Raw genomic sequence first — 72,089 nt, 5'->3', positions numbered from 1 at the left:
ATATAAATTTGCTAGTTCTGGACTATATCATCTTTCCTCTGGACTATATCATCTTTCCTCTAACCTTGGCACCTTTGCACCAACTATTCTTTGTGTGTGGATGCTCCTGTGACCTTCGCTGGCTGATTGACTCCATATTTCAACACCCAGGTCAAGCGTCAGTCTCATCAGGAGGCTTTCACTTACTGTCCACCAACTGGACCTTATACATTCCTCACCCCACAGCACCCACATTCTATTGGACTCTGCCACCAGAGCATCACACTGCTAACTTCTGCCCTAGCCACTTTCACTCTTTTCTGTTTGTTTACCTGTGTTTTCTTTTTTTATCTCCTGAGCTTTAATCTTCTAGAGAGTGGACTAGTGCCTTTTAGACCTGCATGTTTAGAGGCGAATCCTGTGCCTGGCATTTAGACAATGACCAACCCACATCTATAATGATACTTCTTGAATAAATAACTCCTTGACAGCTGGGACAATGTGTTTGACATCTTTAACATCTACCACTAGGTTTTGGGCAATTTTAAATAAGAGATGTTCAGTTAATATTAAATAGCTAAGTACCCAGTATTTCATTTAATGCCTGTGACAGCTTCTCATTATATTTTTTACTCTCTGTACCTTTCTCTTTTGTGTTGTCCCCACCCTCAACTTGTAAAGCTCGTTATGCAGTGAAAATATTTTGCAGGGAGAGAAGTTCCAAAAGTAAAAAATGGAGCTACTAAAAATATACAGATTTATGTCCTCAAAAACGTATCTATTAAAACAACTAAGTGAACCTAGGAGGAAGACAGCGGCATAGGAGGACACTGGACTCACTGCGTCCTGCTGATCGCATACATTCCACCCACATCTGCCTAACTTACCCAGAAAATTGCCAGGAGACTAGTAGAACGGACTCTCCAGAGCCAAATGGAGACAAGAGACCCACGGAAGAGGGTAGGAAGGGAGGAGAGGTGGTGCACGCTACACAGACTGGCAGGAGGGAGCCGGGGTGGTGGAGGGGCAGCCCACCCGGCAAGGCAGAGCTCCCAAGTCTGGCTTGCAAAAGCAGAGGGCCCGATGGAGTGTGTTCTGACAGCCAGCGGGACCTAACATCTGGAATGTTATAAGTCAAAAGCTCTGCTCAGAGATCGGGAGGGTGAGAAGACACCAGGAGGGAGAGGTGTTGAGCCCTGGAGGACAGAGCTCAGCTTGGTGGGAAACAAAGGTGCTGGGAAGCACCATCTCCCTTGCCCATCCCCCAGCCAAAATCCCAAAGGGAACCAGTTCCCGTCACAGAACTTGCTTGCACTGCGCAAACACCCAATGCTGTGCTTCTGCGGATCCATCCTTCCGACGGGTCTGCCTCCCTCCCAGTGCCACAGGGCCCCTCCTGAAGCGGACCACTGAAGGCAAAGTGAGCTGAGCCTGCCCCTTCTGTCCCTGTGCACCTTGCGGATCCACCCCCTGCAAGACGCCAGATCCCATCAAAATAGTACCACAAGAGTGGCAGTGTGCATGTAGCCCAGACAGAGGCCACACCACTCTACAGTGAGTCCTGCCCCTGGGAGAGGGGAAGATAAGGTACACACCAGTCTGACTATGGCCCCAGTGGTGGACTGCGGGCAGACATCAGCTCTGACTGCGGTTCCGCCCACCAATGCAAATTACTCCAGACAGCACAGAGGAAGAGCCCTGCAGTTCCCCGACACTCCAGGGACTATCCAAAATGATGAAATGGAAGAATTCTCCTCAAAATAAACTCCAGGGAGTAGCGAGAGCTAACAAACTGATCAAAAACGATTTAAGCAATATAGGAGAAAACGAATTTAAAATAATAGTCATAAAATTAATCGCTAAGCTTGAAAACAGTATACAGGGCAGCAGAGAATCTATTACTACAGAGATCAAGGGACTAAGAAACAGTCTGGAGGAGCTAAAAAATGCTATAAATGAACTGCAAAATAAAATGGAGGCGACCACAGCTCAGATTGAAGAGGCAGAGGAGAGAATAGGTGAATTAGAAGATAAAATTATGGAAAAAGAGGAAGCTGAGAAAAAAAAAGAGATAAAAAAATCCAGGAGTATGAGGGGAGACTTAGAGAACTAAGTGACATAATTAAACTAAATAATATATGCATAATTGGGATTCCAGAGGAGGAAGAGACAGGGAAAGGTGCTGAAGGTGTACTTAAAGAAATCATAGCTGAGAACTTCCCTGAACTGGGGAAGGAAAAAGACATTGAAATCCAAGAGGCAGAGAGAACTCCCTTCAGATGTAACTTGAATCGATCTTCTACATGACATATCATAGTGAAACTGGCAAAATACAAGGATAAAGAGAGAATTCTGAAAGCAGCTAGGGATAAACATGCTCTAACATATAAAGGGAGACCGATAAGACTCGTGATGGATCTATTGAAACTTGACAGGCCAGAAAGGAATGGCACGAGATCTTCAATGTGATAAACAGAAAAAATATGCAGCCGAGAATCCTTTATCCAGCAAGTCTGTCATTTAGAATAGAAGGAGAGATAAAGGTCTTCCCAAACAAACAAAAACTGAAGGAATTCATCACCACTAAACCAGCCCTACAAGAGATCCTAAGGGGGATCCTGTGAGACAAAGTACCAGAGACATCACTACAAGCATGAAACCTACAGACATCAAAATGACTCTAAACCCATATCTTTCTATAATAACATTGAATGTAAATGGACTATATGCGCCAACCAAAAGACATAGGGTATCAGAATGGATAAAAAAACAAGACCCATCTATTTGCTGTCTACAAGAGACTCATTTTAGACCTGAGGACACCTTCAGATTGAAAGGGAGGGGATGGAGAACTATCTATCATGCTACTGGAAGTCAAAAGAAAGCTGGAGTAGCCATACTTATATCAGACAAACTAGACTTTAAATTAAAGGCTATAACAAGAGAGGAAGAAAGGCATTATATAATAATTACAGAGTCTATCCATCAGGAAGAGCTAACAATTATAAATGTCTATGTGCCAAATACGGGAGCCGCCAAATATATAAAACAATTACTCACAAACATAAGCAACCTTATTTATAAGAATGTGGCAATTGCAGGGGAATTTAATACTCCACTTACAACATTGGATAGATCATCTAGACACACGGTCAATAAAGAAACAAGGGCCCTGAATGATACACTGGATCAGATGGACTTGACAGACATATTTAGAACTCTCCATCCCAAAGCAACAGAATATACTTTGTTCTCAAGTGCACATGGAACCGTCTCCAAGATAAATCACATACTGGGTCACAAAACAGCCCTTCATAAGTGTAAAAGAATTGAGATCATACCATGCATACTTTCAGACCACAATGCGACAAGCTTGAAATCAACCACAAAAAAAAGTGTGGAAAACCTCCAAAAGCATGGGGGTTAAAAGAACACCCTACTAAAGAATGAATGGGTCAACCAGGCAATTAGAGAAGAAATTAAAAAATATATGGAAACAAATGAAAATGAAAATACAATCCATACGCTCTGGAATGCAGTGAAGGCAGTCCTGAGAGGAAAACACATTGCAATCCAGGCCTATCTCAAGAAACAAGAAAAATCTCCAATACAAAATCTAACAGCACACCTAAAGGAAATAGAAGCAGAACAGCAAAGATACCCCAAACCCAGCAGGAGAAGAGAAATAATAAAGATCACAGCAGAAAGAAACAATATAGAATCTAAAAAACTGTTGAGCAGATCAATGAAACCAAGAGTTGGTTTTTTTGAAAAAATAAACAAAATTGATAAACCTCTAGCCAGGCTTCTCAAAAAGAAAAGGGAGATGACCCAAACAGATAAAATCATGAATGAAAATGGAATTGTTACAACCAATCCTTCAGAAATACAATCAATTTTCAGGGAATACTATGAAAAATTCTATGCCGACAAACTGGAAAACTTGGAAGAAATGGACAAATTCCTAAACACCCACACTCTTCCAAAAATCAAACAGGAAGAAATAGAAAGCTTGAACAGACCCATAACCAGTGAAGAAATGGAATCAGTTATCAAAAATCTCCCAACAAATAGGAGTCCAGGACCAGATGGCTTCCCAGGGGAATTCTACCAGACATTTAAAGCAGAGATAATACCTATCCTTCTCAAGCTATTCCAAAAATAGAAAGGGAAGGAAAACTTCCAGACTCATTCTATGAAGCCAGCATTACTTTGATTCCTAAACCAGACAGAGACCCAGTAAAAAAAGAGAACTACAGGCCAATATCCCTGATGAATATGGATGCAAAAATTCTCAATAAGGTACTAGCAAATCGAATTCAACAGCATATAAAAAGAATTATTCACCATGATCAAGTGGGATTCATTTCTGGGATGCAGGGTTGGTTCAACATTCGCAAATCAATCAACATGATACATCACATTAATAAAAGAAAAGATAAGAACCATAGGATCCTGTCAATCGATGCAGAAAAAGCTTTTGACAAAATTCAGCAACGTTCTTAATAAAAACCCTCGAGAAAGTCGGGATAGAAGGAACATACTTAAAGATCATAAAAGCCATTTATGAAAAGCCCACAGCTAACATCATCCTTAATGGGGAAAAACTGAGAGCTTTTTCCCTGAGATTGGGAACACGACAGGGATGTCCACCCTCACTGCTGTTGTTTAACATAGTGTTGGAAGTTGTAGCATCAGCAATCAGACAACAAAAGGAATTCAAACGCATCAAAATTGGCAAAGATGAAGTCAAGCTTTCGCTTTTTGCAGATGACATGATATTATACATGGAAAATCCGATAGACTTCACCAAAAGTCTGCTAGAACTGATACATGAATTCAGCAAAGTTGCAGGATACAAAATCAATGTACAGAAATCAGTTGCATTCTTATACACTAATAATAAAGCAACAGAAAGACAAATAAAGAAACTGATCCCATTCACAATTGCGCCAAGAAGCATAAAATACCTAGGAATAAACCTAACCAAAGATGTAAAAGATCTGTATGCTGAAAACTATAGAAAGCTTATGAAAGAAATTGAAGAAGATATAAAGAAATGGAAAAACATTCCGTGCTCATGGATTGGAAGAATAAATATTGTTAAAATGTCAATACTACCCAAAGCTATCTACACATTCAATGCAATCCCAATCAAAATTGTACCAGCACTCTTCTCGAAGCCTGAAAAAGCAATCCTAACATTCATATGGAACCACAAAAGGCCCCAAATAGCCAAAGGAACTTTGAAGAAGAAGACCAAAGCAGGAGGCATCACAATCCCAGACTTTAGCCTCTACTACAAAGCTGTCATCATCAAGACAGCATGGTATTGGCACAAAAACAGACACATAGACCAATGGAATAGCATAGAAACCCCAGAACTAGACCCACAAACGTATGGCCAACTAATCTTTGACAAAGCAGGAAAGAATATCCAATGGAAAAAAGACAGTCTCTTTAACAAATGGTGCTGGGAGAACTGGACAGCAACATGCAGAAGAATGAAACTAGACCACTTTCTTACATCATTCACAAAAATAAACTCAAAATGGATAAAGGACCTGAATGTGAGACAGGAAACCCTAGAGGAGAAAGCAGGGAAAAAGCTCTCTGACTTCAGCTGTAGCAATTTCTTACTTGACACATCTCCAAAGGCAAGGGAATTAAAAGCAAAATGAACTCCTGGGACCTTATGAAGATAAAAAACTTCTGCACGGCAAAGGAAATAATCAACAAAACTAAAAGGCAACCAATGAAATGGGAAAAGATAGTTGCAAATGACATATTGGACAAAGGGCTAGTACCCAAAATCTATAAAGAGCTCAGCAAACTCCACACCCGATAAACAAATAATCCAGTGAAGAAATGGGCAGAAAACATGAATAGACACTTCTCTAAAGAAGACATCCAGATGGCCAACAGGCACATGAAAAGATGCCCAACGTCGCTCCTCATCAGGGAAATACAAATCAAAACCACACTCAGATATCACCTCACGCCAGTCAGAGTGGCTAAAATGAACAAAACAGGAGACTATAGATGCTGGAGAGGATGTGGAGAAACGGGAACCCTCTTGCACTGTTGGTGGGAATGCAAATTGGTGCAGCCACTCTGGAAAACAGGGTGGAGTTTCCTCAAAAAGTAAAAATAGACCTACCCTATGACCCAGCAGTAGCACTACTAGGAATTTACCCAAGGGATATAGGAATACTGATGCACAGGGGCACTTGTACCCCAATGTTTATAGCAGCACTCTCAACAATAGCTAAATTATGGAAAGAGCCTAAATGTCCATCAACTGATGAATGGATAAACAAATTGTGGTTTATATACACAATGGAATACTACGTGGCAATGAGGTGGAATGAAATATGGCCTTTTGTAGCAACATGGATGGAACTGGAGAGCATTATGCTAAGTGAAATAAGTCATACAGAAAAGGACAGATTCCATATGTTTTCACTCTTATGTGGATCCTGAGAAACTTAACAGAAGACCATGGGGAGGGGAAGGAAAAAAAATGGTTAGAGAGGGAGGGAGCCAAACCATAAGAGACTCCTAAAAACTGAGAATAAACTGAGGGTTATGGGGGGTGGGAGGGAGGGGTGGTTGGGTGATGGGTTGAGGAGGACACCTGTTGGGATGAGCACTGGGTGTTGTATGGAAACCAATTTGACAATAAATTTCACATTAAAAACTAAAATAAATAAATAAATAAATAAATAAATAAATAAATAAAACAACTAAGTGAAATATCAAATCTAGGAAGACATTTGAGGTATACATATAAACCTCATTTTATCTGAAAATGTACATTTTTATCTGATAAAATTTTTTTCCTGATAAACAGTAATTTAAGTACAGACACTAGAAATGTCTATTCTTTTCCTGTCCACATATATTTTCATGGTAAATCTTAGTTCCCTCTATTGGTCTCCATCTTATCTCCCTTTCCATTTGAAAAAAAACAGAAAAACATCAATACATCTGAGTTATGTGCCTTTAGGTATAAATTTTCTGCTTTCATTTTAGTTATAGCAATGATATATATGTGAATTATACAGTTATAATGTTTTAAAAATCATTTGAAACTCCAGGCACTATGTATTATAGACCCCTTTGCAGGAATACTTAAAATCAATAGAAAATAGATTTTGAAAAAACACATTTGTAAAACAGTGTTTCTGTTTTGTATCTTCTCTTAAGATATATTACTACTATACATTGTTTAGGTTGGTTTTTGAAAACATTCTCAGGCATAGGTTATCTTCTTTAATATTAGTAACACGGTTTTAAAGAGTTCCAAAAAACTTCTTAAAGAAGGTTCAAAACTAGCTTATGTTCTCACTTCTCATAATTTGTGTAACTTTAGTGACTATTTATGATGGTTAATGAGATCTAGCATTCATTGTTTGAAAATAAAAGTCATTGATAATATAATTTCATGTCCTTAGTTGTTTGATCAGACATGTAATTGTATATCAGACCATGAATATTAATTGCTTTTAAAATGGTAGAACCAAACTGAGAGCTTTTCTTCTAAGATCAGGAAAAAGATGAGGATGTCCACTGTTACCACTTTTATTCAACACTATAATGGAAATCCTCACTGCTGCAATAAGACAAGAAAAAGAAATAAAAGGCATCAAAATTAGACAGCAAGATGTAAAATTGTGTGTTTGCAGATGACTTGATACTATATGTAGAAAACACAAGACTCTACATAAAAGCTACTAGAACTGAGAATGAATTGAGTAAAGTTGCAGGATACAAAATTAATAGAAATTGGTTGCATTTCTATACACTAATAATGAAGTAGCAAGAAAAAAATTAAGAAAACAATCCCATTTACGATTACACCAAAAGAATAAATATCTAGGAATAAATTTAACCAAGGAGGTAAAAGACCTGTATTCTGAAAAATGTAAAACATTGATGAAAGACATTGAAGATTGCACAATGGCAAGATATCCCATACTCGTGGATTGGAAGAACAGATATTGTTAAAATGTCCATACTACCCAAAGCAATCTACAGATTTAATACAATCCCTATCAAAATACCAACAGCATTTTTTAGAACTAGAACAAATAACACTAAAATTTTATGGAACCACAAAAACCCCAGATAGCCAAAGCAAACTTGAGAAAGAACAAGAAAGTTGGAGGTATCATAATCCCAAATTTAAAAATACCTTATGAAGCTGTCATAATCAAAACAGCATGACCCTGGGACAAAAGTAGATACATAGACCAATAAAACAGAATGGAGACCCCAGAAATAAATCCGTGCTTATATGGTAAATTAATCAATGACAAAGGAAGCAAGAATATGTATTGGGAAAAATTTCTTCAACAAATGGTGTTGGTAAAACTGGACAGCTACATTCAAAAGAATGAAACTGGACTACTTTTTTACACCATACACAAAAATAAACTCAAAATGGATCAAGGACCTGAATTTGAGATCTGAAAACATAAAACTCCTAGAAGAAAATATATGCAGTAATTTTCTTTTTTTTACATTAGCCATAAAAACATTTTTCTATATATGTCTCCTTAGACAAGGGAAACAAAACCAAAAATAAACTAATGGGACTACACATACACACAAAAATAAATAAAATAAAAAGCTTTTGCACAGCTAAAAAAATTATCAACAAAATGACAAAGCAACCTACTGAATAGGAGGAGATATTTGCAAAAGATGCATCTGATAAGGCATTAATACTCAAAATATGTAAAGAACTTATACAACTCAACATCAAAAAACCAAATAATCCAATTAAAATGGGCATAGGACCTGAATAGATATTTTTTCCAAAGAAAACATAAAAATCACTAGCAGATACATGAAAAGATGCTCAACATCACTAATCAGGGAAATGCAAATCAAAACCACAATAAGATATCACCTTACACCTGTGAGAATGGCTAAAATAAAAAAGATAAGAAATAAAAGGGATGGTGAGGATGTGGATAAAAACCCTCATGAACTGTTGGTAAGAATGCAAACTGGTGCAGCTGCTGTGGAAAAAAGTATGGAGGCTCCTCAAAAAATTAAAAACATTATTGCCATATGATTCAGTCATTGAACTACTATTTACTCAAAGAAAACAAAAACGTGAATTCAAAAATATCTAGGCACCCCTATATCTTTTGCAGTGTTATTTCCAAAGCTAAATTATGGAAGCAGCCCACGTGTACATCAAAAGATGAATGGATAAAGAAGATGTGGTATATACATACAATGGAATATTACTCAGCCATAAACAAGAATGAGATTTTGTTATTTAAAACAACATGAATGAACCTAGGGGTTATAATGCCAAGTGAAATAAACCAGACAAAGACCAATACCATATGATTTCACTCATATGTGGAATTTAAGAAACAAAACAAAGGCACAAACAAAAAAGAGACAAACAAAAGACAGTGTCTTCAATACAGAGAACAAACTGGTGGTTTCCAGAGGGGAGGTAGGTGGGGATTTGGGGAAAATAGATAAAGGGTTTAAGGGTGCACTTATCATGATGAGCACTGAGCAACGTATAGAATTCTTGAATCATTATATTGTACACCTGAAGTTTACATAACACTGTATGTTAATTATACTTCAATAAAAAATAAAAATAAAAATTATAGAATCAATGAAATTGATAGGTATCAATAGGGCTATTATTTTTAAATGCTATTTTATAATTTGATCATCATTCATTCAGCTATGATCACTGTAATTACTGATATCTTTAGTAATCTTTAAAGAAGGACAAATTACTTAAAATATAAAATATAGACTTCTTATTTTTTAAATAAGTTTTAAATCTATTGAGACTGTTAGTATAATTTAAACATTACAAAACTCAAACATTAAAATCACTAAAACACTAAATGTTAAAAAAACTCTGTCAACTCTGTCCACAGCTGACAAATGAATTTGACCCCATTTGGTACCAATACAAATTTGTTGGAAACTTTCTATGCATTCCCAGGGATTTTCCACTGAGAGCCCTAACCTTTATCCAAATGAAAAACACAATTCCCCAAATGCAGAGGGTTTTTCCTGTCTTGTTTCCTACTTCATACAAAAATCCAAACTGAATGCTTCCCCCGTATGGTCCATGCCGTTATTTCACATAAGGCTAGATTTTCTGACCCTGTAGATTTGTAATAGCTACAAAATGAACATAATTGTCTTGATTTGTGTGAAATATATTAGTTTATTGCAATATATCCCCCTTTGAGGCATTTTCTTTGCTAGGGGAACTAATATTCAGAGGGTCTATTTGCTATTAGTAATGGCATTTAATGTAGAGTCAACCTCACTGCTAGGTGTCAGATGATATTTAAGAAAAACTCTCACAAGACTGGAAATGTAAATTGATTGGTGGGATGAGAGAAGCATGCTTCTTCTTTCCCATTAGTGGACCTCTCTTTCAACTTTTATTTTTCTTACCTGGTAGGCCCAGAGACAAAGTACCTTATAGAAATCCACCTGCAATATACTGACCATAATGGCTTTGATCAGAACAGCAAGAGATATCTATGTAGACTAGAGCTATTAATTTGGACTGAAAAGATGCATATCAGCATCAGATGTTTTATCTTTTCTTGGTACCAATTTTAAAATCACCTGAAATATTTTTGGAATGATCGCTTTTAAAGAGTTCATCGGGTGAGATACCCTTTATCTTTAAGCACTGAGATTTTACTGAGGGGGTAACAAATATACCAATCTAGCACATACAATTGTATGACTAAATAAGATTAAAATAATGTATTGAGTAAGTTATACACTAAATATGAAAGTATAAATATAATTTGGAATGGGTATACACTGAGTTGCCCAGTGAGACCAAAGTGAAGGCTTCTATACCAGAGGTTGTGCATTTGTAAAACTGAAGAGACATACTAGGGTCCAAGCCTTTAGCGTAGAGTATGACCTTTTGCCTTTATTTCTTAGGGCAATGGAGAGAACCTTGGGCAAGAGTGGTAACATGACAAAGTCAAGTCATTCTACAGCCCTCAGCAATCTTCAAGTTCAACAATGACTTTCTGTTGCACTGCGAAGCAAGATGCTGTTAATTCAAAGCGCTTGGGAAACCTCATGAAACACTTGATAAAGCTGATCATTTCAAACTGATTTCAAAATTCAGAAGTGCCACCCTGGGATTAATAGCTCTCCTTCAGTTTTAATCTCTAGTAAGATCCCAGTCTCTGCTTGCTGAAATAGATGGACTTTCGAGGTGAAAATGAATGACGGGGGAAGAGTTCACATATTACACAGCAGAAAAGGTGGGGAAGTGAGAGCAAGAAGTCAAGGTTAAGGAATGTGAGCCCTGTCAACCTGCTCACAATGAGAGAGAGAAGATAAAACACAGTATATAATGACATAAAGGGATATTAAATAGAGGCCAGGGAGACATTATTTCTTCCAGACAAGGGGAGAGAAATAGGATATAATGGTCATGTGCTGCATTAGGGAATATTTAGGTCAAGCACAGAGAAAATTTCAACTTAAAGAGCATTTAAACAAGTATCCACTAGAGGATTGAGAAGCCATCCTTATACTACATTTGCAAGACAGAAACTTCGCTTTTTTTTTCCTTAAGAAAGATTAAACAATAATCCACTACCTGCTGAACTGACTCTGAGTGCCTTTAAAGAAAAAAAATAGGTAATTTAACTATATTTTATCAGTGAGATGGCTGAGGAAAGGGAGACAAATACCATATAGAGTACAGTCTTATGAACTTTCTCACAATATGATTTAGATTATGTAATCACTAATTAAAACAGAATTCAGAGACAGAGACTGTGACATTGTGGAGCTTCAGTCAGCAAGAACAAAAAAATAGCATTAAAATGTTAAAAACTGTATGAACGTAATTTTCATTAACTGCTGATCTAATCTGATAGGTTCCTTTCATTCACTAGTGGTTGGCATGAATCTCAGCATGTAACTTGGGTGTAGAAGACAGATCCCTTTATTTTCTATAACCACTTAATTTCTGACTTTGAGTTTCAATGGGCTACTGGAAAATGTTAACTTCAATTACTCTTGGAGCTCTTTCTCTTCCCCAGGGTTGGGCCACAACCCAGTTTTTGAGGCTTTATGCTTTGTCTCTAGTTCTAGGTCACCAGATCATCCTGGGGGTTACTCGGTGTCCATTCTTCTGGTTTGCATGTGTTTGTTCCCGTTTGCCTGACAGGATGAAAGACTCTTGGCTACTTCTACTTCCAGAGGAGAGAGGAAGTAAGGAGAGAGACTGAGGAACCCAGTCTAACTGAATGACCTGTGTGAAGTCCTTGAGAAAGGAGGCTTCCATCCCTGTTGAGAAACTGAAAGATCAAGATGCCTAGAGCACAGAGAATAAGGGGGAGATGGACAGAATCACAGCTAGATCTGCCGCTGGGCCTGGCTTCTTACTCATCTTGCTGATTCTGCCTGCTATTTCTATTGCGAGGACACCAAAGTTGATCCTGAGTTTCAGAGAACCACAGCCCAGAAAAATTTGTTTCTAGGAATGATGGGAAGGGTTAAACTCCCATCCACCCCTTGCTTCTCCAAGACACACTTCCTACTGTCAAGAATCTCCCATTTCTTATTTTTTTCATTATCATTAAAATATTTTTCTAAGGGTTTAGATGTACCATGTACCTTCTCAGAGTCAATCTAATGGAGATCCATTCTAGCTGAATGGCAGGAAGGGAAAGGGATAAACACATTAAGAAAAAACTATATGTCACTATCTCCACATATTGTCCATACTCATTTAACAGCAATAATTTAGTACTAACAATGTGTCCGGTACTACACTGTGAATTCAGAGATAAACAAGGCATTTACCATGACTTGGGCTTTCTCATGGTCTTGTAGGAGAATATAAAGAAACAAAGGACCATAACAGGGAATGAATTTATATTCAGAGTGTATTTTTTGTAGCCTCATTTTAGATTTGTGAATTTTAGGGACTAAATAGAGTCAAACTATTAGAAACCCCTCAGATCCTAATTTCACAAAATCTGAAATTCCAAATGGGATTGGATTTCAGAGGTCCCTTGGTCTACTCTAAATGCCCTCAATATCACCCCTAAGTGATCATATAATCATTGCTTGAAGATTTTCAGATTTGGATAAGTCCATTCAATTTTTAACAGTTCTATTCCTTAGAAATGTCTTTCTAATGAAATAAAAATTGTACTTCTTATAATTCTACTCACTGGCCCTTACTCTGCCCTCTGGAACCAAACAAAATAAGTTTAATCACTCTGACACTGTAAAAGTCTTATAATTAATTATGGAGCTATGTTTGACACTGACATATTTCTCAAGAATTGGGTGCTTAACAAGATGGCCCCCAAATGCAGAAATTCATCATGATGATTTGCCTAGTAATGCCTCATAATTAATGTTTAGGAAATTGGATGTAATTTATTATTCTTTTTTGCATTTTACTACATCAATATAAAATGCATTATGATGGATGTTCTGAATTAATATCATTAACATAGTCACATGCAATGGAACAGCTTTATTTGTAGCCAGAGATTCACCATCATATTTGTAATATTTATGCTTTTCAAAACCCAACTATATTTTGTTTACCAAATTGGGACGTATGAAGACTCTAATATGTTTTCAAAAATTTTTAAGAGAAAATGCACTGAACTGTTTCATTTTTTAAAGAGCTAAAGAAAGGCGTCAACTAAACTGCTAAGTCAGGGACTCTTAAGGTGGTGATAAACCTGGTATGGTCATCAGGGCATAGGACATAGGGTGTGGCCTTAAACTTTGCTGTGCTAGAAATACAAATTTGTTATTTAATGTAAAATTGGATAGCACTTGGAAATGGACTTTCATTAACCAAACTCTCAATATGTGCAATGAGGTATGTATGGTTCAGAGACCATAGTTCAGGAAAATTTGTTTCAAGAAATGATGGGATTGCTTAAGCTCCCCCTTAGCCCTTTGCTTCTCTAAGACATATTTTCTATTCCCAAGAAACCCCCTTTTCCTCTTTACTTCCTCCACAACCTTTAAAATAGATTTGTAAGGGCCTACATGTTTTCACATACCTCCTTGGAGTCGATGTAATAGAAATTCAGTTTCTAGTTAAATGGCAGAAAAGATGGAAATTAGATTTTTGTAATGTTAGAGAAACTTAACGCCTAGAGTTCAGGGTACTGAATTTTCTCTCTCAGGGCACTTAGAAGGCCAAAAAATAACCAGAATGCAGCTTAATTCAAGAAAACCAGTTATTCATAATCTTACCAGCTATTTGCTAAAAACTAAGGTTAATACTCGGGGCGCCTGGGTGGCTCAGTCGGTTAAGCCTCTGGTTTGGCTCAGGTCATGATCCCGTGGTTTACGGGTTCCAGCCCCCTGTTGGGCTCTGTGTTTGACAGCTCAGGCACAGAGCCCGGAGCCTGCTTCGGATTCTGTGTCTCCCTCTCTCTCTGCCCCTCCCCCTCACGCTCTGTCTCTCTCTCTCTCTCTCTCTCTCTCCTTCAAAAATAAATATACATCAAAAACAAAAACTAAGGTTAACACTTATGAATTCTACTTGTGATTTATTAAATTATTCCTCTCTAGTGCTTTATGTCTCCCAGATCCATTCACCCTATTCTCTGGACAATGCTGGATTATACATCAATACATTATTACCATTCAATTATTAATTTTTGTGTTCTTCATGAGAACTGCCTCCCTACTTTAACTCATCATCATATTAAGCAGGCAACAACACAGCTTCCTCCTTCCTTCCTCCTTGCTGAGTCTCATTAATACCCCTTTCAGATACCATCTTATAGATGACAGAGCCTATTCATTTTATATCGGTTTTATTAGGTTATATATCAAAGATTGAGCTTTCTGACCTGACTTTGTCTCTAAATTAAACATACAATTGCACAGTCTTTCTGGAAATTCTAGTAAGAATCAACAACAAATGTTAAATACCTAGCTGATCATTGAAAAATTTCTAAAGTCAGTAAAGCTTATATTTAGCCTAATCAGACTTAATTATTCCCATTCTTTCTTTATGTTTTCTCTTGAAATCTCATCAAAGATTAATGTAATTATTTATCTTGAAATTCACATAACAAATGAAGTAGTAATAATCAACATTTTAAAAGTGACATGATTAAGATTATCAAACACTTTAATATACATTATTTCCTTTGATCATCACAGCACTGGTAGATGACGACAGGTAGTGACTTAGACGAGAGTAGTGGTTCTTGGAAAGTGGTGCTTATACCAGCAGCATCAATGTCACCTGGGAACTTGATAGAAATGAAAACACTGATGCTATCCAGAGGTGCTGAATCAGAAAGTCTGTTTCTGTTTGTTTGTTTTGAAATATAAATGCTTTTCTTTAACATGAGGCATTCAAATCTTTGAGGCAGAGTGGTGGGAGGTTCCCCATTAAGGTGCCTTCCCATATACACAGGACATTTATTATATTTGCTACTCAGCATTCATTTGCCATCTACTTGCCTCTATTTCCTTCTGTGAGATACCCCTATCCTTATTTGTTTTAGTGAGCTACATTCTATAACACTCCTGACCATTGGCTTAGGAGTCAGAATTTCTTTCTTTCTTTCTTTCTTTCTTTCTTTCTTTCTTTCTTTCTTTCTTTTATTTTTTTGTGAGAGAGTGTATGTGAGTGGGGGAGGGGCAGAGAGCGATTGGGAAAGAGAGAATACCAAGCAGGTTCCACCCTGTCAGCATAGAGCCCAATGTGGGGCATGAACTGTGAGATCAGGACCTGAGCTGAAATCAAGTCTGAGGCTTAACCAACTGAGCCACCCAGGCGCACCAGGCGTGAGCATTTATCTAACTTGAATTAATTAGTCCATTATATTCCCCCAATGCAGTCAGTGATTGGTACATGCATGGGGGTGTATGGACAAATAAAATCCAATGCATAAGAAATTTTGCTGGATTGTGATCCTAAGTATATATGCCAGGAAAATTTTCTTACAGATCTACAAAAAGCCATGTATAAGGATATTTTTTGCAGCAATGTCTGTTTTATTCACTGATGTGTCTCATATGGTTAAAACAGTGATTGTGAATGGTAAGGGTCCTTAATACAAGTAAAATCTTGGTTTGTGAGCATAATTCCTTCCGGAAACATGCTTGTAATCCAAAGCATTTGTATATCAAAGCAAATTTCAAGAACCATTGGCTCAGTTGTGATCACGTGACATTCAGCATCATGTACTACTCCTATTGTAAGATATCGCTTGTTTATCAAGTTAACATTTGTTAGAACTGTTTGCGTGCCATACAGAACACTCGCAGAACAAGTTACTTGCAATCCAAGGTTCACTGTATTCGTGAATAAATAAGTCATTTGTGGCATAAGTTATTTGGGAGCAACCTGAACATCTGTTACTGAGAGAGATAAGGAAAATATGGTAAACAAAGACACGATTTATTATAAGCAGATAGGCTAAATGGGTACGTGCACAATAGCAACATAACTGGAACTTAAAAACATAGTGATAAGTAAAAAATAGGATACGTAACATCCGTTTAGTTCAGTTAAAACAAAATTATACAAAATAGTACATGTTTTGCAAAAACACAATAAAATAAAAAGTATACACTAAACAAATTGAAAAGGTTTTCATAGGGTAACAGAATGGGATTGGCGCATAGTGATACGAATACATTGATAAATACATAAATATATGCTTAAAGCAAATTGTCTTGCAAGGGCCAATGTTGATGTGTCATGAATTCAAAGTCATGAGTCACGAATGAGTCTCAACCCTAGGCACTTGATTTAAAAAAATGTTTACTGAGAATTCTGAGAAAGTGATTCTCCTTTTTCTTCTGCATGGAATCCAGGAAGGCTATATCTGCAGGAGCTACATGGAAAGAAAAAAACCTGGAACCTCATCACCCCTCTAAAAAACCCTGGATCTAGCCTTACCTGAAATGTGTTTGCCAGCCGGGTATATTCACTTACCAATCCTCACCCCTATTTTTAAAAAAATTTTTAATTTTTTTTTGCCATTGTTTAAGATAATTTGAATCATGTTTTTTTCACTTGTTACCAAGAAAATCCTGAGCGATAGATATACCATCTCTTTCTTTGCCTCCCCTAGCCACTTTGTGAGAAAATGAATCTACGTTTGCTGCTTTCTCATTACCACAAACACACTCCTCACACCACCAAGCCCTCTGATGCCGATCCTCTGGCTTTTATTGAAACTGCTTTTACTGCTACCGAGAATCTCCTAATTGGCACTTTATGCTTGACACCTTCTTAAAATGCTCTTCTTTGGCTACTATCTTTTTACTAATTGTTCATCCTAAGACCTCCTTCTAAAATATAAGATTTTTAGTCTATGGTAGCTGAAGATAAATATCTAATCAACAGTATGTCCCTGTGAATCAGAGTGGATGCACCAGTGAGAACAGCCACCGGCCTGGAAACAACAGGAATGGCCTTACTGAGTAGTGCTGGCTGGGCGTCAGATTGAGTGTTATTCTTATTATTACTAGCAGTATTACTCTCCAAGTTACTCTGTTAGCTTTCTGTGATTCACATCTTCTTCCTCAACTAAAGTATCCAAAGAAATAAATGACTTTAACATCACTTCAAAGCTAAGAACTTCTAAATCTGTATTTGACTCCCCTGAGCTCCAAACCTGAACTTCCTGCTAACACAAAGGCTGAACACTTTAACTCTTACATCCACTGAAAATCTCTCCTATGCAGGTCTCCGCTCTGGAAATGGCATTATCAAGGATCCAGTTCCAGTAGTTGTATATCCTAATCATTTTTCATTTTTCCATCTTCTTCAACCTTCTATACCTCCTCTCACCTGAGCAAATGTATCAGTAGACTGGTTCTAAAGATTCTATTCTATTCTATTTCTTTACGATTCTGTCCTTTTGTCCACATTCACTACCATTATACTAATTTAAGCTTCACATTTTTTTTGTCTAAATTACTGCATTAGTCGACTAACAATCTCTCCCTGTTTATAATCCCCTAGTTTTCTGATTCATCCTTTGCATTGCTATTGGGATACATTTTTTCCCTAAATCACAGGTTGGATCATATCACATGTCACTTGTAGTCTCAAGTAATATTCAGTGGTTCCCTGCTGTCTACAGAACTCTGTACACACTCATGTAGTATTCCTGCAATTACATTTCCTATATTGGCCCAAAAGGAAACTCACCTTCTACTGCCTCCTTTCATGAACTATGGAATTCAATCATATTAAGTTTATTGTCATCCTAAAAGAGGTAATGAAAGTCTAAGACTACAACTTTTTAAAATACTATTTCCTGAGCCTGGATTGTTGTTCTTTCCTTTATTTATAGAAAGCCCCTTACTCTTCAAGGTCCAAATAAGTTTACTGTTTCCTTTATGGCTTCTCCAAACCACCCAGTCACAAAAAATAACTTCTTCACTTACAATCCTATAGCACCTCCCTTCTGCTTCCCTTAGCACTTACTCAAGTTGACCTTGTAACATGGCTTCTCTTCTTCACATATAACCTTACACCAGCCTCATGAGAACCAGGTTCTATGATACTTTATGGTAAAGATTCTGTCTTACATATCTTTACATTCCAATTCCAAGAACAGTACTTGGCAAATAGATGTCCTATAAATATTGAATTAAATTTAACACTTATACATGTTGGTTAGGCTTTCCTGGATCATGGGCCCAACTGAGATTATGAAAACAGCTACAAGCCTATATTCTCCAAAACACAAATGCATAGGCATATACACAGAATGTTGCATATAATTTAATAAGATTTGTGGTGAACATTCAGACTAGCATACCCAACATTTATTCCAAATCCATCCCAGTGTACAGAGGCTAGAAAACTTAAAATTATTTTCTGAAGGTTCCTTTGAAGTTTTTCATCTCTGGTTTTAGAATTCCATTTTCCAAAATATACTACGTACTATCCCTCCTTCTTGTAGCCATCCTCCGATGATACTGGCATTACTTCAAGATTTTATCTTCTGGTTATCATGTCATTCCTTCTAACACAACACATTTTATAACTAATAGTGATTTCAATATCTGTGGAGGTTCTTCTTTCATATGTTTGGTTTCTCTATTTCTTAGCCTTCTGTTCTCCAGTGATGTTCTCCTTGGCCTTGCCTCAGTCCCCTATTATTAAGGTCATACCCCAGACTGCTTCACCAGCAAAAAGATATACTAACTCTATGTTCTTAAATTCAAACAACTCACTCTCTCCACTACCTTCTATATTTGCAGCTCACTGCTTCTATTATCCCAGTTGCAAGAATGTTATTATGACAGAGACATAAAATTCAATGATCCTATCAACTTACTATTATTATTACATGGTTCTTCTTTCTGAGCACACCCCTGCTTGTGACTTCAACTGTCTTGCTTCTGTTTCTCTTTCACACTCACTTGGAAAAGTACTAGTGCTGCTTAAGTCCAGCTCTCCTCATACTCTGCCACCACTTGAGCAGTAAAAATGGTTGCAGACAATTAAACAACAATGCTGATTAGTCTTACTTAAATTCATGACCATTATCGCCAACTGTGCTCTTCTTGCTGCCTTGCAATTCTACATTTCACCATCTGTTGACTCTTTTCCTAACCTAGATGGGGCATTATATGACTTCTTTTCTCAAACCTCAAAAACAATACCACCTTTGCCCACTCCTGTCCTTACTCTTCATTCACTGAGAAATATAGGCAATGAAAAAAGATTTTCCAAACAGTACCACTATTACTCTTGTTGTCTCCTTTAGTTTGAATAAATTTTACTTGCATTCTATGACTGTTTGACTTCTTAATGATATTCATTTGCTTTTGTTCCCCACCCCTTACCTTTACTTTCACCAGTGTTTTACTCTCTACCGAATCATTACATCAGATTGTAAACATGCTACAATATCTCCTATTTTAAACTCATAACATCTCCTATTTAAAAAAAACTCATATCCCTTTGAGCTACAGCCCCTTGATAGAGTTCTCTATACTTATTGTATCCTATTTCCTTTCCTTTTGTTCTCCCTTGAACTTGCTCTAATCAAGCTCTCATTTTTATAATTCTCCTAACTCGGTTGTCAAGTTACCAGTGATTTCAACATAGCTATATCTAATGGTCAGTTCCATGTTCTTGTTTTATTTGACTTGTCAACAGCATATCATGCATGTCTTCTTGAAACATGTTCTTTACTTAGTGTTCAGAAAATTACTCACTCTTAGAGTCGTCTTTTATCTCATTTGCTAAATTCTCCTCCATTCCTATAGCGCTAAGCCTTATAGTATCTTGGAGTCCACCTCCTGGATCTCTTCTCTATCTACATGTACTCCTGGGGAATATTATCTAGTTCATATCTTTAAAAACTTTCCATATGCTGATAAATTTCAAATTTATGTCTCACCATCTTTCTTGAACTCCATAAGTATGTCCAACCACCAACTCTACCTTTCCACTGTATGTCTGCTAAGCTTCTCAAATTTAACATGTCAAAATGGAACTCAGTATTTCCTCTATACCAAACATATTCTACCTCCTGTCTTCATTATCTCAATTATTGGCAATTTTATTCTTTTAGTTTTTCAAGTTGAAAATGTTGGTGTCATCCTTGGCTTATCTTTCTCTTACATTTGACAGCAAATCCTATAGACTTTACCTTTAAAACACACCTGAAACTTGACATTTCACTGCTTTCATAACCACTATCCTGGTCCAATGCATCATAACTTTTTGACTGGATTATCCTAGCCTTTTCACTTGTTCCATTCCTTTCTTGACCCTGCTTCTATATTCTCCACAAAGCAGAAAGAATTATTATTCAAAACACTGTCAAATCATGTCACTCCTTTACTTAGAGTCCCCCAATGTCTTTCTATTTCATGCAGAAGGACAGTATAAATTCTTAGAATGGTTTAAAAGGCACTTACTTAATCCAGACCACCCATCCCACTCAAACCTCATGCTCTTTCACTCACTTCAACCCTCATCAACCATTTCTTAAACATTCCAGGATCCTGCCTCAGAGCCTTTGAACACATTCTTCTCTCTTCCTAGAATCTTCTTCTCCCACATATCTTTATGCCTTATTCCCTTACTTGTTTCAGATGTCTCTGATCAATGTTACCATAACTACCATACATTATTGAAGCTTTCCCCAATAGAGGCACATAGAATAATAATCTCTGCTTTTTAAACACTATCCTTTCCCTTTTTACTACTTTATTTTTTTCAAAATCATTTATTACTATATGGCATAGTATATAAATTTCTCTTTATTAATTTCTTGCCTATATAAGAAAGAGATTTGCTCATATTGTTCACTGCTATATCCCTAGTACCCTGCATAGTGACTAACCATATGGGAGGTGTTTAGGAATAAATGAATGAATGAATAAATGAATGAGATGCAATCTCCAAAAATTTTAATCAGGAACTATGTCATGTTAAGAGAGGAAGAAGATGCGGCATCCTTTGTTTGTTTGTTTGTTTGTTTTTTCTGACCTGTATCATGGCAGAAGTGATGTGGTTTTATACTCATAGCAGCAACAGCATTCAGAGTCTTCAAACTTTTTTAGCAGTGTTGTTGTGTTAGAGGATTCCAGAGTATGAGATGTGCTCTTCAGAACTTGGCCTAGAGCCTGTTTCTACAATTTTGCATTCATCTAATTTCCTCTATTAAACCCCTCCTGCTTGGACTGACTAAAATGAATTCTTTTGTCTGTCTGCTAGTGAAATTTAAGTGGTAGAATAATTGGTCATTGAAGTGGTTGCAGGTAATCCACATTCAAAAAATACAAATCTTTGCTTGGCTATGTGACCAAGGTCCAGTTATCATTAGAAGATGGGGTATATTTCCATGACCAGTGATATATTCCCATAACCAGTGGTAAAGGTTATTTAAATGATCTTTTAGATTTATCCTAGAATGAAGTCCTATTAAAGACAAAGTTATCCAGATTGAGTGACTGTTTGGATAATCCATTAATGTTGGTTTAAGATTAAAAGGACTGTGTGAATGGAATGGCTAACTCTAACTGGATTGTACAGCTTTGAATGCCTAAAAATATCACCAGGGAACCAAAGACTTTTTATGGCTGCTTTAAGATAAACTTTCATCTTTCATATCAGCAAAGTTGAAGCAGCAAAACATCAGAAGCTTTCTGGTTTCCCAATGTTATGTAAATGAGCCAAAGATGGTCTCTGTATATTGGCCCTATGCTGTTTACTTGTTTGTTAGCAAGAATAATGAGTCCTGTTAACTCAAAAGCCTACCATCACCAATCTCAAATTATTACACAACTGATTGTTTTAGTCATAGCCCAAGTGAACATATTTTTAGCTATAGAAAACCTGCCTGCTTTCCATAGTCATGAAACGACATCCAACATCTGTTAGCCATAGATAAGTCTTGTAGGTATAAAAGATGCCAAGCTACTACTGCTCTTCACAGCACTCTGACTGAGACTCCCAGTTGGACTGTAGAGTGAAATTATCTAAACACACAAACCACCTCCTCTGATCTGTCTTTCCCTTGGGAGTTCTCTTACTCTCCCATCTTTCTGAAAAGTGGTCCCTGTGCCATAACCTCTAGACAGTTTCATGTTGTGAGGAACTTTTCCCACATGCAAGTCTGCCAAAGTGTTATTCAGATAAGGCTCGTTGTGTATTACTGTCACTTTATTATTGCTTCTTTTCATCAACACCCACACCCCTTATGCTCACCACACCAGGATAGCTGAGCTGCACTGTAGATAGAATTCATAGCCAGACCAGGTATCTTTAGTGAAAATTAAGGCAATGCTTGGAAATGAGAAGAACTTGGATTGTTGATCAGAGACATTTGGTGAAGTGAATAACCAGGAGTTTCTTGAACCCCTCGACTCTAATTTGCCTACTGGGCCAGCAGAAGCAACCTCTCCTTCTCTGGATAATGTGTCTGGTTGTTTTTTGCATGATAGCCCAGCAAATGCCTAACATGAAATAGTTATCTTGCAAGGAGATGCCAATTCTTCTCATTTCAATATATCTACTTCCACTCTTTGTTTAAGTTCTATAAGTGGAGGTGGGTTTCGATATGCCACAGGGAGCCAATTACAAAGTAAACCAAGAGGAATAAGGCCTCCACCTCAAAATAATTGCAAGATACTTTATATGCAAAGCAAAAATAGGGGGATATTTATGGAAGCAGACTATGAGATTCTAGTCAAGAATGGGAAGAATACCATTTTTTAGATAGGCTTGATATTGTTAATATGGGTTTATATAACTAGAGTTTACTTGATTTAGAATTCTAGTTTGAGCAGCTGGGAATGCTTCTAAATATTTTCTCACTGAATTGATTAAAACCTGGACTCAATATTGGGCTATGATGAAATAAATTGGGATGTCAGAATTTCCTTAATATAACATAGAAAACAAATTCCAGAGTCCTAGAGAAATGGGACTGTGGAAATGGATTATTTTTATAGGCAACCAGTTGTCACCTCTTAATAATGTCTTCTGAGAGGGCCTAGTTTATACTCCCCTCACCACAGAATTGAGAAATATACCAATGCAGATAAATACATTAGCCATAACCCTGTAGTGTCTGTTATTTGTAGGACACACATGAAGGTGGGTAGTGGTGACATTGAAATAGACTGTCTGATTTCAGTGGGGTTATGGAATCCCTGGGCGACAAAAGCAAGGTAGCAGCACTTAATAAAAAGGGACGAGATTGTAATAGCTACTCTAATAGGCAGTAGAGCCACGGTGGTAATAAAAGTGCTTTGAGCTTCAGTTATTTTTGGTGGTAACTAATTGTACATGGCATTTCTAAAACTGAAATAGATGAGCAGTCCATTAATTCCTTACTTGATCTATTTTACCAGAGGGGAGCAAAATTTATCTATGTTAGGAAGGTCAAAGTGGAAGGCTTTGCAAGTGGAGAGATTGTCACAAATAGATGTCTAGAGTGATTCATAAACAGGGAAGAATTTCTTGGGCCAGACGGACAGGTATTTGGAGAGAAGGTTTTAAGATTGGTGACAAGAAGCTTCAGAGAGGAGATGAGATTGTGGATGGAACTTGAAAGGAACCAGATGGAAGACTATTTGTTTTCCATGCAAATCACCAACACTGGTCTCCTCTTCTGATTATACCCACTCACGTAAACCATGATTCACACTCTGGATTTCACTGTCTTTCTTTAACTATTCTAGTTCATGCCCATTGGGCTCATGAGCAAAGTAAGCATAGTAGCAGGGACTCAACATTTCCTCTTACTGAATTTTTTATCTGACTGCTTACACTGTAGTGTGCCAAAAATAGCATTATAGAGAACAATGGTGAGGCCCTAATATAGCAGCATATTTTAGGGGGACCAGCTAGCCATCTGGGGGAAGGTGAACCCACTTAATTATATAAAGGGTAGACATATTTCACCCTAGAATTGACTCATATTCTACTAATGGAGGGAACCACTGAATGCATCTGTTGAATACCATAAAGCATTCAAAAAATTACCATATGACAATAATTTATATTGCCCCACAAATCTAACAGGCATTATTGTATGGGTCTAAGCTATCACTTTAACATCAAATCAAAGTCTAAGAATGAAAATGAATGGAGGTTGAAAGTTGCGTGAAGCGTTGGAAAATGCTTGCTGAGGACTATCCTTTAATTCTTCGTAATGAAGTTTGGTATATGTAATAGTCAGAATAGTGTGGGTTATGCTGCCATAAAATACAACCCCATATCTTAGTGCCTTAAAATAGAGGTTTACTTCTTGCCCATGCTACTTGACAATTGCACATTGCCAGGTACTCATCATGGGTACATAGGTACACAGGGTAAATTGAACAGTCAACACTTTGAATATTGTCTATTGTGCCAGAGGGAAAAGACCACTCTGGAGAGTCTCCTGCAGTCCAGAAGTGACATACTTCACATATTATTTGCCAGACTTGTTACAAGGCCCCAGACAACCATAAACAGGAAGTACAATCTTGTAATGAACCTGGGGCAAGGAGGACCAGAACAGTGCTGCTGACTAACAAAGTATCCATACAGGAATTCTATCAAACTATTCTCAAGGCTTTAATATTATTCTGGGAAGATATCTAGTGGACAGCTTTCAAATTTTGAGGACTGACATATTCATTTCTTCTATATTCTAAAGATTTTCTTAAAGATTTACAGCCTTACTTGATTTTCCTTTGTTTTCTTTTTCTTTTTCTTTATTTTCCTTTTCTCCTTTGTCTTCGGCAGGCATTCCAAGAATAACAAATCCAATGCGAAAGCACAGGCTGACTCACTATAGGCAAAGGAAATGTTTCTATTGGGAAAGGTCAAGGGCTTAAAGAAGATGATTCTTCAGTGTATTTATTGGAGAATGAAGAGCATTGCTTAAAATTTAATTCTATTCCAGCTCTCTCAAAGTACTTCAAGAATAATGAATTAGAAGATGTGGTAATAGAGTGACTGTGGGGGAAAATGTGGCCTCCATTATCCACTTAGCAATAGTTCAAACGGAGATGTGGATATTAGAACCTGGTTTTGTATATTGCATTACAAAATGCTAGCCAGGCCACCTCAGTTATTTCAAAGTGCCATGGATCTCTTTGCTTCCATCTGACATCCAGATGGACAGGAAGGACTGTGCAGATGGGGCGGTAAATGAGGATTATTTTATAGTCTGTTTCCTTGGGGGTGAAGAAGGGGACAGTGTCCTAAGGAATACAATCCTGCCATAGATGCTAGAACGCCTAGATACCATAAAGCTAACTAGATTAAGGACATTTTACCTACATATAACTTCATTAATTTTAATGTTCCTAATGATACTATGTTTAAAAAGCCTCCAACTTAACATTATATCTAATTGATGACTTAACTGGTATGTATTATTTGTTATACATGTAGCATACTGCAATGGTCACATGTTTCAGCTTGAGGTACATGTTCTCCATAAACTTCATCAAATCTAAGAACTTCATAGAAGTGCTGCAGAGGTGTAAGATGTACTTACGGAGTTAGTGTAACAAAGAAATAGTCTAGATGTGTTTTCGCTATTAAGCAAAGAACAATGGGAATTAGAAGAGGAATGCAAAGCTATACATGAGGCAGGTTTGAAGTGAATGACATTATTTTCCCAAGAGATCTTAAAAGCACTGGATTCCAAACTGTTAAAATAGGTTATTTTTCACTGAATGTGTATACCACATGGAATCTTAACATTTTTTTAATGTTTATTTATCTTGATGTGGGGAGGGGCAGAGAGAGTGAGGGACAGAGGATCTGAAGCGGGCTCTGACCTGACAGCAGAGAGCCTGATGCAGGCCTCAAACTTCCAAACCATGAGATCATGACCTTAGCTAAAGTTGGATGCTTAACTGACTGAGCCACCCAGGAGTTTCCCAGATGGAATCTTGAAGCCCTGAACCCTGTCATGACTCAATCACATACTTCTAGACCTACACAGCATCTCTCATCTAATGAACTCAAGCTCATCCTTTTTCTTAATGTTTACTCACAATATTCTCAGGAACCACAAAGGGAGACATCTAATCTTCAACTCAAAGACAGAAGCTGAGACCACATAAGAGTTAGTGACATGCCCAAGATCATGAGGGCACCACCTGAATTTGGAATAGAATTAACTTCTGTCTTCCCAACCAGAAATCTTTTCTTAGATCACATTGTCTCTACAGTTCCCAAGTGACTCACTCTGTTGATAAACTGAAATAATGCTGAATTCCATATAATTATGCTAACAAAGCAAGATTTAATGACCGTGTGATACTGTCCCTCCAGGGATGTGACAGACATATCATTAATGTTCTTTAGCAAATTAAGAAGCAACAATTCAAAGAGCATAACTCGAAATGCCATACTTTAGAGTTGATATTATAAATTCTGTAGTACAATTTTCACTTTCTGCTCCTCAGAAGAAAACCAACGTGAGAAAGAAAAGAGTTGCCAAAATAACCTGCAAACTGATTAAAACAACAGTTCTAATGCAAAAAATCTGAAATCAAAATTGACTTTTAAAGTTAAAGCCAAACTAATGCTCAAGCCAGTAAGTAAAAACAACTTGTAATTAGTGCTTTTTGTGGCATGCACTGAATATCATACTCTTAATGAAGGTAGAAAATTTGTTTCCCTTGCTAGACTCTGAATTGTTTCTACATAAACTACCTGTTTGATAGTGAGAAATAGAAGTATTTGAACTTTCGCCCACATTAGGTCACAGAAATAGGTTTAGTGAATGGCCTGATCATCAGACAATATAACTGGACACATTTGGATAGATTTTAAATTATCAGTAGTTTGTGATTATGCAGTAAGGTTAGAATTATAGTAAAAAGACACATGAAATTCCACCATTTACTGGTGATCTTAATTCAATGACAAAAGTCATTAAACCTGGAATGTTTTTTAAGGAATCTACACAGAAAATGGACATTCATTGTCACAAACGTAAAATCCAAGCTTCTGCCAATTTCAAATGTACTATGGTGTACAAATAAATATTTTATAATTATCGTACCACTAAAAGGAAGCTGGTGAGTGCTTCAGAATGTGGGTGACATCTCTAAGCCTGTAAAAGTACATGTAGATTAGTAAACTCTAAGCCTAAACTAAGGAACCTTAAGCCAAAATTAGTAATTTTATGTTTTCACAGAAAGATTAAAAATTACCCATGCCCTTTTAATGGCAGCAAAATGCATGAAAGGTGACATAGTGAAACAGAAAGAATACAGAAATAGAAGACAGGAAACTGGATTTCTACTTTGTTGGACAGGTGACCTTTGATTTTAATTATCATACATATTTCCCCCATGTATAAAATCTTGATAAGGAGGGGTGCCTGTGTGGCTCAGTTGGTTAGACATCCCACTCTTGTTTCAACTCAGGTCATGATCTCACGATTCGCAGGTTCGAGCCCCACATTGGGATCTGCGCTGACAGCACAGAGCCTGTTGGTATTCTCTCTCTCCCTCTATCTCTGCTCCCCCCACCCCACATGCATGCTCTCTCTCTCTCTCAAAATAAATAAATAACAACTTTAAAGAATGTTGATAACGAGTATACAATTGTAAGTGAAAATAATGTATAAAATGCTATGCATACCTAAAACATGAATATGTCAGCAAAATTTACATGTGCCAATGAGACATTAGCATGTAGTTTTTCATAATTACCTGGATTAATGTTTATTCTTCTTTTTCTTTGAACTACAATTACAATTATTTTATCTGTTTTCACAAATATTCTCCAAAAGAAACATACTGTTTTCCAAAAGTTGATGTATTTATATCCATCTACCTCAAAAGACATTGTTTGAATGATATGATTGTTGGATGAGTTAGTTGTACTCATCCACATTTTCCAGATAGAGCACAATGAGGTGTTACTCCTAGCACAAGTACGAGCAAACATACCAATTTGTTGCTTGGTGAAAAACACTGTTTGGTAAGGGCAAACTTTTGCATTTCTTAGGCATATCATCTTACAGTACAATGGGAATTTGGACTGGCGTTGAGTAAATTGTTCCCAATAAGTGTTTTTAAATTTTCAATTATAAATAAAAGTTTCTGATTGATGAAGCACGAGTATGTAGTCATGCGATTTATGGGTCACGTCACTTATTCATATATCTGGAAGTGACTGATTTATTCAGCCAAGGAGTTGTTTCCAAGCCATGCAACTGCTTTGAGAACGTGACTGATTTACAATCTCAGGAAATGGTGAATGGTTCATGCACTTGATTTATAAGAGGCATTATTGACTTATAATTCCTCTCGCTGAGGCAGAAGTCAGTGCCTTATACTTGGGATATAAATATCTGTTTTTTAAATAAAACAAGACTGATTTATTTTACTTATTTGTGTACACAGACTTTAAATTCTAGCTATAGTCATGCTTTAAATAGCTTTGATTCTCAAACGGGTCTCTTCTCGAAGGTACAGATTGTGTAATTACAGGTTAGTTTATGGAAACATCTATTGCATGTGACACTACATTCTTTCAGAACAAGCTCTGACCAAGATGAATTCTTTGCTTATTCCTTTCTCTTTTTAGGGCCCAATACCCAAGTCTTTGCCTGTTTTGCCTGTCACTTTATTATGTGTTTTCATCATTTTTCTTTTTCTAACACATACAACCTCAGCTGGCACTTTGGAGCCTTAGATGCCACTTCAGGAATCAAAGGCTTTATGGTGGCCTTGTGAGTGTCACTGCTGCATGTTGGGTTGTCTCATGAAGGAAGCGCTTGCAGTACCTTGGGAGACCCATGGCTGGCAACTGGTACAGACCAAGCTGAAAATGGCTGGGTCAGGGACACAGTAAAGTGACCTGGCTGCAGACACTCACCCTGAAGAGGGAAATGGGAGTCTGAGCCAAGAGTTTATAAGGACACAAGTCTGAATTTTGTTTCAAAAATTTTTGGAACTGAGAGTATCTCAATTTATGATGTAAGCATAGCATATGTAGAAGCTTAGAATGTATATTGTGATCAGATCACTGAAAGCCAGGTGTTGATGATTCTGAGAAGTAACAATAAAGGTTAATATTTGTCAAGTGCTTACTGTATGCCAGACACTGTTTTAAGTGCTATACATATATAAACTCAATTGTCACAACAAGCTTTTGTGGTACATACTAATAAGACCATTTGTAGAGAAGGACAGAGACCTGGGAACCCAAGTTCACACAGAGAGAAAGTGACAGACCCAGGAAACAAATGCAGCCTGTTCTCTGCTGTCTTTCCTAAGGACAGAGAAGGTGGGGAGCTGGCCTCAGATCCAGAAAAGAGAAGTTGAAAGAAAGAACAAGAATAAGAGTTTCAGAATATGAGAATTTCAGCAAAATGCACTGCTCTTTAAGGTGGAGGTTAATTCTTTGGTGAGGATGGTGAACAGCTTGAATTGTGCTCCGGATAACTAGTTAGAATGAAGGAAAAGAATAGCAGACTGCTACCAAGATGTGGAAAATTGGCAGTGGGCTAGGAGTGAGAGGGCTAGAGAAGAATTTCAGTATCAGAGTTCATTCAGAAGATCACTGTCTCCTGTATTAAACAGCACTGAGCGTGGAGTAGAACTGACTCAGTAAAAGTTTATTGAATAAGCACTGTTGAAAGAAAAAGGGAGAGAGACTACAATGTATTCTGGGTATTCTGAAGTCCCATGAAATTTGTTGAATGGAAGCTATTTGTATACCTGTGAATTGGCCGAGGAGCTAGGAAAAGTAGAGGAAATGAGTTAGGCCAAATATTTACCATAAAAAAATTGAAAAATACACATGTTATAATGTTCTTGTCATAAACCCATTAGATAAATGTTAGCTTTTTAAATTGATCATTTAAATTATGAAATCAGTTTCTTAGTATGGTGAAATTAAATGTCAGTGTTTAAATACAGAACTTTCCTCTTTCCATCACAGAATAGTTGGGCTTGGACTTAACCTCTCATCATAAATAATTAGAAAATGACCAAATATATGAAACATCTGTTTTCAAACATTGGCCATCAGGGAAAACAGATCTCTGGTCACTGTGAGAAGGGAAACATATGTGAGTTCAACTTTCTGTCTGAAGTCGCTGTCTAGATCTCAAACAAAGTACAGTGTCCCTGTGGAATTGCAGAGACAGAGATTGCAGAGATAACTTGAAATTGAGGACAAATTAAAGGACAGGTGGGAGATAGGCAGAGAAAGAATTCCAGAAATCTGCATACGAATCACTTTGATTCTTTGCCCAAATTCTGTGTGAGCACAGGTAGAGGTTGGATGATGCTTAACATCTGTAACCAAAATCGACACAAAACAAAATAAATCAAAATCAAGAACAGTGGAACATGAAGGTTGCCTCCTCAATAAGCAGCCATGACCCTTTTACTTTGTAAAGAATACCTGAGCCAGTTTTCAGATCCAGAACCCACTGAGGGAAGAGATAGTTTGGTCTCTGGGAAGACGACCGTGCAAAACCAGGGCAAATGTACACCACCACAGTCCCTCCGATCCCTCCTGAAAGGGATCTATGGCCACTTACCTGGATGCAAGTCCACTTTGAAAGGACCATTGGGCAAAATCCAGTTGACATCGATACCCAGAGATTAAAAGCATCATCACAGTATCCCTTCAGAGTGAGAGCCAATGGGAGCCAGACAATAAATAGAATCATGATTCAAGTCCAGCTGCAGTGGACCCACTACAATTATTTCCCTAGTTTCTGAGCACATATCGGAATTTTTATATTTGGCAGCTAAAGTTATACCAATATCACGTCCCTGGTGACTGGGGTAAATTCTATCATAGTGCGGAAGGCATAGCTATGATCACGGCTACTTCATGTTCAGTTAAGAGATAGTCTACAGTCACTTCCCAGGATCTATCTGTTTTTTGCAGGGGCCACACTGGCAAATTAAATAGAGATATGATTGGGGCCACCAGTCTTGCCTCCTTTCATTGTTAGTGGTGATACCAATCTCTGCCACAACTCCACCCTCACCCTGGGATACAATATTATTTTTGAGAGTACATTACATAGGCATGATGCTGACTGGACAGGAAAAGTAAGAGATGGTTAGTATGCTAGTAGCTTTGGTAAGACACTCCAGAGCATGGGAGATAAGTCCTACATAGATTCAGGGAACAGCCACCTCAGTGAAGATTTCAAGGGCTATGTTGGACTATCCCTTCTAAAGTAAAAGACATGCATCTTGTATTCCCTACTACAAAATAGCCTCGTAGGCTTCTTTGGGTTCTGGAAGCAACATATTCCATACCTGGAAATATTAATCCAACTCATATACTGGGTGGCATGGAAAGCTACCAGATTTGTGGGGGCCACAAGTAGGTGCAGGCTACAGTGCAATCCATAGTGTTCAAGTTTATAAGACCCTTGTAGACAGAGATACTTGACTAGGGAAAATGAAATTACATATTGTTAAATGAGTCTCCATAGGTCTCTTGCATTTCTGCATATTAAAGCAGATGCACCAACTATCTTTGCTCTGGATTATCTTTTCAAGGATTTTTTATAGCGAAGAGCCTTGGAAAATAGAGAGTTCTCTTTCTTTCTCTCTTTCTCACATACAAAAGATAGATTTGCTTATCGTCTAGTATAAGGAAGGTAATATTTCCTTTAAAGGCAAATTTCAGGCAGAATCACTACTCATTACAAAATGTTTAGATGGTTCAAGCTCAGAATCCCTCTCCAGGAATGTAATCCACTGTTATATGCAGGTGTGACCTGGCCTTCTTCACATTTCCCTGTGAAAACTGGGGTTCAGGAAGCCAGCACAGATGTTGATACTCTGGCTACTTATATTTCTGTAAAAATAGCCTTGGCCTCTTACCCAGGAATCTCATGTATTTTGCCAGAATCTCATGTTATCTGTGGCAGGATAACTTGTTAGTACACATGTAGAAGAAAATCTCATTTTCTCCCCAGTTTCTGACAACCTTGACATCTAAGTACTCATTTGTTGTTTATTCTGAGTACATTATTTAATGTTGACTCATAATGTATGTTTCAAATCTTAGGGATCTCTGTGGTTTTTATGAAGCACTCATGTTTAACCAGGCCACCTTTTAGGGCACGAGACCTTCAAACTCATGTCATCTTGAGGGTAGAGATTTTTATGTTACCTTTTCACCCATCTCTTACTTACATTCCTTCCTCTCCCTGCCAAGAACTGTAACAAGTAAGGTTTCACACCATATAGGTCATGGAAATGTGTCACCAAGACTCTAGAAAGCTGGGAGAGGTTCCTTTCTCTCACTCTGGGGCAGATCTTTTCTGTTCAGGGCTTGCACAACCCCGAGTTTCATTTTTGTTCTGTGATTCCTGCCAAATGAAGAATTCACCAAAGCTGTAAATTAATGTAATTGGTGTCTCTTAGGTTTGGATTTTGTTGAGAATTTTAGCAAAGCTCTTTTGCTGAACACTTACTGGAAAAGAACAGATAATTTGGAAATACTATCTCATGTTTTATGAATCTTAATCATATACTGTATATGTATTATATCTAATTCTATTTTATCTTAATATGTATTGATGCAAATTGGAGCATAGATACTAAGGAAGGAATAGTGAGAGTAGAGAACAGAGTTCTCAGGCAGAAAAAAGTAGACAAAGCAATAAAAACTTCAGAGGAATACTTAAAACTGAAATAAATACCTTTGTTATTTACCAAAGAAAATTGAAATATATGGTCTCAAAAAGACTTCATATGAGTGTTTGTAGCTGCATTATTCATAATAGCCACAAATTAGAAATGATCAATTATCTGTCAATAGGTGAATGGGTAAACAAATTGCAGTATGTCCATACAAAGGAATAGCATCATCAGTAAAGCAAAATAAAATACTTACACATGCAACAACATGGAAAAATATCAGAAATATTGCACTGCATGAAAGAAGGCAGATAAAAAGATATGTACAGTATTATTTCATTTGTGTGAATTTCTAGAACAGGCAGAACTAATCTGTGATGACTGAAAACAGACCAATAATTGTCTACGGATTTAGAGCGGTAATTGCAAAGGGACAAGAGAGACCTTTCTGAAATGATGTGAGTGTTCTGTAATCTGATTGTGACAGTTGTCACAAGTTTATCCATGCTTTTCAAATCCTCAAACTATATACTCAAAGTAGATGCATTTCATTGTGTGTAAATTATATCTCAATAAAACTCTTTCAGAAGAAAACCCCTAGGATTATAAAAAAAATAATTGATGTTAACTGCCTTTATTCAAAATGTTATACACTTGGAATTAGAAATACATTTTGTATTATGCAAGAAAAAGTTCTGAGATGGGCAATGGACAGAACTGTGGTAACTGATGAAAATAAGGAGGTAGGTCTACAGCAACTGAATGTCAATGAATTGAACCGTGAGCCTAAGGACCCAGAATATTTAGTGATACAAACAGCATCTATAGATGTGTTGCTTATACTTTGTAAATATATTACATTTTTCCTATTAAAATGTTTGTTTTACATTAAAAGTGTTAGTACCAGTATTTCACGAAAGAATATTGTCACCTAGGTTCACACAGGTTGTGCATTGCACGAGTCCAGGGAGTACCATTCATAAGCACTACAATGTCATTTTGCCACAATTTTACTTGGTCTTAAAAGTCCTTTCCAAATACCTTTAAGATAAAGACTATCTCTGTTATTTCCTTAGGGCATCTTGAAGCCAAATGCTTTTATAGGCTTTCCTAAAGTATGGCCCTAGACTTTTTGTAAGAAAGCTCTCAGCTTCTTACCTGAGGAGCATTCCACTTGGTCTTCTAATGTCTGGTGTTTCTTTTTTGTCATTACTAAAATGATAAAAAAAGAGAGGTATTACAAGAAAAGCCATGCAGTTGATTTATTTCTTAACTTCTATTGCAATTTTGACAACATGGTGGGAGAGATGTTACTTCATTGCATGTGACTTGTTTATTTTAAAGTCCTTCCCTGCTCTCTCATCAATAACTCCATTCTGTACATGTTTCAATTCATTAGATACTAAGTAGCTGTAGATTCCCTGAGCCTTTTGTGGCTGGGTCTCTGAGGGAGACCATAGAGTCAATGTTCTTTTCCCAGTAGACATACTAATTCAATCTTATGTTAGTACAAAGGGATAAAGGCAATTTTCCCACATATATATTAATGTAAAGCAAACCAAAACATATTTTTGGAATTTCAAGATTTCATATGATAATCAGTTCCCCTGGTAGTGTCTCAAACAGTAATGGAAAATGTTAAATACTTTATGTTTTGTTTTTTATAAATAGTTGGTCATGGCTTAGCAAAGTTCTTCTTAAAGGGCCAAATAGTGTTTTAAGCTTGTGGGCCATATGGGTCTCTGTTTCAACTAATCAAATCTGTCACCACAGGTGGAAGTGGAAGTGTCCAAATTCCAATAAAACTTTATTCACAAAAACACATGGTTGACCCATGGGCCATAGTTTGCAGGCCACTTAATTAAATAATATTTAAATTCTCCTAACAGTCTAGCATGTTTGGTCTATACTTTAATGAAATAGTAAATATTATAGAAAAGTGGTATCTGGTATGATAACAAAAGTTTCTTGTCAGAAAACTGAAACTATAAACCTGTAAGCTAAGATTTTTCATGACAGATAATTTAGCAAGTTAAGATTGTTTTAGAAGCAAAAATTTCAATATCTTATCTCTATCACTGTGTGCACTTTCAGGAAATGTATTAAACATGTTTCTTTGATAGGAATTAAGAATGGGTATATTCAGATTAAATGAGCTTGAAGTGAAAGGTGTATTTTAAGAAGCCTTTGATCAAGAGCCACATTATGTTATAAAGGTAAGATGCTATCATGAGTAATTTAGGAAACAAGAATTTAATACTCAAGCATGTCAAATTTAGGGCATAACCCACTTGACATTGTCACAGCATATAAGTAACCTTTCCGGGGTGGTATTTCCTTGATAAAGTATTATGAAAATATATTCTGTTCCTTATAAAATGCAAATTCATTTCAAAGTACATTAAACTTGAATAAATAAATTTTTAATGAAACAGAGAGTTGTTTTTGAAATTCACTGTTCTCCAACAGACTCTAAATGGCTTCATTTCTCTGTGCTTATCCTCTCTTCATAAGGTCTAGGACTACTATTCTATGATTATTAAATTCTGGGCAGCTTCTTGCATCTCTCACGGAGTTTGAAAAAGGAATTAACGAGCAACAAGCCTGCAAGCTACTTGCTCAACCTCTCCTCCTAAGACAACTCATCAGAGATCACTCACAAACAGCTGTGTTCTCTAAGTCAGAAATGGAAGGTCATGTGTGGTGACTAAAGTATGACTCTCAGTATTCATGAAGAGTTACTCGTCAAGAGTGATATTTTCACTATGTGAAAAGTTATTTTAAATAAAGGGCTCCATCATAGCTGAGTTATCTGAACCCGATGTAGCCACTGCCAATTTTTAAAATGACACATGGATAGGAGCTCATTTACTCCTTCAAGTCACAGGATGATCCGTAAGCCAAACCAGGGCTCCAGGGCATCTGTCCCTTAAGCTCTTTCCTTTTCTTCCTAAAGGTATCGCCTTATAAATTTCATCCAAAGTTCTGATAGTGTCAGCAACCAGAAGCAGAGCACCACCCCCTTTCTCCACCCCAATCTTCATTAATCTTTGATTTAATGTAAGTAGATCCATCCTGCCTGAAACCGTATCTCAGGAGACTTAGAGTTTTCGATGGCAATGATGCTTGGCAAAATAATACTGTAAAACTGGTTTGGAAGGCTCAAGGGGGCACTCATTCACATTTAAGACTTCTGCTACTTCCTGGTTCCAGTCAGAACTGAAACACCCACAAACATGAACACTTTTCCAAATTGTGTTTTGGCACATGTTTTTCCAGTTCCAGCTGGATTCCGGAAATGTGCCAGAAGAAAAAAAAAAACATAATAATGTATTATGAGCAAGATTTTCTTTTTTTGCTTTTTCTTTTCTCTTAAAGAATCTTCAGGACACCATCAATACTCTCAAACAGAGAGGCACGATTACTTTTCCTTGGCACACATCACATTTTTAGAATTACACTCTCCGTGCCTTCGATGCAATCCAGAGTCAGGATGTCAGGATGATGCATACTGGCAGGATGTGTGTATATGGCAGAAGTGCTGGGACTTAGAGCCACGAGTTGGGGGATGGGTGTTTGTAAATGGTAGCTGGCAGGCAATGTTGTCCCACCTTGATTTCATCCTAACCGTGTCTTCAAAGTACAAAGCGTAAGGCCAGATCAGAAAATAACGGCTATATACGCTTTCACATGTGATCTGTGGTTTTCCTTCCCATCAAATCTGCGCATCCTGTTTTCTCCTTAAACTGTCATATACCATCTGCAGGACCTTTGTCTGGTCAAAGGTTCTCCATGAAGATGGGATGTCAGCACTGTAAGAAAATAAAATTTAGGCAGAATTTCAGAAAAATAGAATGGCAGTTTCTTGTAACAAGAAAACATACACTCACCCTATGACCCATTAATCCCATTTGTAGGTGTTTTACCCAAGACAAATGAAAACATGGGTCCACTAAAACTCCTGGGCATAAGTGTTTATAGTAGCTTTAACCATTATAGTATGAACTGAACATAAACCAAATGACTGTCATTTAATGAATAGATAAACTGTCATATCTCCAGACAATAAAATAGTACTCAGCAAAATAAATAAGTTATAAAATAAGATAAATTAAAAATGACATAAAATACGGATACGTGCAACAACATGGATGAATCTCAAAAGCATTATGCCAAGTGGAGTAAAGCCAGGCTCAGAAGTCTACATATTGTTTGGTTTCATTTATATGACAGTCTAGAAAAGTCAAAACAGCAGTGGCAACAAGCAGATCAGGAGGGACAGTGGAAGGAGATTGAAAAAGGGCAATGAGGGAAATTTTGGAGGCGATGGAGGTGTTTTCCATCACGACTGCAGTGGTTACACCTCTTTGTGCTGGTCGAAAATCATAGCGCTCTATGCTAAAAAGGATGAATTCTTGCAGTATGTAAATTATATCTCAATAAACAAGACAAAAGAATTAGGGCTCCACTGCAGTACTGAGAAACTCATGTACATTTCCTGTTCTCTTTTGGTTTCCTTTCTTTAAAATCAGCCTTCTTCCTCCCCTCCCCACTCAAACCAGCAATCCTGCTCCCCCACCTGGCATGACAGGCAGGCTAAGTAGAACATTAACTGTTATTGACCAGTGCTTAATTTAATGCTTTCTGACATCTTTTAAGTCTCCACTTAATCTCTCTAATCACCTTGTTTTCTTTTCTTTAGCAACCCTGCTTTCTCTGTAATACCCCACCTTCTGAGAATTAGCAAAGGACTTACTTTGTTTTGGTTCTGCCATTTAAAGGCTCTAGAAAAGGTGGATGGGACCCAAAATAATCCTCTATGGCTTCACAACAGCTGTGAAATGCAGATATGGCCTATTTATTTATCAGTCACTCAACAAATACATATTGATGACACACTGGGTGCCAGACGCTGCTAAGCACAGGTGGTCCCCATTGTGAAAGGGGGCAGGTCACTGCCTTTGTGCTGTCCCTGCCTAGCATTAAAGAATTGTAGAGACAATGATGAGGCATTCCAGGAAGAGAAAAGAGCAATGCAAGTCGTTAGAGCAGGGTTCACAGTATTTTTTCTGCCAAGGCACAGTATTCAGTGTGATAGTATACGATAGTATACGATTAGCTGAGATCAACAGAGGCTGGAGAAGATTAACACCTCCGCTTATCGGCAGCTCTTGTTAGGCTGTAGCGAGTGGTAGGAAAGCTCTGGTTTCAAGAACTCACCTTGTCTAGGATGAGAGATAAGACTGAGACCTGAAGGACAAGTCTCAGCCATAATAGTGGTGGTGGTCTTGGTGGTAATGATGGTTATAATAGTTATAGTGACAGTAGTAGGAGGTAGCAGGAGGTAGGTAGAGGAGGAGGGGTAGTAGTCACGGAGGGTGGCGAGGTAGGGTTAGCATTCAGTCACAAAGTAGTAAGTGGGGGCTGTCCTGAGGTGAGTCAATAGTATTATAATTAAAAAAAATCATGACAGAGAGGCATGCTATATAAAAATTAATGTATAAATATGTACATCTTTAACAATTAGAAAAGTGTTGGCTAGATTGGATTTTGTACTAATTCTTTTCTTTTTACTCAAATCAAGATATTATATATGTGACAACTTGCATGTTTTGTATAGACACTTCCTGCCATTAAGGCATTATCCATCTACTGGGAAAAATAGACACACACACACATACACACACACACACACACACGCGAAGAAACAAATTACAAAATAGGGTAAGGCAGATAACGTAAATAGGAAAGCATTAACTAGGTGAGAAGGGCCAAGAATGGCTCTGTGGTGGAAGGCAGGATGAAGGCTGTGCAAGTTGAATCTACCTGGCTAGGTGAGGTGGAATGTGGGCCTTTCTAGTCACAGGGCTCTCCCAGAGCAAACCTGGAGATGCAAGGAAGAGAAATTTATAAGGGAAAGCAGGGACATATTTGTTGAAATCCTTAAGATAAATTACTTGTCTGCTCTTTCAGAGTGGATTTGTCCCAAACACCATGCTCCATTCCCATTAGAATCAGTATGCTGCTTCTCGTCATTAGCTCTTGCTCCATTGGGGGAAAAATAGCATTATTCTCCCATTATGATTGCTCTTTATCATCTCACCATAAAAAGTGCTGCATGTTCTAATGTAAATAGCAAGATTAACATCAGTAGCAATAAAAGGTACATTAGCATGTTTGCACTTGTAACATCTTTCTGCTCAGACCTCCTGTGAGGAACACATATCTGAGAGGTGTTTTGTCCTGGGCTGTTCAGTATTTTTTTTCTCATTCTGCACAAAGAAGATTGGAAGCCTCTCTAGGAATCTTGCCTGAATCTTGGGGATGGATGGTTCTATGTGCAAGCTAAGCTCAGTGTTGATGGTCTTTAGAACTTTTAGTCTTCAGGCATGAGACTCAGGAAGTGCAGGGAAAGGGTAAAGCTGGTATTTCAGTGAATCTAGAGTTTGTGGTCAAGGTCAGAAATCATTTTCAAAGAGTTAACAAAGTCAACATCAGAACTCAAAGCACCAATAATGAGAAAAACACCTCTGTGACTGAATGCTCCTTTGATGAATACATTGAATAGTAAATTTCTGATTTTTCCAAGTACATGGATTTCTTCTCAAGACTATGACTGGGATCCTGGTCATACTATCCTCTTAGCAAAGTAGCCTTACCTAGTTGGTCACTATGCAGAACTACCACACTGAGTGAACGTTAAAAATACAAAGAATATAAAAATACATAACAAGGCCAGTCCAAATTTAGTCTGGTTTGGCAAATGTTAACCTATAACTTAGACTCTTGATACCTTATAACCCTCCTTAATTCACGTTTATTTCAACCTCAGCCCTAATGAAGTTCTCATAGGTCTAGTATAAAATCTTTTTCTGGGGCGCCTGGGTGGCTGGGTCAGTTAAGCGTCTGACTTCAGCTCAGGTCATGATCTCGCAGAGCCCCGCGTCGGGCTCTGTGCCTACAGCTCAGAGCCTGGAGCCTGCTTCAGATTCTGTGTCTCCCTCTCTCTCTGCCCCTCCCCTGTTCATGCTCTCTCTGTCTCAAAAATAAATAAACATTAAAAAAATATTAAAAAAGAACTAATGAAAAAACATAAAATCTTTTTCTAAAAATCATTGACTTCAATTCCTTCTTAAAAAATTTTTTTAATGTTTATTTTAATTTTTTGAGAGAGAGAGAGAGACAGAGCGTGAGCAGGGTAGGAGCAGAGGGAGGGAGACCCAGAATGTGAAGCAGGCGCCCGGCTCTAGGCTGTCAGCACAGAGCCCAACGCAGGGACTTGAGCCCACAGACCTCAAGATCATAACCTGAGCCAAAGTTGGATGCCCAAACTACTGAGCCACCCAGGCACCCCTTCAATTCCTTCTTAATTGCAGGTTGCATTTTTTCCTTCTCGCAGGCTTCTGAATACTTGATCACATTTAGTATATCTTTCTTTTATTAAGTTTATTTACTTTTTTTTTTCTTCTGTAATCTCTGCACCCAGTGTGGGGCTGGAACTCACAAACCCAAGATCAAGAGTCAGGTGCTCTTCTGACTGGGCCAGCTAGCTGTCCGCCCCCCTCCCCCTCCACCCCTCCCCCCCCACGCCATATATTTCAATTCAGTTCACTTTGCTTGATTTCAGCTCAGCAAAACTGTATTGGATACCTACCATGACCTTGGCACTTGAGGATTACAGAGATGACTGATTCTCTTTGCCTTCTACAAAGTAGGAAAAATCTTTTGCTTTACACTTTTAAGTTTGTGTCTTGAGTGCCTGCAAATTAAATTGACAAAAGATAGATTAGCAAGAGAAAAGACAGATTTTTTTTTTCACCTAAGTACACAGGAGAGTTCACAGAAAAATGTGACTCAGTGAGGTGTTTAGAATTTAGGGCTTATATACCATCTTAATAGCAGAAGAACAGGGAGAAAAGCTCTTAATGGGAAAACAAATGACTTCTTAATAGGGGAAGGGGGGAGGAGGGAAAGGGCACTTATGGAAAAATAAATGACTTTTAGAAAAGATAAATGGGCTCTTAGGAGAGTAATGGATGGAAGATGGTTTGGTGACCATGTTTGTTTAGGTGTGGCGTGAGGACTTCTCTCTGGTAATAAGAATCAATCATTCCTGGTTGCTCTGGGGGTGGGAGGGGTGGCGGGCTGGGGATTTAAGTCAATGGAGTTCTTTTGGGGGGCTCTACTTTTAGGCAGATTTCAGAAACTCAAATATCTTCTCAAAACAGGTTTTATGCCCAGGTGCTGTATTCTGGACCCGTTTACTTCAATCTGGTGGTGGAGAAATACACAGACCACTGTGTCACAAGAAAGCCACAAGTGCGGTGTGAGAAGAGAGGGGGAAAAGATGAATTCTGACTGAGTTTTGGAATACCTTGTGAGGGTCATGGGATTTCTGAGCAGCCTCTAAAATACTGGGTAGAATAGAGGAAGTTGAGGACATGAGTCAAAAGGGAGAACAAGAGGGTAGGGAGTCTGGTGGCTTCCTTGGATTAAGAATTTTGAAATATACTATTTCTCTGGTGCTACTTTGCATCACTATTTGTATTTAATCCCTTTGGTTTTATCTATTTTTGTTGTTTTATCCTCATTTATAATTCACTCTATCAAATCCAGTTTTCTTCTCCATTCTCCTTTCTTTGTAGTAACAATGGACATGTCTGCCACTTTCTTTTCATGTGAACTTAAGCAATCCTCTCAAACTGTGGATCAATTAATAGCATAGTGTCTCCCACAGAGCATGAAGAGTATCAGAAACTAAAAATTCACTGCCACTCACATCCACATTGAAATGTCTGATTCCCTTTGTGAATATCTACATATCTGATAATATTTCATTTACACTATGATTTGTCTCAATTCCAACTGATTTCAATATACTTTGTGTTAAAAATATGAGCTTTTGTAGCCAGTCAGATAGGATGAGAAACCAGAAATCAATTAAGTTGATGGGGTTCAAATTATTAACTGTGAGGAGAATGGGAGACTGGTGAGGGAGTGTGTCGGGCGCTGAGGGTACTTTTGAACATGGCCCTGCAGGCCACCTCCTTTGCTAAGAGGAAGTCGGTCAGCAGTCCCAGCATTTGGATGAGACTGTTCTAAAAGCATAAACCACAGATTCTTCTAACCCAGGCATTGACCTGCAATCAAATACTCAGTACACAGGGATTTAGAGTTTGGAAAACCACTCCAGTCTCATCGTGCTCTAATTTCCCAGTTCATTGACTAACTGACTTTTACCCCAACGTCTAGGTGGAGAGGTTAAAGTCTTAAACTTATCTGGGGAGAAATTTTGAATATGGCTCAGAAAGAATATAATTCTTTGGAACCTAGACAATACTTAGTTATTTCTGTTGTAGAATAGTACAATTGCCTTTACATAGTTTTTTTGTTTGTTTGTTTTTTCTTTTCTTTTTTTTTTTAACCTAGGAATTCCTTTTCCTAGATGAGAGGAGTTTTTGTTCCAGAATTGCCTTTCACTCCAGAAGCAGGATACCTTGCCTGCATGGGCATGAATAGAAAGAGGAAATGAGTACAATTGGCATTGTGCTGCTTTTTGGTCACCTTAATATACCCTATGAAAATAACATCCATATACTAGCAGTGTTTGCTCAGGGACCACATCCTTGAGTTAAAACATAGCTTCATAAGTCAATTCAAATGTTTTAATGTGCCACCTTTCCCTTAGTACATATTCAAAATATTTAAAACTGTATTGTCTACCTACCATATATAAGCTCAATTTACCACTTTTCTGCTTAAATATATTTAAATATTCATACGTTGAACCTTCACACAATGACAAGTGGTCAAGCTAATAATTTTTCCCCTCTTGAAGTTAATTGATATTGCTAAGAACCCTTTACACATGTTTTCCACTAAGTAAAACAGTGCATATGAGTTAGAACAACAAAAAGAAGGAGGATAAGAACAGAAATTTATTCGCTGAGGAAAAGAAGATAAGAAGATAAGGACAGTTGAAGGTGGGGGTGGTGGTGGGGCACTAGGTATAAAGACTATTCATTGTGCTTCTGTTTGATGTAGCTGGGTAGGACCTTAGCCCCATCTGGTCCAAATAGTGCCAATTCAAACCACTAGTTGGTGACAGTTCTTCATCCAACATGCTTAATGCTTTGCCCACTTGCGTTATCTTCTCTTTTCATTTGGCAATATGCAATCCTTTTCATACACATATTTTTAGCTGAATAGAGGTTGCCTAAAGCTCATAGGATGTAGATACCAGCAGAATTGGGACCTGATCTGACCCTTTAGTCAAAATAATAAAACAAGTTTATTCTTTCATTAAAAAGAAATGTTTTTTATTCATTAAGAAGACTCCTTTTTTTCCCCAACAAGTCTTTCTCATATTTACATTATTTGCGCCTACTCTAGAGTCTACCATTGAACTAAAGACATTTGTTGAACTAAAAGTAAAAGGAAGAAAGACTGAATGTTTTGTGAAGAATCTACACAGTACAAGCCAGGGGAAGAGAGGCAAAAATGTGTGTGTATGTGTATGAGTGGGTGTGCATGGTACACACACAAATGTATGTGTATGTGTGTAGGAAGGAGGATAGATTAAAACAGGCTATGATTAGAGCTCCCTGTTCTTCCTTATGATGTAAAACAGTGAAAGCAGATCTTTCTTCTTCCCATTTTAGCAATGAATATTAAGAGAGGAACTTGTACATTACATTGTAAAAGTAATGCTAATACGTTTTAACCATAAAACTATTATGAAACACCAACCGGGATACACATTGTGGTTAAGGCTCAGCTATCAGTTTAGATCCTGCCTCTACCATCTATTTTTTTGTGGACACTGTACCAATCACTTTCTTCTTTTGAGTCTTGTATCTGTATGATGGAAGTAATAATAATACCTATTCCTTGGAGTAATAATGAGATTAAGTGTGATGATTCATACACAGCACATCACATAGCCCCAGCACATTGTACGTCCTTGATAAATGTTAGACTAATTTTTGTGTGTGTGAAATAAATCAGGCAAATTAATTACTCTTGGTTTTCATTTCACTTGCTTAAGATGCCTACTTCCTGGATACTAAAGAGATTCCAAATACTTTTTAGATACTAGAGTATCAGGAAGAGCATCAATATTATTAGAGTTCTATGAAAACTTTCTTAAATTCTTTATTTTTTTTTATCTGAGAATTTCCTGAGGATAACCTGGCCTTAGAACCGGTGCTGACTTACCCATTAGGTATAGCAAGCCCAGTGTCTGCCCATTGTACCTTTAAAGGATCACAAAAATATTTCAATCTCTTTTAAAATCATAAGAAATAGGGGCACTTGGGTGGCTCAGTCACTAAAGCATCCAACTTTGGTTCAGGTCATGATCTCATGGTTCATGAGTTCAAACCCCACACTGGCAGCCCGGAGCCCACTTTGGATCCTCAGTCTCCATGTCTCTGCTCCTCCCCCACTTGTATTCTTTATTTCTCTCAAAAATAAATAAATGAAAAAAACCATAAGAAATATATAAACTTATAGGTAAAACATGTTTTAATATATAATATCGATATATTCATCTTTATGCCAGTGCAGTCATAAAATAACATTTACAATATTTTAAAAAATTTTTTTAATGTTTATTGATTTTTGAAAGACAGAGAGACAGAGCGCAAGCAGGAGTGGGGTGGAGAGAGAGGGAGACACAGAATCTGAAACAGACTCCAGTCTCCGAGCTGTCAGCTCAGAGCCCCACGCGGGGCTCGAATTCACAAACCACGAGATCATGACCTGAGCCAAAGTCAGATGCTTGACCGACTGAGCCACCCTGGCGCCCTACAATATATATTTTTTTTAATTCATGAAGGGGCCCAAGAAGGCAAAACTACTGAAGGCCTATGAAAATCATAACTCAGCCCTGCTCAAAAGGTAATACCAGAATGCAGGTAATAGAATTTTCCTTAGGTGACCTAGTGAGTCAGCTGCAAAAGGGAACAGTGGTTTCCCTTGTTATTTTTCTGCTTAATTGTGGATGGAGAGGGGTGGGATATGGTGGTGGCTAGGTAGGGTGGTGGACTTGTCTTGCTAGAGTGTACCAGGCATGTTTTTCTCAGACCGATATTGACACACATCATCACAGGAACATTGACATCTGGAAGGACAAAGTAGAAAGAAATGTAGGTGAATGAGGCCAGGGTAAGTAATTCAGGAAACAGGGAAAGAGGAATGGAGACAGAAATGAGTCTTACTGTTCTTCAGATATGAGGAACAGCACCTCATTTAAAATCATACAAATAATTTTTAAAACCCACTGGAGAACTGAAATATAAAGTCATAGAAATATGTGCTGCTACAAATATTACAAGAGTCCCTGTGCTCAAGAGGAACTAAGTTATATTTAAAACATGCTGACATGCAAGTACAATGTCTGAACAAAAAGAATCTGAACTTGTTGTTAAGGCAAGCCCGGCGCTTAATCCTTTGGTGTAGTTATTTGAGTTTAGTATGTGATGTCTCATAAGATAATTTTGGACATATCAGGACATGTTATACTTAACTAACAGTCAGGAGGAGTCTTTCTTGTTGCTTGGTTTTGTGGTATTGCGCAAAATTAGATTTACAAATTGCTTTCAATACTAGTTTGGAGTTATTTAACAAGTTGTGAAGGGCTAGGATCTCTGAAATAAAAAGTGTAAAACAATAATTTCTCAGGAGACCGAGATTTAAAAATCACTGGTATCTACCATATGCCCCAAACACACATTTTTATTGTAGTCTATAACATGAAGCATTTAAGCAATCTTGAGGATACTATTTTGAATAAATTGCATAACACTCAGTTTAGAGAATCCTACTCGTAGCCTGCAATGAAAGATTGAACACCCACAGTGTAGGTGACATTGTATTAGGCCCTGCAAATTTTGATCAGTCCTGCCAAGTATAGTACAGCTGAAAGAGCTCCAAATTACTTGAGGAAATAATTTCACTTCTCTTAACCTCAGTTTCCTTATTTGTGCACCGGAGGTGGTAGTTCCTGCTTTATAAATTTATTGTGAGGCTCAAGTCAATGCCTATAAATGTGCTTTGGAAATTGCAAGGAACTATGAAAATATAAGATATGGTTATTACTATCCTTTGGGCTCAGTTTTGATACCATGCCAATTAATTATGATTATTTTATGAGTGGTATGGGATATGGGACTGATTTGTGTGCTTAAAAATAAATGTGCATGTAATTTAAGATTTAGTCCAATGGTGATTTCTCTCAGGAACAGCAAAAGCAAACACCCTTAACCAGCAGCAGCCTCAGTTGCTCTTTGTTGCCTACTTAGCCATTCTGCAAGATGACTTGGTTTTGCTTTTGGCAAACGTGTTTGCTCTCAGAGTATCTACTGAAAAATTGTCGATGGAAATAATGAATGTGCACTGACAACACATTAATTCAGAATCTCTGACTTCAGTGACAAATCAGTAGCAAATCCATCCCGATTCAATTTGAATGCCTCCCTTTGAAGCCATGATTTAGGACCTTCACATCTAAAATACATTCCTAAAATTGATAGCCAGATGTCTAATTTTGTAGTAATAGGACCTAAATTATTTATGCACATTAGCTTTGTGAAATTTGTAGACGACAAAGCCAAAACTAAGCAGATAGCTTTGGAAATGCCTTGTAGCTCCAACTTTCACCTGTTTTTTTAATTTCAACCTTTCAACTCACCTTTATTGAGTATCTACTATATTTACAATGCTACTACGTACATCATTTCGTGTAACTTTCATAGAAACTCCACTTTAAAAACTGAGGAAACCAAGCTTCGTAGAACTTAAAAACCTGTCCAAGATGACACAGCCATAAGTGATGACTCCTCCTACTGAGTCCAAGACCAGCATTCTTTCAAAACAACACAATTTATCATCCAGATCTATATACGAGGCAGAGAATGTTCTCATATTCTCTCTGTCCTTCTAATCAAAACTTGATCTCAGGAAAGAATTTGACAAACGGATTCACAATAAGGTGGTAGTACATAAATGATTCATAAGGCTTAAATTCGTATCAACACAAGAAGATATATATTTTACCGGGGGAAAAACTATTTGTCATCATATGTCAAATGCTTGAAACTCTTCCTGAAGTTTCAGACATCAGCGTGCAAGTAGGTTAAAGGAACTAATCTGTACTCTGAAATCGTATCACATAAGTGATTCTTCCCCATTCAGTAAGTGGCACCCAGAGCTGGAACGGTCACAGAGGACTGATGCTTTATTCTTTCATTTTAAGCTTGTGTTTAGGTTTGTAACTGCTTCTGATGGCCTTCGCTCATCAGAAGAAAAGTCACCTGTGCTGAGATTGCTGTTATGTAAAATTGCTCTCCTTGTCCTCCTCCAAAAGTCACCATAAAGATAGATGATATATCACTTTTTTTTAAAACATGGCTACAACCAAAAGCAAGATAAACGTATCTGAAGACCAGAAGCAGAATAAAAACATGTAACAGTAATTGTAGTTTCATTCACAGCTCTTTTGAATTCTAGGACAAGAAACAATCAGAAGCAGCCATGTATTCAGCTCCTGAAGATCAAAATGGCTGGGAGAATACGGCCATGTTCAGAAATAGCAAGGTAGGCCAGAACACCCATGGCCATAGGCAAATACTCAGCTTTGCTTAGAGGGTGGAGAGGAAGCACAAATAGCTATTGCAGCAAAGCTGGCCAAGCTCCAACCAGCGTAGTAATATACCTATACTCTATCCTTGCGTTATGAAATTCTGGTTGCCGATAAAAGAGCAAGGCAGGTAGAGACAACTGTGAAATGGTCACACACGAAGAGGTGAGGGGAGAGAAATTAAACAGAAACATCGGGAAAGGCACATTGGAGAAAACACACCCAAATTTCAAAGCCTACACAGAAAAAAAATTAACCATGAAAGATAGTCATCAAACAGGTATCGATCTGGTAACATAATTACGTTTTGGTAATTTGAACAATTAAGATCTTAAAATGCATGAAGGAAGGAAAGAAGAAATGATTTTGGAACCAAAAAGATAGCCAAGAATCAAAAATAAGTTATGAAAAGAAATATACTGAAAAGAAATCTTAGAAATGAAAAATGTACCCCTTGAAATTAAATAACAATAACCCAAAACCCTGAGTAAACTGGGTGAACAGCAGGTTGTCAGGACTGGAGAGAATATTAATGAATTAGAAAGAGTACTGAGAAATTCACCTAGAACACTTAAGAGAAAGAGAAAGAAATGGAAACTGTGACATCAAAATTATAAGAGATTTGGAGAATGGTCTGATTTAAATTACTTTTCCCCATAAAATTTTCAAAAGAAGTGAACGTGTCAGTATTTAAAGAGATAGTAACTTAGAAATTGCCAGGCTGAAGGACCAAATAAATCTTCATTTACAAAATACAGATTAACAAGACGAAATTCAACAATTCTCCACCTTGACAAACATAGCAAAACTGTAAAATATCACAGCTAAAAAGAAAATTTTAATATTTCCCAGTGGGAAAAGCAGACTCACACTGATAATTCAAATGAGAAAAGCCATTTCTTGAGAAGTAGGCAATAGAGAGGCCAGAAGACAAACTTCAAAGTGCTGTGGGGGAAAGGCACCAAGTCACAATTAGGTACAACTCTAGACTGTCATTCAAGAGTGAGGATGCTAGCAAAACATTTTGAACATCAAAAAAAGAAAAAAAAAAAAGAGTAATGGGTTTTTTTACCCATAGACTTTGGCTGAAGAGATTCTGAAGCATTTACTGTAGCGAAAAGAAAAGTTTACCTGGATAGAGGGGTAGGATACAGAGGAAATGGGAGGGGGAAAAATTACAATAATTGTCTGTACATTTGAATAAAAATAAATAATTTTGTGGAATTTTTTGTTATTGTTTTCTTTTTTAAAAAGTGGAAACTAAAACTCTGGATAGAAATAATATAGATGAGGTCTTGGGCACCTGGGTGACTCAGTCGGTTGAACATCCGGTTCTTGGTTTCAGCTCAGGTCATGACCTCATGGTTCCTGAGTTCAAGCACCGCATCAGGCTCCAGGCTGTCAGTGTGGAGCCTGCTTGGGATTCTCTCCCTGGCCCTCCTCTGCTTGTATTCTCTCTCTCTTAAAATAAATAAACTTAAAAAAAATATATATATATATATATACACACATATATATATTTATATATGTGTAGATGAGGTCTTGTGGGAGAGGAGGAAAAGAGATATTCAACTGCTGTATGTTTGTTAGAAAAACTTAAAGTTTAGAATATATAGGCTCAACTTCATTTCAAGTAGTTCATTTGCTGGAAATGGGCTTCACTTGCTGCTTAGTGACACAGGCCAATTCAAGTTCTCTGACTTTCCCTGTTTTCTGCCAAAATCAAATAATTAAAATAAAATAGATGTTGATAATAGTAAAGGAAAAAGTAAGCTCAGGAAAACATTTGAAAAATTGCCACCTGGTAATTATGTATCTAAATACATGTCTAAAACATGTAACCAGTAAAATAACAGAAATGCAATTAAGTCCATACAAGCAAAACACAGAGTTTAAAACATTTTATCATTCCAGAAAAAGGTAAGAAAAGAAGGAAAAGAACCTAGGAAAATCAAAGAGAAAAGGGAACCCAACATGCCAGATATGGGGTAAAATCAATAACCCATTCATCTATTAGAATACAGAATCTATCAAAATGTATTTTAAAATATCCATATGAAGTGCTGTTTTTAAGAGATACAAATAAAGCCAGATAATACAGGAAGTTTGAAATAAAAGGACATAAAGTGAAATGTGAATAAAAATGATATGCTTATGTATTATGCTAATCAAAAGAAAGCTGATATACTATCATTAAATAATGAAACTATTAACTAGAAGTTAAAGCAAAAACCTCAACACGGATGAGACTCTCCATAATATTGGCGTGTCAACCAATGCACATAGATATTATAAATTGTGATATTCTAACAATATGCAATTAAAGTACAGAAAGTTGTAATTAACAGGATTGTAAGAAGGAATGAACAAATCTACAATCATAGTGGGGAACTTTAAAATATTCTGCAAAGGGCTTGTTAAGCAAAGAAATATTATCAAGGCTCAGAGACAAACTGAAAATCAGGCTCTTCTTATGTATAGAGAACACACTGATGGTTACCAAAGGGGAGGTAGAGAGGAGGACGAGTGGAATAAACGGAGATGAGGTACACACTTGTGTTGATGAGCACGGTAATGAGCACTGGTAGGCCACTGTGTTGGACACCGGAAACTAATATAGTGCTCTATGTTAGCTATACTGGAATTTCTTAATGAAAACATATATATTATCAAGGCTGTATAAAATGTAAGCAATGTAGTAAACAGCATTATTACCTGCCTATCTCTAGTCACCTTCCTACCTGTCAAACTCTACATCCAAGAAAGATATTGTACATCTTTCCAGTACACATAAAACCAATCAAAAATTGATCAGCATAAGCCATAGGGGAAGTCTCAAACAAAACAAAACAAAACAACAGTTTGTATTATCTGACCACAAGCGATACAAAGAAAATAATAAAATAACAAAAAAGATAGTAAACAAACACTCAAACAATCATATACATGGGAAAAATAAACACACACATACACACTATAAATCACTATTAAGTTAAAGAAGAAATCACAACGAAAAGTCCAAAGTATTTAAGAATGAATAGAAGCAAAAATAAATTTAAATCAATAAATCAATAAAAATGAATAACAAGCAAAAAAGTTACATATCAAAAAGTATAGGAATATGGTTAGAGTCATATTTGGCAGAACATTTGTTGGCATACATTCATACATTAGAAAAAAAAGAAAATTTAAGATATATGAACTATGTGGTTATCTTAAGATTAGGTGAAGTAAAAATAAAGGAAATATATTTAATGTTTATTTATTTTTGAGACAGAGAGAGACAGAGCATGAACGGGGGAGGGTCAGAGAGAAAGGGAGACAGAGAATCTGAAACAGGCTCCAGGCTCTGAGCTGTCAGCCTAGAGCCCGACGCGGGGCCTGAACTCAGGGACCACGAGATCATGACCTGAGCTGAAGTTGGACGCTTAACCGACTGAGCCACCCAGGCGCCCCAAGGAAATATATTTAGTAAATAGAAGGAAAGAAGTTATCCTTTTTAATTTTTAAAAGAATTTTATTTTAGAGAGAGAGAGAGACAATATGTGCATGAGGGAGAGGAGCACAGGGAGAGAATCCCAAGCAGGCTCCTCAGCTCAAGGTTCCATCTCATGGTTCGATCTCAATCAAGATATATGAGTTCAAGCCCCACATTGGGCTCTCTGCTGTCAGCACAGAGCCTGCTTTGGACCCTCTGTCCCCTTCTCTCTCCTCCGTCCTCCTCTTTCCCCCTTTCTCTCTGCCCCTCCTCTCTCCATTCTCTATGTCTCAAAATAAATAAATAAACTGAGAAAAGACTCAAAAGGAAAAAACTAAACAACTTAATGCCAAAAGGAAAATGTTGTGAAAATATTTATATTACAAACATGAAGAAACAGAAAATGTGCAGACAATAAGCTCATCAAAAAGTTACTTCACCCTCTCCCCTTTCCCTTCTCACCCACAGTAAAAGGGAAAGATGCCAAGCCCGGAAGGTTATATAGGTAAGTTTGTCAACTAATCTCTACCTAACGAAACCTGTTCTAAAACTTAAAAAAGTGAAAACTACATAAACGATTTTATAAGAGCAATATAATCTTAATAGAAAAATCAGACATGAAAGTAGGAGAAAACAAACTCACCAACCTCATGGATGAAATGGATAAGATACTAACAAATGAACCCAAGCTATGCATTAAATATTGACATGTCCTGATAAATTGGGATCATTTCAGAACAATGTGCTAATATAATCTATTAAGGAATAAAAAAAAATAACAGTGGACAAAATTTACCACAGGCTCAAGATTTTAAAATCTTAACAGATTTGTGTAGATTCTTATTTCATGGCAGGTAACAACAAATAAATTATTGCAAACATCATACTTACTTTTAAATATTTAGAAATTTCTTTTTCTAAAGTCAGTTTTGTCTTTAAAGTTGTATACAATATGATTGGGTAGATAGAAACTCAAGGAAATCCACAGAAAAACTCTTAAAATGAATTAAAATATCTTACTGATTTGGTATTAAAATCAATAGTATTTCTATGTATTAGCCAAAGCAATTAGAAAATGTAATAAAAACAGGGACGCCTGGGTGGCTCAGGTCATGATCTCACCGTTCCTGAGTTCAAGCCCTGCGACGTACTCTGTGCTGACAGCTCAGAGCCTGGAGCCTGTTTCAGATTCTGTGTCTCCCTCTGTCTCTGCCCCTTCCCTGCTCACACTCTGTCTCTGTCTCTGTCTCTCAAAAATAAATAAACATTAACAAATATATAACAAAAACAAAAATATATGATTCAGAATAAGTCTGAAATAGAATATTTATTTTATAAAGAAAATTAAAAATAATAAAAAATATAAAAAGTAGTGAATAAAGGAGACTATCATGTCACTCAATACGAAACTTACATCTTAATTTCTTCAACCAATTAATCTACATAGTCATTGTAATTGGCAAAGTCTTAGATTCTGACAAAAATTATTTTAAGTCAATTTTTTAAAAGTGGGAAAACAAAGAGGAAGGACTTGATTCACCCCTATCATATTTTAAAGCCATAATATTAAATAAGATTTAATTGGGAAAAGAGTCAGCAAACAAGGCCTGGAAACAGACCCAAACCCATATGGAACGCAATGTGTGATAGAGGTGGTAATACAAAAAATCATGGAAAGATCAGTTGTGCAGGTTTGGTGCTAGGTCAGCTGACTTTACATACGGTAAGAACATTACATGATTCTCTGTCACCAACCATACCCACCAAAATAATCATGTGGATCCACAGCCTAAACATGAGAAGCAAAGCTAAAAACTTTTAGGAGAATATGTATGAGATTATTTTTCTTATAATGTGGAAGGGAAGAACTTCTTAAATAAGATGAAAAGTCGTGAAAGAAGTATAGATAAATTCAACACACAAAGATATGAAAAGAGAATTTTTTACTTATGTAACTAAGGTTAGATAACTATAATGTTAAAAAGAATTCATAAAAGTGAACAGTAAAAAAGAACAACCAATCTGGTAGATTAGTAGACAACAGGCATGGAAAGTAATTCAGAGAAGAGCAAACTTGAATGTTTAAATTTTTTTTTTAAATAATGCTCAGTTTCATAACTAATCAAGGGCATATGATTTAGATAAGATAATGTACTTTGACACTAATAAGAATAGAAAAAAAATTAAAATTTGACCCTTCTAGGTATAATTTAGAATGTGGGTAAATCAAAACTCACATACCGGGGAAAGTCTACGGCCTAAGGACCAATTTTCAGATTGGCAAAATGTATCATAAAGTTGAAGATGTTTCTACCAGCACCTTAGCATTTCTCTTCAGACCTGTACACACCAGTAGCTTCCTGCACATCTTATGAGGATATCAGTAAGGATGTTTACTCTAAAATAATTTGTAATAGTGAAATATCAGAAACTGAAAAATCAGTATCAAAAGGGAGTGACATGTGTCGACACGACTAGATCTGAAAAGGATAATACTGAATGAAAAAGAAAAATAAGTTGCGAATGTTAGCACACAATGATAACATTTATGGGAGTTTAAAATATACAATGTTTTGAAAGTGACAACATATACAATAGTCCTCCCTTATCTGCAGGAGATACATTTCAATACCCCCAGTGGATGCCTGAAACCATGGATGTACTGGACCCTATGTATACTATGTTTTTTCCTATACATACATACCTATGATAAAATTTATTTGTAAATTAGGCATAGTAAGAGATTAACAACAATAATAAAATATAACAATTATAACAATATATTGCAATAAAAGTTATGTGAATGTGCTCCTTCTCCCACTCAAAAAACCTTATTGTACTGTACTCAGCCTTCTTGTGATGAGGTGAAATGACAAACTGCCTATGTGATGAGATCAAGTGAGGTGAATGACATAGGAATTGTGATGTGGTTCTAGGCTACTGTTGACCTTCTGACCATATGTCAGAAGGAGGATCATCTGCTTTTGGACTGTGGTTGACCACGGGGAAACTGAAATGCAGAAGCAAAACCACGGATAAGGGAGGGGGCGGGGGAACTACAGTATATGAGATAAAAGTGGAAAAGGACCAACTGCCTGAATCACAAGATTACAATGGCTGTGGCTTCTGGAGAATTCCAAATAAGTAGAATGATGGAGCACAGCCAAGGAGACCAACTTTATTCATAATAATTGTATGAATTTTATGAAAACATGTCTGAAGCTAATATGAAGAAGAGTAAATATTTGTCATCTTGGGTAGTGGATACATGTATGTGTTATTTGCTTAACTTTTCTGGATTAAATTTTTTTTTCTTCTTTTATTTTTAATTTTAGAGACAGAAAGAAAGTGTGAGTGAGGGAGAGGGGCAATGGGAGAGGGAGAGAAACAGAGAGAGAGAGAGACAGAGAGAAGAGAGAGAATCTCAAGCAGTTTCCACACTCAGCCTGGAGCCCGACCTGGGGCTCAATCCACAACCCTGGGATAACTACCTGAGCTGAAATAGAGTCAGGCGCTCAATGGACTGAGCCACCCAGGAATCCCTCAATTTGTTTCAAAAGATGAAATAATAAACTAAACCTACCAGTGTGTGTGCAAATGGTGTGCCAGAGCACTCTTTAGTTGGATCACATGTCTTCCTTGAGAGATATCTTTTATTTTATTAGAGGAAAATATATGTTTTTCTTTATTCCTTTGGTTTTGAAGACGAGGAGTTTTCCCTAAACATTCCTGTTTTTTTGGTCCCAACCTTACTATATCTCATTTGATTGTAACTCAACTCCTGTCTCTCTTTGGAGCCAGTGGCTTGCCTGTGAAAATGCGTTATATGCTCTCCCTACGTTTATTTTCTGTTTTATACATTGTTAAAGCTGCCTTTACATTTTTATCCTACATAAAAATATTTCCTTTCAGGCCTATTATCAGAAATTTTATATTAACAAGGGAAGATGGTAGTACAATGGCTATTTGATTTCATATTTCCTTTAACTCTCAGACAATAGGTGTTTTTCGGCCTGAACAGAATCTGAGTGTTGCACCTAAAATGAAGAAAATAGCCACACATTTATGAAGGCATATAAGGATACTTGTTCTAAACATAATTTGTATTCAGTTATAAAAAGAATCTTTTTCCTAATTTTTTTAAATGTTTATTATTTTTGAAAGAAGAGAGACAGAGACAGACAGAGACAGAGAGCAAGCAGGGGAGGGGCAGAGAGAGAGGGAGACACAGAATCAGAAGCAGTCTCCACACTCTGAGCTGCCAGCACAGAGTCTGATGCGGGGCTCAAACTCCCAGACTGTGAGATCATGACCTGAGCTTAAGTTGGACGCTTAACCAACTGAGCCACCCAGGCGCCCCTCAGTTATAAATAGAATCTTAATGCAACTAGGAAGGGAGAAAGGTTACCTGGATCGATCGATCGATCTATCTATCATCTATCTAAATATTATATATTTATAAAAATTATATAAATATATATAATAATATACCTTTTTCTCAGATATGCAGGGTTTTGAAGATTGTAGCAACTCATGTTTCTATGCATTTTGATTAGCACAAGTTGAGATAGTGAAGATTTATGTAATAATAACACCCCATGCACTATGCACTATATGGAATTACTTTTTCTTTTTTAAAAAAAGGCATTTTACTTTGTAATGTTCTTTTAAAAAGTGAAAAAAGTGGCAATTAGAAAGAATATTTTCTAGCAACTAGATTTGATCTAAATATTTCAATACACCAGCTTCTGATATGATATTTTGAGATATTTTGATAAACGCACAAGATTTTTGTCATTTTTTGTCTCTTTATGGTAATGTAAGAAATGTCTAAAGCAATGGAATTGTTTTAAAAACAGAATTCATTCCAGAAAATTAAAGATCTCTTTCTATTTAAAAACTCTACTCCTGGGATAATATCATTTGGGCATTTCCATATTCATTTCCCCCCCCACCCCATTAACAAAAATAGAGCCTATAGCTTTCACAGTTTCATTCATGCAGAAATAATTAGATAAACTACCAGAATTCGTAGCCATGCAATATGGAGGATCAGCGTATAAGTAGAACTCATAGTTCTTTCTTTTTCCTCAACTATTGCTCTTTTCTGAAAGACAGCAACATGTAATAAGCCCATGGTATTTTTGAACTGTGACATAAACAAATGTTAATGTTGATGAAAAGAAATACGAACATGTGGTGTATTCTCAACCACCCCCTGTCCCCTCCTCCCAGAGTCTCCTGGCAAGACTGCTTTCCTGTGCTTCAATAATGTCTGAGAAGCACTGTATTGAATGCTCCCAGGGCGTTTTCTACGGCTTATCCACATGGGCCAGGTTATGGACATGACTGAGGAGCAGACACATAGGGCTCTGCTTGGCATGGCAAGAGCCATCCATTCCTTACTCCTGAATCCTCCCTAAGTGGGGTCTAAATCTTCACTCCCATGAAGCTATGTACATCTCCTACTCTAGCACAATCTTATACCCTTCCCAACCCTGTCAACCCTTCAACTTTGTTCCCTGAAACTCGAGTCAGTTATCATCAACTTACCCTTCACATTCAGCCTGTTGTAAAGTCTTCATTCTTTTATTTATCTTAACACAAAAAATGCCCCACCACTGGAGACACTGCTTTCCCTGCAACTCTCTCAAGTAATGATTGTCCGTTTCTTTTTTTCATCTCCTTCATGACTTTTCCAGAACATTTGCTCTTCATTCTTCCTAAAAATTACCAGCATCTTTGAAGATTGTATCAAATAATGCCATTCCTCTTATTATAGCCACCCTCAATCTTTAAGGATTTAACTTAACTACCTGTATTGCGGTCTTAGTTGCTTTTACTTCAACATTACTCCTGGACCACACTTCTGCCTCCTTTTCTGGTGCCCTTGCCAAGCTTCCAATTTGGCTGGAGTCCAAGTTGACCAGCAGGGCCTGCGTATTTCACCAACTGTATATACTCTGACCTATCGCTACCCTACTGCCTCCCCTTCCAGATGTGGATGGATTGCTGCTGTATTTAATAATACATATTGGGGGGGGGGGTACCTGGATGGCTCAGTTGGTTAAGCATCCAACTCCTAGTTTTGGCAGTTCATGGGTTCAAGCCCTGCATTGGGCTTCACATTGGCAGTCAGGAAGCTGCTTGGGATTCTTTCTCCCTCCTACTCTCTCTGCCACTTCCCTGTTCGTTCTCTCTCTCTCTCTCTCTCTCTCTCTCTCTCTCCCCCTCTCTCCCAATAAATAAATAAATAAATAAATAAATAAATAAATAAAACTTAAAAAAAATAATACTGTTGAAATTGTGGGGTCAGCTCCCTATGATATGAACCTTGACCAGTGGGATAAGGGAGATGAAAGAGAACAGGGTCCATTAATAACCCTGTATCTCTCCCTTCCACAGACTGCTCGAGTTTATGTTTGCTCTTTGCAAACTTTCCAGGGAAGCCCCACCTACTAAGTGTGGGATACCTTGTCTCTTTATAAGGTACACTTCTTAGCACTGCTTCTCACTATATAACTTACATTTTTCCTTCCCTCACCTCTCTTACGTTCTTCATCTTCATTGCACTTTTACCTACTAATAAAGTATAAGTGCTCTCATCTTTGTCTCATGTTCTATTTTCTGAAAGCCTAGAGCAAAGACAAATGGTTAATATCTGTGAATATATTCTGTAGAGACCAGAAAGAAACCAATAAGAAATTTCCAAGTTGAAAAGAAGATTTATCCGTGGGTCCTTCATTCTTGATTACGAATTTAAGAAAAATGATGCTCAGTGCTTAATGAGCCACAAGACAATATCTTTTCTCTGGTTCTTTTACCAGTGGGCTTTTTCTGTTTGTCACCTGAGATTATATTTTGTTATTTGTTATTTTCTTAATAAAAATAGAGTAGCAGTCTCACATGAAGTCAATCAATGTAAGGCTGTTTACTGGGGTCCTTTTGTTTCTTGCTGCCAAACCAGCATAGATTTTGATACAGCCATTTAATGATCAAAAGCTTCATTTTCTTTCAGTCATGGAATCTGCTTTACCTTATGTACTCTAGGCCAGCGATGTCCAATAGAAATTTTGTTGGTGTGGGGAGCCTGCATGGCTCAGTCGGTTGAGCGTCCGACTTCGGCTCAGGTCATGATCTCCTGGTTTGTGAGTTCGAGCCCCGCATTGGGCTCTGTGCTGACAGCTCAGAGCCTGGAGCCTGTTTCGGATTCTGTGCCTCCCTCTCTCTCTGCCCCTCTGCTGTTCATGGTTCATGCTCTGTCTCTCTCTGTCTCAAAAATAAACATTAATATATATATATATGTGTGTGTGTGTGTGTGTGTGTGTGTGTGTGTGTATATATAAGAAATTTTGTTGGTGATGGATATGCTATGTTCAACACAGAAGCCACTGGCCAAAGGTGGCTATTGAACATTTCAAATGTGGCTAGTAAGACTGAGGAATGAAATGTTTAACTTTTATAAAAATGTAACTCAAATATAAATAGCCATATTTAGCTGGTGGTTATCCTATTGAGCCAAATAGTTCTAAACTGGCAGAAGTGATGCTTTAGTAGCCTGAGAAATGCATCCTAAAGTCACCTATTCCCAGACCAACTCTGAAGAAAGCCTCTTTCTGGTATACAGCATGCATGGAACAACAACTGAATAATGGCAAAGATCTCTAAGAGAGGTGGGGAAAAGTGATTATGATAAAGCCTTATAAACTTAACCCTCATAATAAAATAAAGCTATTTTGTAGACATTTTCTGCATCAAAAGTTGCTGCCAAATTAGTGTTGAGTACCTGCAATTACTTAATGATCTTGGGAAATACAAGTTTTTAAGGTGTCCTGATCGTTATGCTTTCTACTATACAAATTAAAATAATACAACTAATCAAAATCTCCTAAACAATAGTCAATGTTTGTATTTCCCAACATTAGTGTCAAAGTCGTGTTCTTAGGAAAGGCTTATGTGGAAACTCCTCCCTCTTCTTTTTGAGCCAGGAACCTTTTTTTTTTTTTTAACATGCTATCACAGTATCATGTTCATTTCATTCAATTCACTTGTATTTTTATAATTGCACATTCTCTACTGTAATTATTTGGTTACAATCTGTCTTTTCTACTAGATTCTAAGTGCTGTATAAGTAGGAGCATGGCTCTTTTACTCACCTGCCCCAGTGTCTGACATGTAATACATGCTCAATAAAGTGTTGAATGTGTGATCAAAGCTTAACTTCTCTTCCAGTATGTAAAATTCTCTGAATGCCTCCCAATGATTCTTTTCAATAATATTCATTGCCGGTTAACTATGTTTGCATTTGTACCCCATTTTTCCCTCTTACCTTATATAACAGGTAAACTAACCTTCTTCAAATTCACTGATAATTAATGGGAAACTTAAGAAATACCATGTAGATTAATTAAAAGGTTTAAAGTAGTTCTGTTTAGAAACATTAATGATTATTAAGCATTAGTTTTTATAAAAATTGGTCACTAGCTTCAGAACTTTGAAATTTCATAATAGTTTCTTGGTGTTGTAATTCTTGTGACTTTAATCTACCCACTCATGCTGGAAAGGGACCATGGACTAGATTAATATTTTGTGAACTTCCCCTTTGTCCCTTAATCTACCCACTCATGCTGGGAAGGGACCACTGACTAGATTAATATTTGGTGAACTTTCCCTTTGTCCATTTATACCTCCTTACTTTATCATATTATATAGTATTTGTCATTGAAATATGTTGAAGTATGAGTACAAGTTCTTCCCAAATGGGAAAGTTTCTAAATTCTGTTAGAATGAGTTACTGACTATATATACTTTCATAGCCAAGATTACTCATTTTTTTCCCTTCCTCATAATATTTTTTTCTAATTCTCTCAGAGGCTGAATAAGCCTAAATATACTTCAGATCAATAATATCAATATCAGCTAAGAATACTCAACATTTCTGGGCTGTAATTGTACAAATCTTCAAAACTGAGGCCCAACTAGACTGCTTAGGTTGAGATCTATTTCCTTTCAAATGCTGGCTGCTAGTCTTCTGTCGAAATAGGCATATATATTCACTTATCTCTTACTGTATCAAATGCATTCTTCATTTAATTTTTAATGATTGCCTACTATGCCAAGCTCTGTGTTGTCCACATGAGATAAAGAGATAAATAGGAAACAATCTATTAGCTTATAGGAAGGGACAATGGCACGGACTGTTAGGGGCAACCCAATATTCATTTTGCCTTTATTTGATCGTAATTGAAGAATCATTTGTACCATAAACTACCGAGTAAAATATGATATTTTCCAGCCTTACTTGTAGCTAAGCATGGCCATATGATTATTTTTTGGCCAATTTCATGCATGCAAAAATATCTTCTAAGACTACCTGAAATGTTCTGCACAGAAGCATGGGAGAAATGTCTATTACCATCACCATTTTCTCTCTTTCTATAACCAGAAAAACAGACGTAATAAGTAGAGCTCCAGCTAACTTCTTACACCAACAGGTGACATTGATGATCAAAGCCACACTGAAGAAGTCAGAATAGAAAAATGAAAGACTTACTGATTTACTGGAGACTTCTGAAGCCATTATATAGCCTTAAATGCTTATCCTAAGAAACACGTTTTTGTTCAATTCCATGTTTTAAAGTTTTTCTCTTATATGTAAGTTGAGATAATATTAATTGGTGTATGTTAGAAAATTGTAGATAAGTACTTTTAGAGCCATATAACGAAAATGTTGAGGAGGATGCCTGGATGGCTCAGTCAGTTGAGCATCGACTCTTGATTTCAGCCCAGGTCATTATCCCAGTGTCATGGGATCAAGACCCAGAACAGGCTCTGTGCTGAGTGTGGGGTCTGCCTAAGATTTTTTTCTCTCTCCCTCTGCCCCTCTTCCACTCAGATAGATAGATAAATAAATAAATAAATAAATAAATAAATAATAAAGTTGGGGAGAGAGTAATTACATCTCTTTCATGAGGTCAGGCGTAGCTATTCAGAAGCATAGCTATTTGAATTCAGTCTTAAAGGCTGAGTAGGAGCTTACCAGGTAGAGAAGAGAAGAAAGGGAATTACAAAAGGGGGAAAGAGCACATGGTAAAACACATAAATTAAAAAAAAATTTTTATCATTTTAATAGCTATATGTAGTTTAATAATATTTGTCTGAATAATCCATTTGCATAGCTAAGTTAGGTCAATCGATGATGTTGCACACTAAGGAATTTTATATCTGGGTTATGAATAATTTTTAAATCAGAAGAGTGACATGATTAGTTTGGGATTTTATAATGATGGATTAGAGGTATATTAAGGCAGGAACTAGGATAACACTTCGATGACTATTAGGGTGCAAATACTAGGTAAATAAACTAGGAGAAATTATGACATCTGAATTAATGTATCATCCATGTAAATGGAGAGTGAGGTTGAAAGAAATATTTAAATCAATAAACCACTTACTTTAGAGGTTGTCAAGTGTCAGAGATGAAGGAATGGATTTCAATATTCATCCATTTTATATCTATAAGGCATCAATAAATAATTGGAAAATAAAATGTAAAATGTCAGTATTTTTAATAACCAAAAATAACATAAAATCTCAAGAAAAAATATAACAAAATATGTGTATAAGACTTTTTCATGAAAAATAACTAAAGTTTATGGATAGTTTGAAGAAGATATTGAAAAGATGTCAATTTTCCCTAGGTTAATTTATGGATTCAATACAATTGCAGTAAAAAAATCCCAACTTTTTTTTAATTGATGTTGATTCCAAAATTATTTAATACAATAAAAAACAATTAGTCTCCATACCCAGTGCAGAGCCCAATGCAGGGCTTGAACTGATCTTGAGATCAAGAACTGAGCTGAGATCAAGAGTCAGTCACTTGGGGTGCCTGGGTGGCTCAGTCAGTTAAGTGCTAATTCTTGATTCCCACTCGGGTCATGATCTCATGATCATGAGATCAAGTCCTGAGTCAGCCTCCACTCTGAGCATGGAGCCTGCTTGATATTCTCTCTCTCTCTCTCTCTCTCTCTCTCTCTCTCTCTCTCTCTGTCTCTGCCTCTCCACTGCTCTCTCTCAAAAAAAAAAAAAAAAAGTCAGACTCTTAACTGACTGAGTCACCCAGGCACCTCTCTAATAGAATGTTTAATAAAATTTTATACTATGAGATATCAAGATGTATTATAAAGTAAGACTAAGTAATATGTTATTGGCAGAAGGGGGAGACAAATAAACCATAATAGAGATAAAACACGTTGCACATTACAAAAACTGACACAAACACATTGTTACATGATCATCACAAGTGAGATGTTCTGGTACAGTGGAGGAAATAACAGTCTTTTCAAAAATGGTGCTGGGTCAATTAGATATCCATATGAAGAAAAATTATTCTTGATCCCTACCCTTTACCACACAAAAAGATCAAATATATAAGTAAAATCATCATCATCATCATCATCAAACCTTCTAGAAGATAATATAGGAAAATACCTTCATAAACTTGAGGTACTTAAAGACTTCTTAAAAAGAGGACAAAGCATTAACTGTAAAGACAAAGACAGATAAACCAGATCACATTAAAAGTGAGAACTTATAGGGGCGCCTGGGTGGCGCAGTCGGTTAAGCGTCCGACTTCAGCCAGGTCACGATCTCGCGGTCCGGGAGTTCGAGCCCCGCGTCGGGCTCTGGGCTGATGGCTCAGAGCCTGGAGCCTGTTCCGATTCTGTGTCTCCCTCTCTCTCTGCCCCTCCCCCGTTCATGCTCTGTCTCTCTCTGTCCCAAAAATAAATAAACGTTAAAAAAAAAAAAAGTGAGAACTTATATTAATCAAAAGAGTAAAAGGACAAGCTATGAGAGGGAAAAGATATTTATGATGTAAAATATACATAGTTCACAAAGGGCTTATATCCAAAATATATGAATATCTCCTACAAATAATAAAAAGGAAGAAAATTCAATATTGGCAAAAGATACAAGTAGGCACTTCCCAAAAGTGTCTAATACACCAAAAGTGTCTAATGTGATAATACGGATTGTTGGTATGGATCTGGAACAATGGAAACTCTGAACCACTGCGGCTGAGAGTATAAAATTATAGAAAATGGCAGTTATCTACAATTAAACATATACTGATCCCATGATCCAGCAACTCCAGGAATAGGTATATACCCAATCAAAATATGTACAAATGTGCACAGAAAGACATATCCAAGAATTTTCACAACCATAGTTTTGTAAGCTCCCAAACTAGAAACAAACAAGACATTTAATTTTTTAAATTTTTAAAAAATATTTCATTTTTAGGTAATCTCTTCACCCAATGTGGGGCTCAAATTCACAACCCTGAGATCAAGAGTCACGTGCTCTACTGCCAGCTAGCCAGGAGCCCCTAAGCATTTAATTTATATGGAAGAGGTTAAAAAAATTACCAAATAATTAAATACATCAATGAAAATGAATAGATTGTTGCCATACACAACAATACATATACCATTTACAAATATAATGCTGAGACAAAAGTAAAAAAGTCTGAAATGATTCCATCTATATACACTTCAAAAGCACTCCAAACAGATCTATGCTGTTAGAAATTAGAATAGTGCTTACTTCTGGAGCAAGATGGTGACTGAGGGGACAAAAGGAAGGTCATCTGGGGCTCTAGAAATATTTTAATTTTTCTCTGTGGTATGGTTAAACATGTATGTTCACATTATTAAAATTCTTTGAGCTTCACATTTGTCTTCACATTTGTCTTTGTCATTTTTTTCATAAAAGAAAACTAACTCTACTTTATTTTAGATATTTAAAATGCATGTTTCCTGGGACACCAGAGTGGCTCAGTCAGTTAAACATACAACTCTTGATTTCGGCTCAGGTCATGATCTCACGGTTCATGAGATGGAACCCCACATAGTATTCTGCGCTGAGCACAGAACCTGCTTGGGATTCTGTCTTCTCTCTCGCTCTCAAACTTAAATAAAATAAAATAAAATAAAATAAAATAAAATAAAATAAAATAAAATGGATATTTGCCCATGGTGGAACTGATTTGGAGTCAAAAGTAAAATGCAACTAAAATAGAAACAATTTAAGAATTAATATGGGAACAAATGCTTAAAATGCTTTGGATTCTTACATATAGTATTTTCTTTTCCCCTTTAGATTTGCTACACCCAAGAGTGCTATATTGTTAAACGATATAGTAGCACTGTTTTATTTTTTTCTCAACATGATAAAAGTCCCACTGCTTAATATAAAGGTATTGAGTATTGCAATGGCTAGTCCAATGTAGCAATGGATTATTTTTTCACTCACACTTTATCACTTCTTTATGTTAAAAATGAGAGAAGAGGAATAATGTAAATGTACATTCTTCTTTTATAATAGGGTCATACTATTGTCTTAACCAAGTATGTGTAGAAGTACAATGTCGAAAGTCTTATGTGAATTCAGTATTTTCCACATTTTATGTTAGATTACTAATTCCTAGGTTGTTAAATGCAAACACTTCTAGAAGGGTTAAACAAAAATCTTGTTATGAATTACAGTAGATAACAATTTTCCTATTTGTGGGATTCTTCTTTATGGAATTGCATTGTTACTAACGCTTTTACCTCTCTAGTTCACAAAAACTCTTACTGAACATCAAGTAACCAAAATAAAATTTTCAACTAATACACGAAGGTAGGGTGGAGTGAATGATTAGTTCTATAGCTTTCTTGCACCAAATATATAAAAAGTTGCCTCCCGGCTGTTACAATGACTGAGACTTATTAATCATTGATTAAATTGTACAAATAGGCATAGACTAAGACCCTACCAGATGACACTCCTGTAGAAAATAACTATGAACCAGACAATACAAAAAGCCACACTCTGAGGTACAACTATCTGAAAGAGGGTGAACAGAATAAAAATATTCTGCTGGGATGTACAAGTTCACAGGGAAGAGGGAGGTCTAAAGTAAATTTCTCTCTCTAAGGCTTTCACTTTAAGCCTGGCGCTAAGTGCAGTCCATGTGGTGAGCAGAATTGGGGCTGGGCACACATGAAAAAAAACAACCTATCTGGTTGGGGAATCAGAAATCTGAAGCTTGGAAGTTGTGAATGTTGAAGAGAGTAGGGGAATCCCAGAACAGAATGAGTCAAATAGTGAATTCCCAAGTTCTGCTCACCCCATTTCTTTGACCTCTGAACTATGTATGTGTAGGACAGAGGTAAGTGGTTCCACTGAATAAAAAAAAAAAAAATCCAAACAGAAGGGAGTTTCTGCCCAAGAAATCAAGTTGGCAGTTCAAGCTAAGTCAAAAATATTTACTACTAAAACAAAAGAAACAACACATCAATAAAAAATAACAGAATTCAGAATCTCTAAAATTTAACATTGACAATGTCCAGGATATAATGCAAAATTATCCAACATAAGCAAAGCCAAAAAAATCACAGTCTCAAGAAGAAATGGATCAAGCCAAACCTCAAAATGAAACAGATGTTAGAACTAACAGACAAGGTTTTCAAAATGGCTATTATAACTATCCTCAATAAAGTAAAAGCTAGACATATTTATAATGAATGAAAATGCCTGAAATGGAAATTTTACAACTAAAGAATGTATTTTCTGAAATAAGAAACAAAATTCTCTGGATGGATTTAACAGCCAAATTGACATGCTGGATTAAATTTGAAAAAAAAAGAAAAAATACTCAAGATTAAACAACAACAATACATAGAGAAAAAGAGTTTTAAAAATGTAAATAAAGTCTCAAAGACCTAGGTCAGAAGTCAGCAAGCTATGGCCCATGGGTCAAATCAGCGTGCAAACTAAGAATGGCTGTTACATTTTTAAAATGCTGGGTTTTTTTGAAAAAGAAAAAAACCATTCATGGTCATAGGGCCATTATTCACAATAGCCATAGGTAGAAGCAAACCATGTATCTGTCAATGGATGGATGGATTAAAAAAAAAAATGTGACATGCATATAGTAGAATATTATTCAGCCTTAAAAAGAAAGGAAATTCTGATATGTGCCACAATATGGATGAAAGGTGAGGACATCAAAGGACTTTTAGAGATAGATGGTGGTGATGGTTGCACAACAATTTGAATGTACTTAACACCACTGAACTAGACATTTTAAAATGATTCAGATAGTAATTTTTTTTTGTTTTATTTATTTATTTTGAGAGAGAGAGAGAGAGAGAGAGAAACTGTGCCCATGAGTACGAATGAGGGGGGGAAGGACAGAGAGAGAGGAGAGAATTCCAAGCAGCCTGTGCATGCTGTCAGTACAAAGCCCAAAGTAAGGCTCGAACTCGTGAACCGCGAGATCGTGACCTGAGCTGAAATCAACAGTAGGACACTTAGTTGACTGAACCACGCAGGTGCCCCCAGATGGCAAATTTTACCACAATTAAAAACTAAAGAAGAAAAAGAAAAACCTGTAACAGATAGGTGGCCTGCAAATTCAACATTATTTATTATCTGGCTCTATAGAAAAAGAGTTTGCTGGTCTCTGATGGTCAAATACATTAATTTGGTTCCAGAAAGAGAGGAAAAAGACAATGAAGGGGAAAATATTTGAAGAAATAATGTGTAAAAATTTCCCAATTTGAATAAGAAAGCAAAATTTGCAGCTCCAAGATGCTAGAGGAAAACCAAGCAGGATAAACACAAATTAGCCCAGCTAAGACACATCTTAGTCAAACTGTTGAAAGCCAAAACTGAAGACCGACTCTAACAAGTAGCAAGAGAAAAATGGCATGTTACGTAAGGGGCAACAAATGCCTAATTTTTTAATTAGACCATGGAGACCAGAAGAAAGCAGAACATCTTTGGAATGCTGAAAGAAAGAAAACAGTACAGAATTCTATATCAAAATCACTCAAAAATGCAAATGAAATAAAGACATTTTTAGATAAAATCAAACTAGAAGCAGTGGATCTCTACCACAAGGAATCATAAAGGAAGAGGAAGTTCTTCAAGGTGAAGCACAGACATGAGAATGGAAAACTTAGAACTTTGGAAAAGAAAGATGAACATTGGAAATGCTATCTATCTGGATAAATGCAAAAATCTATCTTTTTGTTTCTTTTTGCCATCTTTGTCCATTTCTTTACAAACTATGTACCTGTTTAAAAACATTATAACATTTTGGGGTTTATAATAGTACATATAATAATTATGACACAGAGGACAAGAAGAATACAGCCCTATATGGTTGTTAGATTTCCATATTTTGCCTGAAATAGCACATTGTAAGGAGTATATTGTAATACCTAGAGCAACCACTACCACAACCAATAACAATGACAACAAACACAAGAAAATGACTTTAGCCAATGGGAAAATTGACATGAAATTTAAAAATTATTCACATAGTTTTAAGAAGTGAAAAGAAAAAAACAAACAAAAAACAAAGGTGATAATTGTATTGTCCTTCTCTCCTCTCATCCCTCTCACTGTAGCTGGCAAAGTGTCTCACTTTTAAAAACAAATGTGATCAGGTTGGGTCCACCCAGATAATCCAGGATAATCTGATCCCAAGGTCTTTAAACTTTAATTAATTAATTAATTAATTTATTTATTTATTTATTTAGAGAGAAAAAGGATGAGCAGGGAAGGGGAAGACAGAGGGAGAGAGAGAATCCCAAGCAGGCTCTGCACTGCCAGCACAAAGCCTGAACTCATGAACAGTGAGATCATGACCTGAGCCTAAGTTGACTCTTAACCAACTGAGCCACCCAGGCATCTCTGCCCCTTGCAAGGTCCTTAACCTTAATCACATTTGCAAAGTTCTCCTTTGCAATGGAAAATAACAAAATCATGGTTCTGGGGATTCGAAAATGGACATCTTTGGTAGCCATTACTCTGCCCTACCACAGTGTCCTCCAACTTCCAAATATTCATGTCAACCTGATGTGCAAAATAGTCATCTCATCCCAAGATCTCCCAAACTCTGAAACCATTATCAGATCCAACATCAATTCAAAATCTAAATTCTGACCTAAATCTCATCTTAAAAACCTCAAATGTTATCATCTGAAACATCTAAATTACATATGAGTGAGATTTTGGTTATAATCCACCCTAGGACACAATTTCTCTCCTTCCTTGGGACCTTCAGCATTCAGGCTCAGTTTCTGTTCCTTCAGAAATCCTTGACCTAACCTACTCTTTTGGTTAATCTTAAATGTCAGCTTAACTGGGCCATATGGTCCCCAGACATTTTGTTAAACATTTTCCCTGGTATGTCTGTGAGGGTGTTTCTGGATGACATTAACATTTGAATGGGCAGAGCAGAGTAAAGCAGATTGCCATCCAGAATGTGAGTCCATCTCATCCAATCAAGTAAAGACCTGAATAGAACAAAAAGACTGATTAAGGTGGGGGAGGGGGGGGGACCTCTTTGGCCTGATGGATTGAACTGAGACATCGGTCTTCTGCCCTTAGACTGCAGATACTTCATTGGATCTCCTGGGTTCCAGCTTGCCAACTGCAGATTTTAGGATTTCTTAGCCTTCCTAACCATGTGAGCTAATTCCTTATAATAAAGGTATTTTGTTCTCTTTGTCTTTCTTTCTCTCTCTCTCCCTCTCTCTCTGTATCTCTATACACAGATCTATATCTATTTATGTCTTTATCTATCATCTCCTATTGGTTCTGTTTCTTTAGAGAACTCTGACTAATACCCTTATTGTTTCTAGGGTAGGTTCATCTGTGAATTTATGCCCTTAGCTCCCTCTCCATCTCTCTATTGAGCATATCATTTTATATTATAACTCTCCCTCAGTTTTAAGTTGAGAAAGAAATAATTGCCTTTCTTCCACACTTTTTATACATAGTCCTCAGGATAGTGCCTGACACCTGGTATATAATGAATATTTGTTGAGCAAATGAAAAAATTAGGTCAAGTTTCCAATTAGAGAAATATCTAGATTGCTTTCATCATGTAAGCCATGTCTTTATGTATTTTAACTATAATTGGCCCATAGATGACTTGTACTTGGGTAGACATCACTCAATGTGATTCTTAAGTCATTCAACCCTTCAGTCTATGTAGGCAGCAATTTATTGTTTTTGGTTTGCCTCTTCAGGTTAAAATCTCTGAAGGAAATCGCTTTTTGATACACAATACTCTTTTTTTTTCAAGTTTATTTATTTTGAGAGAGAGTAGGAGTGGGGGAGGGGCGGAGAGGGAGGGAGAGAGAGAACCCCAAGCAGGCTCTGCACCGTTAGCACAGAGCCCAACATGGGGGTCGAACCCACAAACTGCGAGATCATGACCTGAGGTGAAACAAAGAGTCTGATGCTTAACACACCGAGCCACCCATGAGTCCCAATACACACTACTCTTAAAAAAAAAAAAAAAAAAAAAAGAACAAAAAACTAGATATTCTAGTGGATTTCCTCATTTCCACTCCTAGTTTTGTATAAAAACAATCAGGGCCCAAATATGGAAAAGGACCATCACATGGACAGGAAATGTTCCTTCTTCCAATCTCCTCAGCCACTTCAAAGTGAGACAATCATCTTCCCATAATAATTAAAGGCAGGGAAGGCTATAGCTAAATAATTATCATGGTTGAAAATTCCCGATCTTAAAATAATTTCAATTAGAGCTCTTTCATAATTGCATTCATTGCCCTAGAGAAAATAATAAACTTAAGTTAGGAAACGTTTTGGCATGTAGACATACATCAAGATTTTTTTCTTTTGTTGGGGTATGTGTATTAAGAACAGAATGGAATTTTTTTAAAAGTAGGTCAATGATGGTTAAAATTACTGTTTGCTTCTCTATTCCTCCTGTTAAAAAATTTTTTAAACAACACTTAAAACCAAATGTCTAGGTTTGTACACATCAATAGAAAATACAAGCAAGAAATAGAAAGAACACAGAGACCACTATTGATCCCTCTACACACAAAAGGAGTTATTTTCTTTGGTATTGGCTTTAAAAAGCGGTGTTTCCCCCTCCTCCCCACACCCCTTCAATAAAGAAGCCAACAATTCATTCTGTGTGAGCTGGAGCTGCAAGGATTATTGAAAAAGAAAAAAAGAGAAAAAACAACATCATACCATTATACCAAAGAGAGAAACACATTTCGAGGCCGACTTAGCTACTCTCTTGGATTTAGGTGTTTGCATCTTTTACTGTGTACTGAACGGGTGAGGGTGAATACAAGCCTGTTGATGGTGCCTTGCGTCCAACCACATTACTCAAATCCCTTTTCTATAGAATTTGCTGTGTTCCTTCTCTTTTATTCCCTGCATTGTTGTACCATAAATACCTAGTTTAAACTAACATGCAATGCCATTTTAGTGAGCCTCTGAAAAGCCATTCATTCAAGTACATGATACAGCAAGGGGAACAGGTGGCACCCATTATACTAGCATACTTGTCCATGTAAACAATGACATATTCCTGTCAACAGTGGATAGTCACAATTCTAAGTTTTAAACTAGATTTGTAAGAAATAAGCTGTCCTTTTTCCCCCAAAGACTAATACAGTGTGTCCTACTTGCATATGAAAATATCATTAATGCATTTTTCTAAAAAAGTTACTTATGGTACATATTTATCACAACGTGATTTGAGTTTTTTTTTAATTGTTTTTAATGTTTACTTATTTTTGAGAGGGGGACAGAGAGACAAGCATGAGCTGGGGAGAGGCAGAGAGACAGGGAGACACAGAATCTAAAGCAGGCTCTGGGCTCTGAGCTGTTAGCACAGAGCCCAATGAAGGGCTCGAACCGACAAACAGTGAGATGATCACCTGAGCTGAAGTTGGACGCTTAACCGACTGAGCCACCAAGGCACCCTTCCTTCAAGTTTTTTTTAAAGCTCGGTCCTCCCAACTAGTACTTGTTTCTATTTTCCTACCTTGTCTATTTTAAATAGAGACAGTTTTATAGTCAGTCTTCTTCGCTTACCATAGTATCATAAACATTTAACTCTGCTGTTACATGCTTTTCTTAATATCCCACTGCAAAGATGTGCATAATTACCATAATCATTCCAGCTAGTTACATTTTTTTCTGTTATAAATCATACTGTAATAAACCTATTTGTATATGTAAATTTTCATAATTTAAGTAAGATAAATTCTTAGGAATAGAATGCTCTTTTAATGACCTTCTTTCCTGAATGTAAAAAAAATTGAATCAGGATCCCAAATTTAATCACTTCCTTTCCAGAATGGATAAATAAGAATCCAAGCCTCCTTTTACACAATTACAAAACAGGCTAATAATTCAGACTTGGGGTTAGTAGGCCCAGGTCTCAATTCTATCTCTAATATTTGCATGAGCTTTAGGAAGAGACTTCCCTCCTACAGTTCTTAGTTCTCTCATCCTGAAATGGGAACAGTGACTTCTTCTTTCTGGTCCAGCACAGTAAAGAGCTAGAAGTCCTCGTTCCATCCTAAGAACCAGAGAAAGCTGAAGAAAGGGAAAAGTCAACTTTTCTTACATTTGTCAGAAAAGTGATGGCACATGGCAGCTGTTGCCCCCAAACTGGAGAGTCAGAGAGGAGGATACAGAGAATCACAGCTTACCAGAGCAGAAACCCAGAAGCACCGTGGGCACCAGTACTGGGTGGGAAAACATGAGCTATAAAGTGATGAATTGCTGACAGCTTGGTGTGCACGAGTCTGACAGTTAAAAACTCCAGGGAGACCCCATCATTGTGGGGGAGGAGCTCACTCTTGTGAGTTTTACCTTCAACAGCTCCACCAGATCCATACGGCAAAAATGTGAGAAAAACCCCCTCCGTCTTCGGCAGGAGGAGAGGAAATGGAACCATTTTGAAATGCACCAGAACATTCTGTCCTTAACAAAGACTGCCTTTAGGAGAAGTTATTTTAGCAGAGC

This window comes from Prionailurus viverrinus, chromosome C2 (assembly GCF_022837055.1).
Source record: "Prionailurus viverrinus isolate Anna chromosome C2, UM_Priviv_1.0, whole genome shotgun sequence".
Classification (NCBI taxonomy): domain Eukaryota; kingdom Metazoa; phylum Chordata; class Mammalia; order Carnivora; family Felidae; genus Prionailurus; species Prionailurus viverrinus.
The sequence above is the reverse complement of the archived record's forward strand: the minus strand, read 5'-3'. Positions refer to the sequence as shown.